Source organism: Pristiophorus japonicus, unplaced genomic scaffold, assembly GCF_044704955.1.
Source record: "Pristiophorus japonicus isolate sPriJap1 unplaced genomic scaffold, sPriJap1.hap1 HAP1_SCAFFOLD_29, whole genome shotgun sequence".
Taxonomy (NCBI): domain Eukaryota; kingdom Metazoa; phylum Chordata; class Chondrichthyes; family Pristiophoridae; genus Pristiophorus; species Pristiophorus japonicus.
In genome coordinates, this window is record NW_027252668.1 from 4151574 (window position 1) to 4222633 (window position 71060).

The window sequence follows — 71060 nt, forward strand, 5'->3', positions numbered from 1 at the left end:
TACCTAGAATTTACAGCGCCGTTACTTCTATACAACAGTCTGTAAAACTCCCCCTGTGACTGCAACACTGACAGACTCGGTTTGGTATGTTTACTGCTATTCTCCCTCTTCCCCCGCCCCCGCAGACCTGTGGATTAATGAACTCTTCCTTTCTGGATTTCAGACTTCGACCAGATGTGCAAGAACATTCGAGGTTCGTGCCAACGTTCTCGTTGTCAGTTGGGGGAGAGCGAAATAAAAGGGCCGTGCAGCAGAGATTACAATTGCTGCAAACCAAGGCAATACAGAATGAATGGACTGCCATCGATCCCCCTGCCGGACCCAACCGAGGTTCCCGATAGAAGCTAACTTTAATTCAGGCCCCATTTGAGGTTCCTGATAGAAGCTAACTTTAATTCAGGCCCCATTTTCCAATAGTCTATCGACTCCGGTTCAGTTCCTATGGACTGGAGGGTAGCTAATGTAACCCCACTTTTTAAAAAAGGAGGGAGAGAGAAAACAGGGAATTATAGACTGGTTAGCCTGACATCGGTAATGGGGAAAATGTTGGAATCAATTATTAAAGATGAATTAACAGCGCATTTGGAAAGCAGTGACAGGATCAGTCCAAGTCAGCATGGATTTATGAAAGGGAAATCATGCTTGACAAATCTTCCAGAATTTTTTGAGGATGTAACTAGTAGAGTGAACAAGGGAGAACCAGTGGATGTGGTGTATTTGGATTTTTAAAAGGCATTTGACAAGGTCCCACACAAGAGATTGGTGTGCAACATTAAAGCACATGGTATTGGGGGTAATGTATTGACATGGATAGAGAACTGGTTGGCAGACAGGAAGCAGAGAATCGGGATAAACGGGTCATTTTCAGAATGGCAGGCAGTGACTAGTGGGGTGCCGCAGGGCTCAGTGCTGGGACCCCAGCTATTTACAATATACATCAATGATTTAGATGAAGGAATTGAGTGTAATATCTCAAAGTTTGCAGATGACACTAAGCTGGGTGACGGTGTGAGCTGTAAGGAGGATGCTCAGAGGCTGCAGAGTGACTTGGACAGGTTAGGTGAGTGCATGGCAGATGCAGTATAATGTGGATAAATGTGAGGTTATCCACTTTGGTGACAAAAACAGGAAGGTAGAATATTATCTGAATGGCGAGAGATTAGGAAAAGGGGAGGTGCAGCAAGACCTGGGTGTCATGGTACATCAGTCATTGAAAGTTGGCATGCAGGTATAGCAGGCGGTGAAGAAGGCAAATGGCATGTTGGCCTTCATAGCTAGGGGATTTGAGTATAGGAGCAGGGATGTCTTACTGCAGTTGTACAGTGCCTTGATGAGGCCTCACCTGGAATATTGTGTTCAGTTTTGGTCTCCTAATCTGAGGAAGGATGTTCTTGCTATTGAGAGAGTGCAGCGAAGGTTCACCAGACTGATTCGCCGGATGGCAAGACTGACATATGATGAGAGACTGGATCGACTGGGCCTGTATTCACTGGAGTTTAGAAGGATGAGAGGCAATGTCATAGAAATATATAAAATTCTGATGGGACTGGATAGGTTTGATGCAGAAAGAATCTTCCCGATGTTGGGAAAGTCCAGAACCAGGGGTTACAGTCTAAGAATAAGGGGTAAGCCATTTAGGACCAAGATGAGGAGAAACTTCGAGCTGTTAACCTGTGGAATGCTCTACTACAGAGAGTTGTTGATGCCAGTTTGTTAGATATATTCAAGAGGGAGTTAGATGTGGCCCTTACGGCTAAAGGGATCAAGGGGTATGGAGAGAAAGCAGGAAAGGGGTACTGAGGTGAATGATCAGCCATGATCTTATTGAATGGTGATGCAGGATCGAAGGGCCAAATGGCCTACTCCTGCACCTATTTTCTATGTTTCTATGAAGTGTAGTCACAGTTGGAATGTAGGAAATATAGAGCAGGAGAGTAGGATTCGACTGGGTGGAACATTAAAGTGTACGGGGAGTGAGGGGGAGAATGGGATTAGACTGGGTGGGATATTAAAAGGCACGGGGAGTGAGGGGGAGAGTGGGATTAGACTGGGTGGGATATTAAAGGGTACGGGGAGTGAGGGGGTGAGTGGGATTAGACTGGGTGGGATATTAAAGGGTACGGGGAGTGAGGGAGAGAGTGGGATTAGACTGGGTGGGATATTAAAGGGTACGGGGTGTGAGGGGGAGAGTGGGATTAGACTGGGTGGGGTATTAAAAGGTATGGGGAGTGAGGGGGAGAGTGGGATTAGACTGGGTGGGATATTAAAGGGTACGGGGAGTGAGGGGGAGAGTGGGATTAGACATGGAGGGATATTAAAAGGCATGGGGAGTGAGGGGGAGAGTGGGATTAGACTGGGTGGGATATTAAAGGGTACGGGGAGTGAGGGGGAGAGTGGGATTAGACTGGGTGGGATATTAAAGGGTACGGGGAGTGAGGGAGAGAGTGGGATTAGACTGGGTGGGATATTGAAGGGTACGGGGAGTGAGGGGGAGAGTGGGATTAGACATGGAGGGATATTAAAGGGTAAAGGAGTGAGGGAGAGAGTGGGATTAGATTGGGTGGGATATTAAAGGGTATGGGGAGTGAGGGGAAGAGTGGGATTGGACTAGGTGGGATATTAAAGGGTACGGGGAGTGAGGGGGAGAGTGGGATTAGACATGGAGGGATATTAAAGGGTAAGGGGAGTGAGGGAGAGAGTGGGATTAGATTGGGTGGGATATTAAAGGGTATGCGGAGTGAAGGGGAGAGTGGGATTAGACTGAGTGGGATATTAAAGGGTACGGGGAGTGAGGGGTACAGTGGGATTAGACTGGGTGGGATATTAAAGGGTATGGGGAGTGAGGGGAGAGTGGGATTAGACTGGGTGGGATATTAAAGGGTACAGGGAGTGACGGGGAGAGTGGGATTAGACTGGGTGGGACATTAAAGTGTACCGGGAGTGAGGGGGAGAATGGGATTAGACTGGGTGGGATATTAAAAGGTATGGGGAGTGAGGGGGAGAGTGGGATTAGACTGGGTGGGATATTAAAGGGTACGGGGAGTGAGGGAGAGAGTGGGATTAGATTGGGTGGGATATTAAAAGGTATGGGGAGTGAGGGGGAGAGTGGGATTAGACTGGGTGGGGTATTAAAAAGTATGGGGAGTGAGGGAGAGAGTGGGATTAGATTGGGTGGGATATTAAAGGGTATGCGGAGTGAAGGAGAGCGTGGGATTAGACTGGGTGGGATATTAAAGGGTATGGGGAGTGAGGGGGAGAGTGGGATTAGACTGGGTGGGATATTAAAGGGTATGGGGTGTGAGTGGGATTAGACTGGGTGGGATATTAAAGGGTACGGGAAGTGAGGGGGAGAGTGGGATTAGACTGGGTGGGATATTAAAGGGTATGGGGAGTGACGGGGAGAGTGGGATTAGACTGGGTGGGATATTAAAGGGTACGGGGAGTGAGGGGGAGAGTGGGATTAGACTGGGTGGTGTAAAGTGTCCGTACTCTGGGTGTTGGATGATGAATGATTGACCTGATTGTATACATGAACATTCTGTGTGCCAGGATCAGACGCTGAGTGCTGGGTTTGTCCACCCAGTGTCTTGCCTCCTGAGTGAACTGCCAATGGTGACTGACCTGACCAGACGATATTTTGCCAGGGCAGGAGCCAGTCCTTGTCTTGGTGAGTATAGATTGCAGCTAACTCTCTGTGTGACTAAACACACAGGCTATCGAGACGGTGAAAACGCTGGCCCTGGTTCTTGTGCTCCTGCTGCTGGCTCAGGACCTGTGGTCCGTGGCCGAGTAAATTCCTTCCAGATCTCGGCCTCCCTTCGGGAGGAGGTTCTGTTCAACCCAAACAATGTTATTGTCTGTCTGGTTGTAAGAGAGGCTGAGGAACTGAATGTAAACCACTTCCACCTTCCAGTCCCCCCGCCCATTGTTTTGTGGGTACCTGAATGGGCCGTGTGCATGCTGGGTGTTACCATCGAATGGCGGACTAATGCGACACAGAAGAAGGCCTCTCGGCCCATCCAGACTGTGCCGGCTCTTTCGAAGAGCAATCCAGTTGGTCCAACTCCTCCCCGCTCTTTCCCCATATCCCTGCAATTGTTTCTCCTTCAAATATTTATCACATTCCCTTTTGAAGGTTACTATTGAATCTGCTTCCACCGCCCTTTCAGGCCGTGCCTTCCAGATCCTAACCACTCGCTGCGTAAGAAAGCTTTTGCTCATGTCGCTGCTGGTTCTTTGGCCAATCGCCTTCAATCTGAGTCCTCTGGTTATCAACCCTTTAGCCACTGGAAACAGTTTCTCCTTATTTACTCGATCAAAACCCTTCTACCACATCTTCCCTTAACCTTCTCTGCTCTAAGGAGAACAATCCCAGCTTCTCCCATCTCTGCACGGAACTGAAGTCCCCCGTCCCCAGTACCATTCTCATAACTCTTTCCTGCACCCTCTCCAAGGCCTTCACATCCTTTCTAAAGTGTGGTGCCCAGAATTGGACACAATACTCCAGTTGGGGCCGCACCAGAGTTTTACACGGGTTCATCATAACTCCCTTGCTTTTGTACTCGATACATCTATTTTTTAAGATCCGGGGCTGTGGGTAGGGGGCGGGGCTGATTGAAGGGGCGGGGCTGATTGAAGGGGCGGGGCTGAGTGTGGAGGTAGAGCTGATTGAAGGGGGTGGGGCTGAGTGTAGGGGCCGAGGCTGATTGAAGGAGTGTGTCATGTATCCTACACGGCTACTGTTGGTACTATCTCAAGGTGTGACACCAGAGGGCACAGCAGTGGGAGACACGTAGGTTACCTGTACAGGTGTGCCTGGCCTAGTATAAAAGGCAGGCCACCAGGTGTGACCCTCACTCTGGAGTTAACTAATAAAGGACTAAGGTCACTACAGTTCAAGTACAACATGCTGCCTCGTGGAGTCATTGTTCGAGCATCTAAGGACAGAACAACTGGCGACGAGATTACGAACTTTCACGCGGAAATGGCTACCCTTGGTACGTTGCAGCAGTTCACCGATGGTGATGATTGAGACGCCTTTGTGGAGAGGCTCGAACATTTCTTCACAGCAAATGACCTGGCAGGAGACAACCTGGCCGCACTGGCTGATAAGCGCCGCGCTATCCTGCTAACCAGTTGTGGGCCCAACGTCTATGGCCTCGTCAGGGATTTGCTGGCACCAGCGAGGACAATGAACAAGTCGTACAAGGAGCTCATAACCCTGATCCAGGAGCAACTCAAGCCCAAGGAGAGCATCCTCACAGCCAGACACCAGTTCTCTACCCACCGACGGCCCGAAGACCAGGAAGTCACGAAGTACGCCGCGGATCTCAGGACGCTGGCGGCACTGTGCGAGTTTGGCAGCCATCTCAACGAAGTGCTGTGGGACATTTTTGTCATTGGAATTGGCCATGAGGGCCTTCTTCACAAGTCGGCGGATACCACAGTCACACTGCAGAAGGCCATCTCTGTGAGCCAGTCATTCATGACCTCGACCTGCGGATCTAGGCAGGTGTCTCACCCTCAGGACTCAAACCTGGCAGGTGCTGTGCACAGAGTGGCACCATTCAGGAGCTGGACTGTAGAGCATGAATCCTCTCAGGGAAGAGAGAACAGGCCCCCAATCCCTTAACTCAGAGTCCGCCCAGGGGGGCTAATCGAGTAGCACCATGCTGACGTTGCAGATGGAAGCACAGGGCTCACCAGTGCCGTTTTAAGGACTATGTTTGCAAAAGCTGCAGCACAAAGGGCCACCTCCAGCGAATGTGTAAGAGAAATAGGACTCATTGTGTTGATGAGGAGTCCACAGATGGCCATGAATCCAGCGTGGATTATGAATTGTTAGACAGAGAGGCAGCCCAGTCCCACGGGAAGGTACACAGCATGTTTACCTGCAGCACCGAGTGCTCCCCGCTGAAGATGGAAGTCAAGATAGAGGGAAGTCCAATCTTCATGGAAGTGGACATGGGGGTGAGCCAGTCAGTGATGAATCAAGGAGCCTTTGAGAGGCAATGGGACAATCCGGCTTGACCCCGATTCAGACAAAGCTGCACACCTACACCAATGAAATCATCCCAGTCATTGCTAGTGTGAATGTGAAGGTACTCCATGATGGCACGATGGACAAGTTACCTTGTGGATTGTTGCAGGTGATGGACCAACGCTGCTCGGCAGAAGTTGGATGGAGAAGATCCATTGGAAGTGGGAAAACTTCACACCTCCAGCGATCGAAGCCCTCTGCGCTCAGAGGCAAAGCAAGCCCTCACTTGAAGGTGGACCTGGCACCGGAGAGCAGACCAGCACGGCACCCGAGACACAGGCCGCTCAGCACGACTGTGTGGAGATGATCCAGCTGAGATGACCCAAACGCACCTTCCAGGCTCCAGTGGCAGGACTCCGGAGGGAGACAATCGAATCGAGAAGCGACTTCCTAACTGCGGAAGCAGAACCCGAGGAGAAGAGGATTACCGCAGTTGACATCATGGATGGAAGAAAATATGACGCCCAAACCAGAAGGTGAGGGGCTGAAGACAAAGATGGCCGCGGCCAAACCACAAGGTGCAGCACTGATGGAGCGACAAGTGGCACCAATCGGAGAAGCGGATTGGGGTAAAGCAAGCAAAGCTCTCTTAAAGGAGGCCTGCAACCCACTACAATTAAAGGGACAGTTCCACACATCTAAGCAATGTAACAGTAATTGTAAGTTAGAGACTAAAGGTGTAACGGTTCATGTAAAGTGTGTAACTGACCAGGTAAAATGTGTAACCGATAATCGGAATTGTATACATGCAACCATCAAGGAAAAGTTACGGTATTATGTACAATGTGTGATTGATGATTTGAACTGTGTATATATAACCAGCGAGGAAAAGTCGCGCGATTCTGATCGGACCCCTAGACTATTCATCATAAGTAAGGAAAAGCTGTGCGATGCAGGATTCCCACTGCAGGCAGCCAATGCAGCGGGCAGACACCATCAGGTGCACAAAGGTCCAACGAGCTACCCAATGCTATAGCCTGCATCCTGGGGACCAGAATCATGCACCATGAAGTATGGCCACAAGCAGCCAACACACATGAGCTGCGAAGCAAGTGACCTCAGCAGGGCAATGGCAACGGTAGTGATACCATGCCCTGGGTCGGCTCCACTTCTCAGGCAACCAATGGCACCAATTGCCACGAGCCTAAAGGAGCAGACTGCACCAAGGCCATACCCCTAGATGTAGGGTCACCTGCTACTGTTCCCTCAGAGGAAACAAGCACCAGCCAGGATTACGAACCAAGCGACGCTCAGGCCAGCGAGTCAGCAGTTCCCTGTGCATTGCTAGACGACAGCTCCTCAGGGAGCAGCTGGGACCTAGGGCATAAGGAAAGGACGGGGGTTGGTCACAGATATCTATGAACCTGCCTGACACTAGGGGCCATGAGAGCAGGCTAAGCGAGCCAACCGGGTTCCCACTGCCAGCAGCGGGACTGAGCCACCACCAGACAGCAGGGACACCACCCAGCAGCTTCGGAACTAGCTTGTCCTCACGCACTGGTCACTGCATCGATAAGGCATCTAACGCACTTGTCGCACAATGGAACTACACAAAAGAAAGTGCAAAACCCACTTACCTCAACTTGAATGTACATGAATGTCAGGAGCCCCCACCACACCAATGTGGGAGGGGGTGAATGGAGTGGTCAGGAACATACACACACAAGCAGCAACCACCAGCACGCTACTGCACCAACTACCCACCCAAGGTTGAGCTGACCCGCCAGAGGTCAACCAGACAAAACCCACATAGAGCTAAGCCCAAAGCACAGTCAATGCAGAGGAGATTTGCACTGAAGGTTCAGGGGGGAGTGATGTCATGTATCATACACGGCTACTGTTGGTACTATCTCAAGGTGTGCCACCAGAGGGCACAGCAGTGGGAAACTCGTAGGTTACCTGTACAGGTGTGCCTGGCCTAGTATAAAAGGCAGGCCACCAGATGTGATCCTCACTCTGGAGTTAACTAATAAAGGACTAAGGTCACTACAGTTCAAGTACAACACACTGCCTCGTGGAATCATTGTTCGAGCATCAAAGGACACAACAAAGTGGGTCTGATTGAAGGGGGCGGGGCTGAGTGTGGAGGTGGGGCTGTGTAGGGGCGGGGCTGAGTGTGGAGGCGGGGCTGTGTAGGGGCGGGTCTGAGTAGGGGCGGGTCTGAGTGTGGAGGTGGGGCTGTGTAGGGGCGGAGCTGAGTGTAGTGGGCGGGTCTGAGTGTGGAAGCGGGGCTGTGTGTGGAGGTGGGTCTGTGTAAGGGCGGAGCTGAGTGTAGTGGGCTGCTGGATGTGGAGGCAGGGTTGAGTTTATGGACGGGGCTGAGTGTGGAGGCAGGGCTGAGTGTAGGAGCGGGGCTGGTGTGGAGGCGAGGCTGAATTTAGGGATGGGGGTGAGTGTGGAGGCAGGGATGTGTAGGGACAGGGCTGTGTAGGGGTGGGGCAGAGTTTAGGGACAGGGCTGTGTAGGGGCGGAACTGTGTGGAGGCGGGGCTGAGTTTAGGGACAGGGCTGAGTTTGAAGGCAGGGCTGTGTAGGGGCGGGGCTGAGTGTAGTGGGCTGCTGGATGTGGAGGCAGGGTTGAGTTTATGGACGGGGCTCAGTGTGGGACAGGGCTGAGTTTGAAGGCAGGGTTGAGTTTATGGGCGGGGCTGAGTGTGGGACAGGGCTGAGTTTGAAGGCAGGGCTGTGTAGCGACGGGGCTGAGTGTACGGGTGGGCTCTTATTCCAGCCCCTTTCTCAATGCGACATCAAGCACGTTCAGACCAGCTCCTCTCATTTCCCCCTCACCGTGATCCCCACATCTTCTCCCAGGGTCAATCCCCCACACACCACTCCCCACGTCCCGCCCTCCCCATGGAACACCCCACCCCAGGACACCCGCACACAGACAGAGAATCATAATATCATAGAAATTTACAGCACGGAAGGAGGCCGTTCAGCCCATCGTGTTCGTGCCGGCTGACAAAGAGCTATTCAGCCTAATCCCACTTTCCAGCTCTTGTCCGTAGCCTGTAGGTTACGGCACTTCAAGTGGACATCCAAGTACTTTATATGTGGTGAGGGTTTCTGCAGTGAGTTCCAGACCCTCACCACCTTCTGGGTGAGGAGATTTGCCCTCACATCCCCTCCAAACCTTCAACGAGTACTTTATATCTATGTCCCCTGGTTATTGACCCCTCTGCTAAGGGAAATAGGTCTTTCCTATCCACTCTATCTCGGCCCCTCATAATTTTATACACCTCAATAAGTTCTCTCCTCAGCTTCCTCTGTTCCAAGGAAAACAAACCCAGCCTATCCAATCTTTTCTCGTAATTAAAATTCTCTAGTCCAGGCAACATTATTGTAAAACTTCTCTGTACCCTCTCTAGTGCAATCACATATTTCCTGTAATAAGGTGACCAGAACTGCACGCAGTACTCTCGCTGCCAGAGAGGATTGGAAAATGCTGGTCAAAGAATGTGCATTCCCTTGTCTTCTTAGCCCTCTCCCTCTGGTGTCCCCCCCCAAGGATCTATCCTCGGCCCCCTCCTCCTATTTCTCACCGACATGCTGCCCCTTGGCGACATCATCCGACAACACCGCCATTGCCCAATTGACTCTTGACATTGGGTTTCAGACGCTGACACGGCACAGTGCGAGAAAGCTTTGGTGGGATGTGTCGCTTGTCCCGAAGATGTATCGTGCTGTGACGTCTGTGGTATGGATGACTTTGTCGACAAAGGTCTCTGTGACGTGGGCTCCGCCTGTTGCCTCCCGAAATGGCCGTAGATCCCTGGACTGAGCTCTGGCCCAAGCTCTTCAAGGCCCCGCGGAAAGAAGCCTTCATCCGTGAAGAGAAGGTTCAATGGCGGGTGGCGGGACAGGGTGGGCATATCCCGCTGAGATTCTATCGCCGATGTTTGAATAATGGGCCGATCTCCGAAATAAAACTCATTGCATTTGTTCCCTTGTTTCTCTGTCTGTATGTGTGGAGTGTCTCGGGATGGGGTTTTCCTTGGCGGGAGGAGGGGGACGTGGGGAGTTGTGTGTGTGGCGGGATTGACCCTCACAAAGAAAGACAAAAAAAGACTTGGATTTATACAGGGCCATTCACGACCAGCGGACGTCTCAAAGCGTTTTACAACAAATGAAATACCTTCGAAGGGTAGTCACTGTGGGATACACGGCAGCCAATTTGCGCACAGCAAGCTCCCACAAACAGCGATCTGATAATGACCAGCTCATCTGTTTTTTTGTTATGTTGATTGAGGGATAAATATTGGCCACTGGAGGTAACTCCCCTGCTCTTCTTCGAAATAGTGCCATGGGATCTTTTATGTCCACCTTAGAGCGTGAACAGGGCCTCAGTTAAAGGTCTCATTCGAAAGACAGCACCTCCGACAGTGCAGCACTCCCTCAGTACTGCCCCTCTGATGTGCAGCACTCCCTCAGTACTACCCCTCCGACAGTGCAGCACTCCCTCAGTATTGCCCCTCCAACAGTGTGGCGCTCCCTCAGCACTGCCCCTCCAACAGTGCAGCACTCCCTCAGTACTGTCCTTCCGATAGTGCAACGCTCCCTCATACCGCCCCTCCGACGGTGCGGCATTCCCTCAGTACTGCCCTTCTGACAATGTAGCGTTCCCTCAGTACTGCCCCTCCGACAGTGTGGCGCTCCCTCGGTACTGCCCCTCCAACAGTGCAGTTCTCTCTCAGTACTACCCCTCCAACAGTGCAGCACTCCTTCAGTATTGCCCCTCCAACAGTGTGGCACTCCCTCAGTATTGCCCCTCCAGGAGTGCAGCACTCCCTCAGCACTGTACCTCCCACAGTGCAGCACTCCCTCAGCACTGCCCCTCCGACAGTGCAGCTCGGTCACGTGATATGCTCCTCCTGTACCATGTGGGAACTCGGGGACAACACCAGTGTCCCTGATGACTACATGTGCGGGAAGTGTATCCACCTCCGGCTCCTGACGGTCCGCGTTGCGGAGTTGGAGCTGAGGGTGGATTCACTCTGGAGCATCCACGATGCTGAGAATGACGTGAGTAGCACGTGGAGCGAGTTGGTCTTACCACAGGAGAAGGGTCCACAGCCAGCGAGGGAATGGAAGACCAGCAGGAAGAGTAGTGCAAGGAAGGTATTGCAGGGGTCCCCTGTGGTCATCCCACTGCAAAACAGATACACTGCTTTGAGTACTGTTGAGGGGGATGACTCATCAGGAGAGGGCAGCAGCAGCCAAGTTCATGGCACCGTGGGTGGCTCTGTTGCACAGGAGGGCAGGAAAAAGAGTGGGGGAGCGATAGTGATAGGGGATTCAATTGTAAGGGGAATAGATAGGCGTTTCTGCGGCCGCAACCGAGACTCCAGGATGGTATGTTGCCTCCCTGGTGCAAGGGTCAAGGATGTCTCGGAGCGGGTGCAGGACATTCTAAAAAGGGAGGGAGAACAGCCAGTTGTCGTGGTGCACGTTGGTACCAACGACATAGGTAAAAAAAGGGATGAGGTTTACGAAATGAATTTAAGGAGCTAGGAGCTAAATTAAAAAGTAGAACCTCAAAAGTAGTAATCTCGGGATTGCTACCAGTGCCACGTGCTAGTCAGAGTAGGAATCGCAGGATAGCTCAGATGAATACGTGGCTTGAGCAATGGTGCAGCAGGGAGGGATTCAAATTGCTGGGGCATTGGAACCGATTCTGGGGGAGGTGGGACCAGTACAATCCGGACGGTCTGCACCTGGGCAGAATCGGAACCAATGTCCTCGGGGGGGTGTTTGCTAGTGCTGTTGGGGAGAAGTTAAACTAATATGGCAGGGGGATGGGAACCAATGCAGGGAGATAGAGGGAAACAAAAAGGAGGCAAAAGCAAAAGACAGAAAGGAGATGAGGAAAAGTGGAGGGCAGAGAAACCCAAGGCAAAGAACAAAAAGGGCCACTGTACAGCAAAATTCTAAAAGGACAGAGGGTGTTAAAAAAACAAGCCTAAAGGCTTTGTGTCTTAATGCAAGGAGTATCCGCAATAAGGTGGATGAATTAACTGTGCAAATAGATGTTAACAAATATGATGTGATTGGGATTACGGAGACGTGGCTCCAGGATGATCAGGGCTGGGAACTCAACATCCAGGGTATTCAACATTCAGGAAGGATAGAATAAAAGGAAAAGGAGGTGGGGTAGCATTGCTGGTTAAGGAGGAGATTAAGGCAATAGTTAGGAAGGACATTAGCTTGGATGATGTGGAATCTATATGGGTAGAGCTACAGAACACCAAAGGGCAAAAAACGTTAGTGGGAGTTGTGTACAGACCTCCAAACAGTAGTAGTGATGTTGGGGAGGGCATCAAACAGGAAATTAGGGGTGCATGCAATAAAGGTGCAGCAGTTATAATGGGTGACTTTAATATGCACATAGATTGGGCTAACCAAACTGGAAGCAATACGGTGGAGGAGGATTTCCTGGAGTGCATAAGGGATGGTTTTTTAGACCAATATGTCGAGGAACCAACTAGGGGGGAGGCCATCTTAGACTGGGTGTTATGTAATGAGAGAGGATTAATTAGCAATCTCGTTGTGCGAGGCCCCTTGGGGAAGAGTGACCATAATATGGTGTAATTCTGCATTAGGATGGAGAATGAAACAGTTAATTCAGAGACCATGGTCCAGAACTGAAAGATGGCTAACTTTGAAGGTATGAGGCGTGAATTGGCTGGGATGGATTGGCGAATGATACTTAAGGGGTTGACTGTGGATGGGCAATGGCAGACATTTAGAGACCACATGGATGAACTACAACAATTGTACATTCCTGTCTGGCATAAAAATAAAAAAGGGAAGGTGGCTCAACCGTGGCTATCAAGGGAAATCAGGGATAGTATTAAAGGCAAGGAAGTGGCATACAAATTGGCCAGAAATAGCAGCGAACCTGGGGACTGGGAGAAATTTAGAACTCAGCAGAGGAGGACAAAGGGTTTGATTCGGGCAGGGAAAATGGAGTATGAGAAGAAGCTTGCAGGGAACATTAAGACGGATTGCAAAACTTTCTATAGATATGTAAAGAGAAAAAGGTTAATAAAGACAAACGTAGGTCCCCTGCAGTCAGAATCAGGGGAAGTCATAACGGGGAACAAAGAAATGGTGGACCAATTGAACAAGTACTTTGGTTCGGTATTCACGAAGGAGGACACAAACAACCTTCCGGTTATAAAAGGGGTCGGGGGGTCTAGTAAGGAGGAGGAACTGAGGGAAATCCTTATTAGCCGGGAAATTGTGTTGGGGAAATTGATGGGATTGAAGGCCGATAAATCCCCAGGGCCTGATGGACTGCATCCCAGAGTATTTAAGGAGGTGGCCTTGGAAATAGTGGATGCATTGACAGTCATTTTCCAACATTCCATTGACTCTGGATCAGTTCCTATAGAGTGGAGGGTAGCCAATGTAACCCCACTTTTTAAAAAAGGAGGGAGAGAAAACAGGGAATTATAGACCGGTCAGCCTGACATCGGTAGTGGGTAAAATGATGGAATCAATTATTAAGGATGTCATAGCAGTACATTTGGAAAGAGGTGACATGATAGGTCCAAGTCAGCATGGATTTGTGAAAGGGAAATCATGCTTGACAAATCTTCTGGAATTTTTTGAGGATGTTTCCAGTAGAGTGGACAAGGGAGAACCAGTTGATGTGGTATATTTGGACTTTCAGAAGGCGTTCGACAAGGTCCCACACAAGAGATTGATGTGCAAAGTTAGAGCACATGGGATTGGGGGTAGTGTGCTGACATGGATTGAGAACTGGTTGTCAGACAGGAAGCAAAGAGTAGGAGTAAATGGGTACTTTTCAGAATGGCAGGCAGTGACTAGTGGGGTACCGCAAGGTTCTGTGCTGGGGCCCCAGCTGTTTACACTGTACATTAATGATTTAGATGAGGGGATTAAATGTAGTATCTCCAAATTTGCGGATGACACTAAGTTGGGTGGCAGTGTGAGCTGCGAGGAGGATGCTGTGAGGCTGCAGAGCGACTTGGATAGGTTAGGTGAGTGGGCAAATGCGTGGCAGATGAAGTATAATGTGGATAAATGTGAGGTTATCCACTTTGGTGGTAAAAACAGAGAGACAGACTATTATCTGAATGGTGACAGATTAGGAAAAGGGGAGGTGCAAAGAGACCTGGGTGTCGTGGTACATCAGTCATTGAAGGTTGGCATGCAGGTGCAGCAGGCGGTTAAGAAAGCAAATGGCATGTTGGCCTTCATAGCGAGGGGATTTGAGTACAGGGGCAGGGAGGTGTTGCTACAGTTGTACAGGGCCTTGGTGAGGCCACACCTGGAGTATTGTGTACAGTTTTGGTCTCCTAACCTGAGGAAGGACATTCTTGCTATTGAGGGAGTGCAGCGAAGGTTCAGCAGACTGATTCACGGGATGGCGGGACTGACCTATCAAGAAAGACTGGATCAACTGGGCTTGTATTCACTGGAGTTCAGAAGAATGAGAGGGGACCTCATAGAAACATTTAAAATTCTGATGGGTTTAGACAGGTTAGATGCAGGAAGAATGTTCCCAATGTTGGGGAAGTCCAGAACCAGAGGTCACAGTCTAAGGATAAGGGGTAAGCCATTTAGGACCGAGATGCGGAGGAACTTCTTCACCCAGAGAGTGGTGAACCTGTGGAATTCTCTACCACAGAAAGTTGTTGAGGCCAATTCACTAAATATATTCAAAAAGGAGTTAGATGAGGTCCTTACTACTAGGGGGATCAAGGGGTATGGCGAGAAAGCAGGAATGGGGTACTGAAGTTGAATGTTCAGCCATGAACTCATTGAATGGCGGTGCAGGCTAGAAGGGCCGAATGGCCTACTCCTGCACCTATTTTCTATGTTTCTATGTACTGCCCCTCCGACAGTGCTGCGCTCCCTCAGTACTGCGTCTCCGACAGTGCGTCACTCCCTCAGTACTGCCCCTCTGACAGTGCAGCACTCCCTCAGTACAGCCCCTCAGACAATACAGCATTCCCTCAGTACTGCCCCTCCAACAGTGCAGCCCTCCCTCAGTACTGCCCCGCCGACAGTGCAGCACTCTCTCAGTACTGGCCCACAGTGCAGCGTTCCCTCAGTACTTCCCCTCCGACAGTGCGGTGCTCCCTCGGTACTGCCCCTCCAACAGTGCAGCACTCACTCAGTACTGTCCCTCCGGTAATGCAGCGTTCCCTCAGTACTGCTCCTCCAAAAGTGCAGCACTCCCTCAGTACTGGCCATCCGACAATGTGGCGCTCCCTCAGTACTGCCCCTCCGACAGTGCGCCGCTCCCTCAGTATTGTCCCTCCGACAGTGCAGCGCTCCCTCAGTACTGCCCCTCCGACAGTGCGGTGCTCCCTCAGTACTGCCCCTCCAACAGTGCAGCACTCACTCAGTCCTGTCCCTCCGGTAATGCAGCGTTCCCTTAGTACTGCTCCTCCGACAGTGCAGCCCTCCCTCAGTACTGCCCCTCCGACAGTGCAGTGTTCCCTCAGTACTGCCCCTCCGACAGTGCGCCGCTCCCTCAGTATTGTCCCTCCGACAGTGCGGCGCTCCCTCAGTACTGCCCCTCCAACAGTGCGGTGCTCCCTCTGTACTTCTCCTCCAACAGTGCGGTGCTCCCCCAGCACTGCTCCTCCGACAGTGCGGCACTCCCCCAACACTGCAGTGGGAGTGTCAGCCGAGGTTTCTTTGTGCTCAAGTCCCTGGAGTGGGACTTGAACCCACAACTTTCTGACTCAGGGCAAGAGTGCTGCCCACTGAGCCACAGCTGACAGTATGGGGATCAAGGGGAGGAGGGAAATGGGAAGAGCAGATCGCTCGGGGAAATGTCTGAATGTGTGTCTGATGGCGCATTCAGATAGGGGCTGGAATAATAGGCTGGTGTTACTTGACCAGCCATGATGTTACTGAATGGACGAGCAGGCTCGAGAGGCCGAGTGACCCAGTTCGACAACCAGCTCCTCCCACTCTCTCGTCATACTCTTTAATATCCCACACAGTCTAATCTCACAGACACACATATATCACAGACATATATCACTCATACAGGCAGAGACATCCCCCAAACACATACACAGCCCATACACAGACATATATCACACACACAGGTAGAGACATCCCCCAAACACACACACACAGCCTGTTGTGCATCTGTAAAGCATGCACTCGCATGTTCTGCCACCAGGGAGCGTATCCCCTGAAGTACCAAGGGATCCCAGCATCACTTGGGAGCACTGTATATAAGCTGGCCCCGAAGGCCTGTTACTCACTCTGGAGTGTCTTATTAAAGACTAAGGTCACTGTTACTTTAACCTCCCTGTGTGCAGTCTCATCTGTGTTGGGAACACAACAACTGGCGACGAGTATACGAATCCAACGCAAAGATGCAGCAAACAGTGGGCATCCTGGAGAAGTTCTCGGAGGGTGAGGACTGGGAAGCCTATGTCGAACGGCTACACCAGTACTTTGTAGCCAACGAGCTGGACGGAGAAGGAAGCGCTGCAAAAAGGAGAGCGGTCCTCCTCACGGTGTGCGGAGCACCGACCTGCAGCCTCATGAAGAATCTTGTGGCTCCGGTGAAACCCACAGATAAGTCATATGTGTGCACTGGTTCGGGAGCATCTTAACCCGAGGGAGAGCATGCTGATGGCGAGGTATCGGTTCTACACGTGCCAGCGATCTGAAGGTCAGGAAGTGGCGAGCTACGTCGCCGAGCTAAGACGACTTGCAGTACAATGTGCGTTTGATAGCTAGAGCAAATAATCAGAGACTTTTTTTGTACTGGGCATTGGCCACGAGACCATCCTACGAAAACTTTTGACTGTAGAGACACCGACCCTCAGTAAGGCCATTGCGATAGCACAGTCGTTTATGTCCACCAGTGATAACACCAAACAAGTGCTAGCAATGTTCATAAATTAACTGGAACTGTGTTTGCAAGCAGAAATGTACAGGGCAGAAACCATGAGTCTGCAGCTGCCAGCAGGCCTCAGGTGACCCAGATGACTCAGAGTCCGCAACAAAGGATGAATGCAAGGCAAGTCACACCTTGTTGGCGTTGTGGAGGCTTCCACTCAGCCTATTCATGCCGCTTCAAAGGGTATGTTTGCAAGAGCTGTGGAACAATGGGGCACCTCTAACGAGCTTGCAGACGAGCTGCAAGCTCTGCAAAACCTGCTAACCACCACGTGGCAGAGGAAGATCAGTCCATGGTGGCTCAAAGCAATTTCGAGCCTCAGAGAGGGGAGGCAGATGCTGAAGTACACGGGGTGCACACATTTTCGATGAAATTTCCACCTATAATGCTAAACGTAAAATTGAATGGCTTACCCGTACCCATAGAACTGGACACTGGCGCTAGCCAATCCATCATGAGTAAAAAGATGTTTGAGAGATGGTGGTGCAACAAGGCACTCAGACCAGCCCTGAGCCCCATCCACACAAAACTGAGAACGTACACCAAAGAGTTTATCAATGTCCTGGGCAGCGCCATGGTCAAGGTTGCCTACGAGGGCATGATGCATGAACTGCCACTCTGGATTGTCCTGGGCGATGGCCCCACACTGCTTGGAAGGAGCTGGCTGGGCAAAATCCGCTGGAACTGGGATGACATCCGAGCGCTATCACATGTCGATGAGGCCTCATGTACCCAGGTTCTGAACAAATTTCCTTCCCTTTTTGAGGCAAGCATTGGAAACTTTTCCGGGGTGAAGGTGCAGATCCACTTGGTCCCAGAGGCATGACCAATTCACCATAAGGCGCGAGCTGGACAGGCTGCAACGCAAGGGCATCATCTCCCCAGTGAAATTCAGCGAATGGGTCACCCAATTGTTCCAGTACTCAAAAGTGATGGCACGGTCAGGATTTGCGGCGATTATAAAGTAACTACTAATTGTTTCTCGCTACAGGACCAATACCCGCTACCTAAGGTGGACGACCGATTTGCGACACTAGCAGGAGGCAAGACGTTCACCAAGCTCGACCTGACTTCGGCCTGCATGACGCAGGAGCTGGAGGAGTCTTCGAAGGGCCTCACCTGCATCAACACGCACAAGGGACTGTTCATCTACAACAGATGCCCGTTTGGAATTTGGTCGGCTGCAGCGGTCGAAATGTGCCTTCATGGCAAAGGAAGTGCAGTTTTTGGGGGAGAAAAATCGCGGCGGACGGCATTCGGCCCACAGAGGCCAAGACAGAGGCCATCAGGAACGTGCCCAGGCCACAGAATGTCACAGAGTTGCGGTCATTCCTGGGACTGCTCAATTATTTTGATAACTTTCTACCGGGGTTAAGCACCCTCTTAGAGCCCCTACATGTGTTATTGCGTAAAGGTGAGAACTGGGTATGGGGAAAAAAATGAGTAATTGCTTTTGAGAAAGCCAGAAACATTTTATGCTCCATAAACAAGCTGCTTGTATTGTATAACCCGTGTAAAAGACTTGTGCTAGCATGTAATGCATCATCGTACGGAGTCGGGTGTGTATTACAACAAGCTAACGTTGACGGGAAGTTGCAAACTGTCGCCTATGCTTCCAGGAGCTTGTCTAAGGCTGAGAGGGCCTACAGCATGATTGAGAAAGAGGCATTAGCGTGTGTGTTCGGGGTAAAGAAAATGCATCAGTACCTGTTTGGCCTCAAATTTGAGCTGGAAATCGATCAGAAGCCCCTCATATCCCTGTTTGCTGAAAACAAGGGGATAAATACCAATGCCTCAGCCCGCATACAAAGGTGGGCACTCGCGCTATCAGCGTATAACTATACCATCCACCACAGGCCAGGCACCGAGAACTGTGCGGATGCTCTCAGTCGGCTACCATTGCCCACCACGGGGGTGGAAATGGCGCAGCTGTAAACTTGTTGATGGTGGCGCAGCCTGCAGACTTGTTGATGGTCATGGAAGTGTTTGAAAATGATAAATCACCTGTCACGGCCCGCCAGATTAGGACTTGGACCAGCCAAGATCCTCTGCTGTCCCTAGTAAAAAACTGTGTACTGCATGGGAGCTGGGCCAGCATCCCCATTGAAATGCAAGAGCTAATCAAGCCATTCCAATGGCGAAAGGATGAGCTGTCCATTCAGGCAGACTGCCTGTTGTGGGGTAACCGCGTAGTGCTACCCAAAAAGGGCAGGGAGATGTTCATCTCGGATCTCCACAGCACACACCCGGGGATAGTAATGATGAAAGCGATAGCCAGATCCCACGTGTGATGGCCTGGTATCGACTCTGACTTAGAGTCCTGTGTACGGCAATGCAACGTATGTGCTCAGCTGAGCAATGCGCCCAGAAGGCACCACTAAATTTGTGGTCCTGGCCCTCCAGACCATGGTCGAGGATCCATATCAACTATGAGGGCCCGTTTCTCGGTAAAATGTTCCTTGTGGTGGTGGATGCTTTTTCAAAATGGATTGAATGTGAAATAATGTCGGGAAGCACCGCCACCATTGAAAGCCTGAGGACCATGTCTGCCACCCACGGCCTGCCTGACATACTGGTCAGTGACAACGAGCCATGTTTCACCAGTGCCGAATTTAAAGAATTCATGACCCGCAATGGGATCAAACATGTCACCTCGGCCCCGTTTAAACCAGACTCCAATGGGCAGGCAGAGCGGGCAGTACAAACAATCAAACAGAGCCTTAAACAAGTCACAGAAGGCTCACTCCAAACCCGCTTGTCCTGAGTACTGCTCAGCTACCGCACGAGACCCCACTCACTCACAGGGGTGCCCCCGGCTGAGCTATTCATGAAAAGGACACTTAAAACCAGACTCTCGCTGGTTCACCCCAACCTGCATGATCAACTGGAGAGCAGGCGGCAGCAACAAAATGTAAACGATGGTCGCGCCACTGTGTCACAGGAAATTGATCTGAATGACCCTGTGTATGTGCTAAACTATGGACATGGTCCCAAGAGGATCGTGGGCACGGTGATAGCTAAAGAAGGAAATAGGGTGTTTGTAGTCAAACTAGACAATGGACAAATTTGCAGAAAGTACCTGGACCAAACGAGGTTGCGGTTCACAGACTGCCTTGAACAACCCACAGCAGACACCACCTTTTTAGAGCCAACAACACACACCCAACACGACACCACGCCGGACCAGGAAATCGAACCCATCATGCCCAACAGCCCAGGCTCACCTAGCAGCCCTGCCGGGCCAACAACACGCCAGCCCAGCGAGGGCACAGCCAACACACCAGAACAGACATTTGTACTAAGGCGGTCCACCAAGGAAAGAAAGGCTCCCGACCGACTCACCTTGTAAAGAGTTTTCACTTTGACTGTCGCGGTGGAGTGAAGTTGTGTATCTGTAAAGCATGCACTCCCATATTCCGCCACCAGGGAGCTCATCCCCTGAAGTCCCAAGGGATCCAAGCATCCCTTGGGGGCACTGTATATAAGCCGGCCCCTAAGGCCTGTTCCTCACTCTGGAGTGTCTTATTAAAGACTGAGGTCACTGTTACTTTAACCTCCCTGTGTGCAATCTCATCTGTGTTAGGAACACAATACTGTCCATCATCGAATGGGTCCTGAGCAGTGATTTACAGAGGATGGAAGCCTACTTGATGGCGACTCTGGCCAAACCCGCAAAAGGCAGCCACCTCGACATTACCAATCTTTGAAAGTCTCCTATTGCGGCGCAGAGGTAAACCATGCCAAAAAAATCCCTCCTATTTAGGAGTCACACTTGATCACACTCTATCATATATACAACATCTCCAGAACCTTTGGAAGAAACTAAAGAGTAAGGTCAACTTGATCCAGAAACTCGCCGGATCCACATGAGGAGCAGATGCTCAAACCCTCCGTATGTCAGCACCTCTACACCAGCAAAGACATGTCGATCCAGACCGACTTGAACAACCTACCACCAGCCTGTCTCACATCTAGAGGCCATTTTGGATCATCACTAAAGCCCTTCAGTGATCTCCCCACAGCCTTGCTGACTGATGGTGAAATGCCTCGAAGAACTAGACATACGGAATGGATTCCTTATAGAACACCCCAGAGTACAACCTGAAGGATCAAACCGTCCTCGCAAACATTGGGCAACCATCAACCGCCTCAGAACTGGTCATCGTAGATGCTGCCACCTTCTCCATAGGTGGAAGAGTAAAGCATCCCCATCATATGACTGTGGAGCTCCTAATCAGATCCTGGAGCAAATCATTGAGCACTGCCCTCAGGGGAAATTTGCAGGAAACCTACAAGATATCCATGCTGTTACATCGGAAGCTTTGGCCTGGGTAACCAACTTGGATATTGACGTTTGATTTGCTTTGCTGCTACCATACGAAAAAAGACTGGACGCATAACTAACAGAAAGGAAGATGGCTGTGGTTATTGGAGGTCAATCATCTCAGCCCCAGGACATCGCTGCAAGAGTTCCTCAGGGCAGTGTCCTAGGCCCAACACTCTTCAGCTGCTTCATCAATGACTTTCCCTCCATCATAAGGTCAGAAGTGGGGATGTTCACTGATGATTGCACAGAGTTCAGTTCCATTCGCAACTCCTCAGATAATGGAGCAGTCCATGCCCGCATGCAGCTACACCTGGCCGACATTCAGGCTTGGACTGATAAGTGGCAAGTAATTTTCACGCAAAACATGTATCAGGCAATGACTACCTCCAACAAGCGACAGTCTACCGGCCCTTGAAAGTCAACTTCATTAACGGCTCAAAATCCCCCACCATCAATATCCTGGGGGTCACCATTGACCAGAAACTTAACTTGAGCAGCCACGTAAATACTGTGGCAACAAGAGCGGGTCAGAGGCTGGGTATTCTGCGGTGAGTGTCTCACTCCTGACTCTCCAAAGCCTTTCACCATCTACAAGGCACATGTCAGGAGTGTGATGGAATACTCTCCAATTGACTGGATGAGCGCAGCTCCAACAACACTCGGGAAGCTCGACTCCATCCAGGACAAAGCAGCCCGCTTGATTCACACACCATCCACCACCTTAAAACATCAACTCGCTCCACCACCGGCACAACTTGGCTGCAGGTAACATCTACAAGATGCACTGCAGCAACTCGCCAAGGCTTCTTCGCCAGCACCTCCCAAACCCGCGACTTCTACCACCGAGAAGGACAAGGACAACAGGTGCATGGGAACACCACCATCTCCACGTTCCACCTCCGAGTCACACAACATCCTGATTTGGAAATATATCGGTCGCTGGGACAAAATCCTGGAACTCCCTCCCTCACAGCACTGTGAGAGCACCTTCACCACACGGACTGCAGCGGTTCAAGAAGGTGGCTCACTTTCACCTTGTCAGGGGCGGTCAGGGATGGGCAATAAATGCTGGCCTGGAGAGCGCCACCCACATCTGGAGAATGAATAAAGAAAGGAATCAAATTAATCAGAATTCACCAAATTAAAGTGACAACTCAGCACTTTCTGGGGAAGTGATTGGCCCAGGCACATTGGTACCGAATAGTATTTAGAAAGGCCCGGATAAAGGGGCCGGGAGAGCACAGATACAGAGACACAAATATAGACACACGTGTACACACAGACACACATGTATAACAGACATATATCACACACACAGGTAGAGACATCCCCCAAACACACACACAGCCCGTACACAGACATATATCACACACACAGGTAAACGCACCAACCGCCATCCTGTGGGCTCGGGCCCTCCCCGCCCCTGGTGCCGGGTTACATGACGTCACACAGACTAGTTGCCAGGTTACCGATGTCACACAGCTGGCGTTGCTGGGTTACGGACGTCACTGGCGGTCAGACCGGTAAAGTGCGGCGCGGATTCAAATCAGGACTACAAAATCTTCGCCAGGGCGATGTCTGCTCGCCTTGGCGCCGTGCTGGACCACATGATCCACCCCGACCAGTCCGACACGATCCCGGGCCGGACAATCCACAATCCACGATAACATCCATCTGGTCTGGGACCTCACACATTATTCCCAGGAGGCTGGTCTGTCGGTCGCCTTCCTATCCCTCGACCAAGAGAAGGCGTTCGACAGGGTGGATCACGACTATCTGCTCGGAACTCTGCGCGCTTTCGGGTTCGGGACGCATTTCGTCGCCCGGATCCGACTTTTGTACGCCGCCGCGGAGTGTCTGATTAAGGTTAACGGGTCCTTGACGGCGCCCCTTCGCTTTAGGAGAGGGGTGCGCCAGGGATGCCCCAATACCGGCCAGTTATACGCCGTTTGCGTGGAGCCTTTCCTGCGCCTCTTGCGGACGAGGTTGACGGGACTGGCTCTGCAAGGGCCGGGCGTGGAGGTCGTCCTCTCGGCTTACGCCGATGACGTGCTCCTCGCGGTAGAGGATCCCGCTGACCTGCGGAGGATGCGTGAGTGCCAGGAGATTTACTCGGCCGCGTCCTCCGCCAGGATCAACTGGGAGAAATGTTCCGGACTCCTGGTGGGTCAGTGGCGGGTGGACTCCCTGCCGGAGCTCAGGCCTTTTGCCTGGAGCATGACCCATCTCCTCTATCTGGGAGTCTACCTTAGCCCCGACGAGGGAGCCTGGCCGGCGAACTGGCAGGAGCTGGAGGCCAAGGTCGCCGCTCGCCTAGGGCGCTGGACAGGACTGCTCTGAGTGCTGTCCTACAGGGGTCGAGCGCTAGTCATAAACCAGCTGGTGGCCGCAATGCTGTGGTACCGGCTGGTCACTTTGACCCCTCCCCCTGCGTTTGTCGCCAAGATACAGAAGAAGCTGGTGGACTTCTTCTGGAACAACAGGAAGCACTGGGTCTCTGCTGCGGTCTTGAGTCTCCCGCTTGAGGAGGGCGGTCAGTCGTTGGTGTGCGTCAGCGCCCAGCTCGCGACTTTCCATCTTCAGACCCTGCAGAGATACCTTTACGTCGAGCCCCCTCCTAGGTGATGTGCTCTGGCGAGGTATTTCTTCCGCCAGCAGCGCGACCTCAACTATGACACGCAGCTCCTGTTTGTGAACTTGGGGGGTGTCAAGACCGCCCTCCGGGAGCTGCCTGTCTTTTACAGGGATCTCATCAGGGTCTGGAACAAAGTCTCCACCAAGCGCAACTCTCTGCCGGCTGGAGTGGCGGCTGTCCTGCAGGAGCCGCTGCTCGGGAATCCGTACCTCCACGACCGAGGTTTTATATGGCGGTCGGAAGAGAGGGCTGTGGCTGGTGAGGTGACCAGGGTCAGGGACCTGCTCGATGGCGGAGGAGCGGGCTGGACGGCGCCAGACACGCTGGCGCGGCGCCTAAATTCTGCCAACGTCCGCCACGCGGCCGATGCCATCGAGTCGCTAAAAACAGCTCTGGGCCCTGGCTCCGTTAGGTGCATCGAGGAGGCTCAAGCACGTGGGGAGATCCCGTCCGAACTGACCCCCGTCCGGACGGAATTCCTCATCGGCGCCAAACCCCGGAACCTCCCTCGGGGGCCGGCGCCTCACAACTTGAGCCGCCTCGGGGAAATCCCCTCCGTGCCTTTCAGTTCCGCGCGGAGGGGTTTCCTGTACGGGCTGCTCCTGCACACTCTCAACTTTGCCATCCTCGCCGGCCGTCCGGACACGCCATGGCGTACCATCTTGCCGTCCGGAGGCGGGGGTCCCCGATGGAGGGCACTCTATGCAGGGGTCCTCCCACTATTCATCGGGGACTTGGCCTGGAGGGTGGTGCACGGAGCAGTGCCGTGCAACAAATTTTTAAGCCGGTTCACGGACTCCCAGGCCGCCTGCAATTTCTGCGGTCTGGAGGAGTCCGTGTTCCATGTTTTTATTGAGTGCACGAGGTTGCAGCCCCTGTTTTATTATTTGAAGGGGCTGCTCCTGAAATTCTGGCTGCACTTCAGTCCCACTCTCCTGATCTTTGGGCACCCTGTGCGGAGGGGAGCGGGTAGGTCCGAAGGCCTCCTCGTAGGACTGCTCCTGGGCACGGCCAAGGGTGCCATCAGCCGGTCCAGGCAGCGGGCGGTCGAGGGGGTCGTTCAACCTGACTGCCTGCCTCTCTTCCGCTCTTACATCCGGTCCAGGGTGTCCTTGGAGATGGAGCACGCGGTGTCCACCGGTACGCTCGCGGCCTTCCGCGAGAGTTGGGCACCGGAGGGACTGGAGTGCATCATCACGCCCGGCAACCAAATTTTAATTTGATTTTACGTTTTAAAGTTTAACTTGTTTTAAATGCCGGTGCTTTTAGTGTCCCCTTCCTTTTTATAGGGGGCACTGGAAAATTGTGATTTTAGTGCCCAAAAAAAAAAGAAAAACTCAAAAAAAAAAAGGAAAAAAAGGGCCTTGTAAATGTCTGGTGTGTCACCCAGGTCGGGTGGCACGATTTAACGTTTTATGTTTTTGCAGGTAGACTCTAAAAGAGTTTCAAATCAGGAGCCACGTGACTGGGAGCGGCCCAGCCTCCGACTGTGGGAGTAGGCGGGGCGCTTGTCGAGCTGTGCCGGGCCGCGATTGGTGCGGTAAGCCGTCAATCAGCTGCTTGCACGCAATAGCAGCGACGGATCACGTTTGACACCCGAAGCGCGCTCTGCGCATGTCCCGGATGTTGACGGTTGGTGAAGGAAAAATCAAAATGGCGGAAAGTGAGCGGAGGGAGCGCAGCCGGAGGCTGAGGGTGAGTGTCCCGGGGGGAGAGGGAGCCGGGGGCTGAGGGTGAGTGTCCCGGGGGGGAGAGGGAGCCGGGGGCTGAGGGTGTGTTTCCCGGGGGGAGAGGGAGCCGGGGGCTGAGGGTGAGTGTCCCGGGGGGAGAGGGAGCCGGGGGCTGAGAGTGAGTGTCCCGGGGGGAGAGGGAGCCGGGAGCTGAGGGTGAGTGTCCCGGGGGGAGGGGCTGAGGGCGTGTCCTGGGATGGGGTGCGGGGGGTGAAGAGGGAGCCGACACTTGCTCTAGTGCTAGAGACTGGTGGGTACAGAATATAACCAACACTCACATACCAATTACTGACAGTTACAGCTTTAATCCACACTCACAAACCAGATACTGACAGGTACATATTGAGCACCACACTCAAATATCAGAAACTGAGAGATGCAGAATAAAACCCACACTCGCGTACCGGGAAATTACAGGTACAGATTAAACACACACTCACATATCAAACTGGAAGGTGCTGATTAATCCCACACTGACATATCAGAAACTGACAGGTACAGAATAAAATACACACTCACATACCAGTAACTGACAGGTACACATCATACCCATACTCACGTACCAGAAACTGACAGGTACAGTTTTAACCCTGACTCATCTGCTAGAAACTGACAGGTCTTGAGTCTCAAGAGAAGTAGCGGCAGGTATTGTGGATACATTGGCTGTTACTTACCAAAATTCCTTGGATTCTGGCAAGGTCCCAGCAGATTGGAAAACTGCAACTGTAATGCCCCTATTTTAAAAAGAGGAAGCAGACAAAAAGCAGGAAGCTCTAGAACAGTTAGTCCAATATAACGAACAGGGTGGTAAAGTGTATGGGGCAGTGATTTATAGCTTTGCAGGAACAAGAAAGGAAAGAATGTTCCACAGAATCTAGAATCGTCTGTTGTGTATTTCTGTTCTGTACTTGCAGTAATGATTTTTGTAAACACCTTTTCCAGGGTATCAAAAGGGGAGGATTTGCAAATGGGAAACTCAAACTAAACATCATGTCAAGATCGGACGGAATCACTCGATTTCTCAGATCCTGAATTTCATCGGCCTTTGAATGTGGAAGGAGAAAAGTTTGTCTGTTCTGTCTGTGGGAACAGATTTCAAACATCGGTGTGACTGGGGAAGCACTGAGACACACACACACCCGAGTGAGAGTGTTCCAGTGCACTGACTGTGGAAAGAGCTTTAACCAGTTACACAGACTGACAAAACATCGCAGCATTGACAGCGGGGAGAAACCGTACACGTGTTCTGTGTGTGGACAAGGCTTCAACTGATCGTCCAACCTGGAGAGACACAAGGACACCCGCACCATGGAGAAACCGTGGGAATGTGGAGACTGGGAAGGGATTCAATTATCCGTGTCAGCTGGAAGTACATCAGCACAGTCACATTGGGGAAAGACCGTTCACTTGCTCTGAATGTGGGAAGGGATTCACTCAGTCATCCCGCCTTCTAACTCACCAGCGAGTTCACACTGGGGAGAGGCCATTCACCTGCTCAGAGTGTGGGAAGGGATTCACTCAGTCATGCCACCTGCTGTTACACCAGCGAGTTCACACTGGGGAGAGGCCGTTCACCTGCTCCGAGTGTGGGAAAGGATTCACTCTATCGTCCCGCCTTCTAACTCACCAGCGAGTGCACACTGGGGAGAGACCGTTCACCTGCTCCGAGTGTGGGAAGGGATTCACTCGGTCATCCCACCTGCTGAGACACCAGCGAGTTCACACTGGGGAGAGGCCGTTCACTTGCACTGTGTGTGGGAAGGGATTCACTCAGTCATCCGACCTCACTGGACACCGGCGAGTTCACACTGGGGAAAGACCATTCACCTGCTCAGTGTGTGGGAAGGGATTCACTCGATCATCCAGGCTGCTGATACACCAGCGACTTCACAAGTGACTGCAGGGTTTGGATTCTGCTGTTGTCCAGACTGAATCATGTCCATTCCTACAGTTGGGCTTTCTTTCTGCTGATATTAATTACCCCTATAACTGGGCTGGAGTTTAATATTAGGGATATTTGACCAATTAATCAACGGGAAAAGGGTGAGATAAAAAATAATGCTGACTGTGTCTGCATCCATACCTCACTCTTTAAAAAACATAAGAAATAGGAGCAGGAGTAGGCCATTGGTCCTACATTGGTCCGCCATTTAATAAGATCATGGCTGATCTGATCTTGGGCACAGCTCCACTTGCCTGCCTGCTCCCCATAACCCTTCACTCTCTTATTGCTCAAAAATCTGGCTGTCTCCATCTTAAATATATTCGATGACCCAGCCTTCGCAGCTCTCTGGGGTAGAGAAAGATTCACGACCCTCAGAGAAGAAATGTCCCCTCATCTCAGTTCTAAACCTTATTCTTATTGGGCAGGAACGGAACCAATGTCCTAGGGGGAGTGTTTGCTAGTGCTGTTGGTGAGGAGTTAAACTAATATGGCAGGGGGATGGGAACCAATACAGGGAGACAGAGGGAAACAAAAAGGAGACAAAAACAAAAGACAGAAAAGAGATGAGTAGAAGTGGAGGGCAGAGAAACCAAAGGCAAGAAACAAAAAGGGCCACTGAATATAAAAGGGCTGCAGGAGGGGTAAAAACTAAAAATCATGGTTTAAAAACTAGGATGAAAACACTACCTAAATGCACGCAGCATTAGAAATAAAGTAAATGAGTTGACGGCACAAATCATTACAAATGGGTATGATTTGGTGGCCATTACAGAGACATGGTTGCAAGGTGGCCAGGACTGGGAATTAAACGTACAGGGGTATCTGACGATTCGGAAAGATAGGCAGGAAGGGAAAGGAGGTGGGGTAGCTCTGTTAATAAGGGATGATATCAGGGCAGTTGTGAGGAATGATATTGGCTCCAATGAACAAAATGTTGAATCATTGTGGGTGGAGATTAGAGATAGTAAGGGGAAAAAGTCACTGGTCGGCGTAGTTTATAGGCCCCCAAATAATAATTTAATGGTGGGGCGGGCAATAATCAAGGGAATAATGGAGGCATGTGAAAAAGGAATGGCAATAGTTATGGGGGATTTTAACCTACATATCGATTGGTCAAATCAAATCGCAGTGGGTAGCCTAGAGGAGGAATTCATAGAATGCATACGGGATTGTTTCTTAGAACAGTATGTAACAGAGCCTACAAGGGAGCAAGCTATTTTGGATCTGGTCCTGTGTAACGAGACAGGAAAAATAAATGATCTCCTCGTAAAAGATCCTCTCGGAATGAGTGATCAAAATATGGTTGAATTTGTAATACAGATTGAGGATGAGGAAGTTGTGTCAGAAACGAGCATACTATGCTTAAACAAAGGGGACTACAGTGGGATGAGGGCAGAGTTGGCTAAAGTAGACTGGAAACAAGGACTAAACGGTGGCACAATTGAGGAACAGTGGAGGACTTTTAAGGAGCTCTTTCATAATGCGCAACAAAAATATATTCCAGTGAAAAAGAAGGGCGGCAAGAGAAGAGATAACCAGCCGTGGATAACCAAGGAAATAAAGGAAAGTATCAAATCAAAGACCAAATCGTATAAGGTGGCCAAGGTTAGTGGGAAACTAGAGGATTGGGAAGATTTTAAGCAACAGCAAAGAATGACTAAAAAAGCAATAAAGAAAGGGAAGATAGATTACGAAGGTAAACTTGCGCAAAACATAAAAACAGATAGTGAAAGCTTTTACAGATATATAAAACGGAAAAGAGTGACTAAAGTAAATGTTGGTCCTTTAGAAGATGAAAAGGGGGATTTAATAATGGGAAATATGGAAATGGCTGAGGCCTTAAACAATTATTTTGCTTCCGTCTTCACAGTGGAAGACACAAAAACCATGCCAAAAATTGCTGGTCATAGGAATGTAGGAAGGGAGGACCTTGAGATAATCACTATCACTAGGGGGGTAGTGCTGGACAGACTAATGGGACTCAAGGTAGACAAGTCCCCTGGTCCTGATGAAATGCATCCCAGGGTATTAAAAGAGATGGCGGAAGTTATAGCAGATGCATTTGTTATAATCTACCAAAATTCTCTGGACTCTGGGGAGGTACCAGCGGATTGGAGAGCAGCTAATGTAACGCCTCTGTTTAAAAAAGGGGGCAAGCAAAAGGCAGGTAACTATAGGCCGGTTAGTTTAACATCTGTAGTGGGGAAAATGCTTGAAACTATCAATAAGGAAAAAATAGCGGGACATCTGGATAGGAATAGTGCAATCAAGCAGACGCAGCATGGATTCATGAAGGGGAAATCATGTTTAACTAACTTACTGGAATTCTTTGAGGATATAACGAGCATGGTGGATAGCGGTGTACCGATGGATGTGGTGTATTTAGATTTCCAAAAGGCATTCGATAAGGTGCCACACAAAAGATTACTGCAGAAGATAAAGGTACGTGGAGTCAGAGGAAATGTATTAGCATGGATAGAGAATTGGCTGGCGAACAGAAAGCAGAGAGTCGGGATAAATGGGTCCTTTTCCGGTTGGAAATCAGTGGTTAGTGGTGTGCCACAGGGATCAGTGCTGGGACCACAACTGTTTACAATATACATAGATGACCTAGAGGAGGGGACAGAGTGTAGTGCAACAAAATTTGCAGATGACACTAAGATTAGTGGGAAAGCGGGTTGTGTAGAGGACTCAGAGAGGCTGCAAGGAGATTTGGATAGGTTAAGCGAATGGGCTAAGGTTTGGCAGATGGAATACAATGTCGGAAAGTGTGAGGTCATCCACCTTGGGGGGGGGGGGGGGGAAAAAAACAGTAAAAGGGAATATTATTTGAATGGGGAGAAATTACAACATGCTGTGGTGCAGAGAGACCTGGGGGTCCTTGTGTATGAAACTCTTTGAGTCTACCTGTAAAACATAAAACATTAAACCGTGCCACCCGACCTGGATGACACACCAGACATTTACACGGCCCTTTTTTTTTCTTTTTTTTGTGTTTTTCTTTGGGTTTTTTTTTGGGCACTAAAATCACATTTTTTCCCCAGTGCCCCCTATAAAAGGGAAGGGGGACACTAAAAGCACCGGCAACTAAAACAAATTAAACTTTAAAACGTAAAATCAAATTAAAATTTGGTTGCTGGGCGTGATGATGCACTCCAGTCCCTCCGGTGCCCACCTCTTGCGGAAGGCCGCGAGCGTACCGGTGGACACCGCGTGCTCCATCTCCAAGGATACCCTGGACCGTCCTTGTGCATGAATCCCAAAAGGTTAGTTTGCAGATGCAGCAGGTAATCAGGAAGGCAAATGGAATGTTGGCCTTCATTGCGATATGGATGGAGTACAAAAGCAGGGAGGTGTTGCTGCAACTGTATAAGGTATTGGTAAGGCCGCACCTGGAGTACTGCGTGCAGTTTTGGTCACCTTACTTAAGGAAGGATATACTAGCTTTGGAAGGGGTACAGAGACGATTCACTAGGCTGATTCGAGAAATGAGGGGGTTACCTTATGATGATAGATTGAGTAGACTGGGTCTTTACTCCTTGGAGTTCAGAAGGATGAGGGGTGATCTTATAGAAACATTTAAAATCATGAAAGGGATAGACAAGATAGAGGCAGAGAGGTTGTTTCCATTGGTGGGGGAGACTAGAACTAGGGGGCACAGCCTCAAAATACGGAGGAGCCAATTTAAAGCCGAGTTGAGAAAGAATTTCTTCTCCCAGAGGGTTGTGAATCTGTGGAATTGTCTGCCCAAGGAAGCAGTTGAGGCTAGCTCATTGAATGTATTCAAATCACAGATAGATAGATTTTTAAGCAATAAGGGAATTAAGGGTTACGGGAGCGGGCGGGTAAGTGGAGCTGAGTCCACGACCAGATCAGCCATGATCTTATTGAATGGCGGAGCTGGCTCGAGGGGCTAGATGGCCTACTCCTGTTCCTAATTCTTATGTTCTAAACTGTGCCCCTAAGTCTAGATTCCCTCCGTATCATATTTTAATAAGATCACCTGATTCTTCTGAACTCCAATGTGTGTAGGCCCAACCTGCTCAACCTATCCCCATAAGTCAACCCCTTCATCTCAGGAATCAAACTAGTGAAGCTTCTCCAATGCAAGTATATCCCTCCTTAAATAAGGAGATCAAAACTGTACGCAGTACTCTAGGTGTGGCCTCACCAATACCCTGTACAGTTATAGCAGTACTTCCCTGCTTTTATACTCCATCCCCCTTGCAATAAAGGCCAACATTTCTATTGGCTTCATAATTACTTGCTGAACCTGCAGACTAACTTTTTGTGTTTCACACACAAGGACACCGAGGTCCCTCTGTACTGCAGCATTTTGTAATATCTCTATTATTTAAATAATAAATTGTATTTTTATTTTTCCTGCCAAAGTGGATAACCTTGCACTTTCCCACATTATATTCAATCTGCCAAATATTAGACTACTCACTGAGCCTGTCTACATCCATTTGCAGATTCTTTGTGTCCTCCTTCAATTTGCTTTCTCATCCATCTTTGTATCATCAGCAAACTTGGCCACATTACACTCTGTCCCTTCATCCAAGTCATGATTATAGATTGGAAATAATTGAGGACCCAGCACCGATCCCTGTGGCACCCCACTAGTCACCGTTTGTCAACCGGAAAATTATCTATTTATTCCGACTCTGTCTCTGTTAGTTAGCCAATCATCTATCCATGCTAATATATTACTTCCAAACCCGTGAACTTTTATCGTGCAGTCACCTGTTATATGGTACCTTATCGAAAGCCTCTTGGAAATCCAAATACCCCACATCCATTGGTTCCCCCTTATCCACCCTGCTCATTACATCCTCCAAGAACTCCAGCAAATTTGTCAAACATGATTTCCCTTTCATTAAAATCATGCTGACTCTGCTTGTCTGTATTATGCTTTTCTAAATGTCCCACTACTGTTTCCTTAACAATGGACTCCAGCTTTTTCCCAGCAACAGATGTTAGGGTACCTAGTCTATAGTTTCCTGTTTTCTATCTCCCTTTTTAAATAGGAATGTTACATTTGTGGTTTTCCAAACCGCTGGGACCTCTCCACAATCCAGGGAGTTTTGGCAGATTTCATCCAATGCATCCACTATCTCTGCAGCCACTTCTTTTAAGACCCTAGAATGCAGGCCACCAGTTCCAGGGAATTTGTCCACCTTTAGACCCATTATTTTACCGAGTACTACTTCTTTAGTGATAGTTAATGTTTTAAGTTCCTCCCTCCCTATATCCCCTTGATTATCTATTATTGGGATGTATTTAGTATCTTCTACCATGAAGACCAATACAAAATATCAAAAGGGTTTTACTCAAATACTGAAAGCTGCAACAAATGGAGCTAAAGTTTGTTAAACAATTGATAATAAAATGAATTGAATCTGCAGATTGGTTTTGGATTTCTCTGGGATGGAGCCGGACATGAAGTGCCTTGAAATACCGCCGGTGTCCAGTAGATGACGCTGTCCCTCCAATTAATTCAGCCTGATTGGAGCGTGACTGCCCCCTAGAGCAGGAGGAATGAGGGCAGATCCAGGTTAGACACTGAACATACTGCACCCCACAGGGTCATCATACACTGCCCCTCCCTGGGGCAGCTCAGGGTCAGACACTGAACATACTGCACACTATAGGTGATGCACGAACTGCCCTGTCTCTGGGGGAGTCACTGCTGGAGGGTCCCCAGACAGAAGTGGAACTTCTCCAAAACTTCTGGTCATGAATCCTGAGTCAGATTGATGCCGAGTCCCCACATTCTGCGCTGCAGCCTGAGAAGCCACAGAGACCATGTGGGACGTCACAGACCCTGGAGAAGCCCCCAGAGCCTTGGTCCACAGACCTGGGACATTGGGTCTCCACACAGGGGGGAGCGATCCCTCAGCCCATCCCCCAGATACCTGGTCCACAGACCTGGGACACTGGGTCTCCACACTGGGAGCGATCCCACTGCCAATTCAGACACCACCCCCCCCCTCCCCCCACCCCTGCCCCCATGTTAGCTGCACTGTCGCTGTGAGCTGCGGGGAGTTACATTTATCCACAGCAGCTCTCCTCTCCTGAAGATGCTGACTCTGGCTGGGTGCAGAAATACACTGCAATCCTCTTTCCTTCCCACAATATACTCAGGAAATGTGCCCCATTTACCAGGCACTGGACAGGACTGGAGCAGTCAGTGCCTCCCCCAGACTGACCCAGAGCCAGCCCCCCCCATCCCCCTCTCACCCTTCCCTGTCCCAGACTGACCCAGACACCGCCCTCGCCCTCCCGGTCCCAGACTGAACCGCCCCTGCAGCCTCTCTTTGTCTCCCTCCTCCGAAAAGGAGGGACATATAAAAATATCAGAAATAGAAGCAGGAGTCGGCCATTCGGCCCCTCGAGCCTGCTCCGCCATTTAATACGATCATGGCTGATCTGATCATGGACTCGGCTCCACTTCCCTGCCCGCTCCCCATAACCCTTCACTCCCTTATCGCTCAAAAATCTGTCTATCTCCGCCTTAAATATATTCAATGACCCAGCCTCCACAGCTCTCTGGGGCAGAGAATTCCACAGATTCACGACCCTCAGAGAAGAAATTTCTTCTCATCTCAGTTTTAAATGGGCGGCCCCTTATTCTGAGACTATGTCCCCTAGCCTTAGTTTCCCTCATCAGTGGAAATATCCTCTCTGCATCCACCTTGTCGAGCCCCCTCATTATCTTATTTGTTTCAATAAGATCACCTCTCATTCTTCTGAACTCCAATGTGCATAGAATGTGTATAGGTCCAATCTACTCAACCTATCCTCATAAGTCAACCACCTCACCTCCGGAATCAACCTCGTGAACCTTCTCTGAACAGCCTCCAATGCAAGTATATCCTTCCTTTAAATACGGAGACCAAAACTGCACGCAGTACTCCAGGTGGGGCCTTACCAATACCTTGTAGAGTTGCAGCAGGACTTCTCTGCTTTTAGACTCTATCCCCCTTGCAATAAAGGCCAACATTCCATTGGCCTTCCTGATTACTTGCTGTACCTGCATACTAACTTTTTGTGTTTCATGTCCAAGGACCCCCAGGTCCCTCTGTACTGCAGCAATTTGCAATTTTTCTCCATTTAAATTATAATTTGCTTTTCTATTATTTCTGCCAAAGTGGATAAACTCACATTTTCCCACATTATACTCTATCTGCCAAATTTTTGCCCACTCACTTAGCCTGTCTATATCCCTTTACAGATTATTTGTGTCCTCACAATTTGCTTTCCCACCCATCTTTGTTTCATCAGCAAACTTGGCTACATTACACTCGGTCCCTTCATCCAAGTCATTAATATAGATTGTAAATAGTTGAGGACCCAGCACTGATCCCTGTGGCACCCCACTAGTCACTGTTTGCCAACCGGAAAATGACTAATTTATCCTGACTCTCTGTTTTCTGTTAGTTAGCCAATCCTCTATACATGCTAATATATTACCCCCAACCCCTTGAGCTTTTATCTTCTGCAGTAACCTCTTGTGTGGCACCGTATCGAATACCTTCTGGAAATCCAAATACATCACATCCACACTTTATTAGGGATGCTCTGAGGGTGTCCTTGTTTTGTTTTCACTGCCCACCTTTGGCTCGTTTGCTGTGAAGGAGTTCCGAGTAGAGCACTTGCTTTGGGAGTCTCGTGTGTGGCATGCGAATTATGTGGCCTGCCCAGCGGAGCTAATCGAGTGTGGTCAGTGCTTCAATACTGGGATGTTAGTCTGGACGAGACGCTGATTTTGGTGCGTCTGTTCTCCCAGGGGATTTGTAGGATCTTGCGGAGACATCGTTGGTGATATTTATTATCCCTTCATTATTTTAGAAACCTCAATCATATCCCCAAGTCTATGCTGCTCTAAGGTAAAGAGTCCCAACTCTTTTAACCTATTTTGATAACTAAGATGCTTTAGACTTGGAATTAGTTTAGTGGCCCTCTTCTGCACCTTTTCCAGAGCCTTAATATCACTCGCCATGTGAGGAGACCAAAACTGGACACAGTATTCCAAGTGCGGCCTGACTAAGGCATTGTATCAGGACAAAACAGTACGTCTCATCTTATACTCCATTGTCCTATGGATACACCCAACACCCTATTTGCTCTAGCTATCGCTGCACAGCATTGCTCATGTACCTTTAAGGATGTATGCACTAGAATGCCCAAATCTCTTTCTATCTCCACCATCTTTAATGCCTTTCCCGAGAGGGTTTACGAATGTTGAGCATTTGCCCTGCCCACATGCATACCACTGAACTTATCTAAGTTATACATCATTTTCCAGTCATGAGACCAGACTCCCAACACTTTAAGATCTGCCTGAATCAGACGAGCCTCTTCCACAGTTCTAGCACTTGCACAGATCTTGGTATCATTTCCAAATTTGCAAACTGTGCCCCCAACCCCAAAATCCAGATCCTTAATATAATCAGTGAAAAGCAACGGTCCCAGCACTGATCCCTGCGGGACATCACTGGTGACTGTCTCCAAACAGATCCAAATCCATCTATAACTGCTCTTTACCGGCATCCTGCCAGCCAGATCTGTATCCAGCTCAATATATTTCCACGAATATCAGAGGCTCACATCTCACAGAGAAGCTTCTTGTGTGGTATCCTCTCAAAAGCTTTTTGAAAATCTAAGTAGACAATGTCTACTGGGCTTCCCTCATCCACCAACTTTGTAACTTTTTCAAAAAATACAATTAAAATTGTGAGATATGAACTCTTTTTTTATGAAGCCATGTTGGATTTCCCCAATATGTCCCTCCCTATCCAAGTATTCATATCTTGCATCCCTTAATGATTCTTTCAAGCATCTTGCCTATTACTGATATTAAACTGTTGGGCCTATAGTTACCTGGGTCTGCCTTGTCACATTTCTTTTTAAATGGGGACTACCTTAGCCTCCTTCCTATCTGTAGGAACCATTCCAGATTGCGGTGAGCTATTTAAAATACAGACCAGGGGCTCGCACAGCACATGTCCCATCTCCCGGAGGACCCTCGGGTGGGTATTATCCGGCCCTGCTGCTCAATCTATTTTCAAGTTCTTAATTTTTTCTAAAACAATCTGGTTATATAAGTTAATGTTACTGATAAAACTAGTATTAAATTCCAATATTTGAGCATGATCTTCAAGGGTGAAGACTGATGCAAAGTACTCATTTAATATTTCCGCCATACTCAGTGAGTCCTTTGTAACCTGTCCTTGAACACCCTTCAGTGGCCCAAAACAGTCTTTGATAGTTCTCTGACTCTTCACATAACTCAAAAAGCTCTTCCCATGACTGCCACAGTTGTCCACAATCCTTTTTTCCATTAGCCTTTTTGCTGATCGAATAGCAGCCTTCGTTTTCTTTAGTTGTTCCTTGTATTCACCCTATTTATTTGAGTGTTAAATGATTTAATTTATAGAGACATTTCTGTTTATATCTGATTTGTCTTTGTACAGAGCCAGTCGGCCACCTTGGCTTTTTCTTACCATATTCCCTTCTTTTGATTTTGTCTACATGTTGGTTTTCCACATTTTTAATCTTATTCTTAAAAACTTTCCATTTATATTCAACATCGGTCGCATCAGCACCGAGGGGGTTGGCCAATTTACCTGTTGCAAGTCCTCTGCCATTTTGGAGAAGTTTGCCCTTCTGAAATGTGGTGCGAGTCGCAGGTTCTCAGTCCCTTTAGTTCTACTAATCAATTGGGACCCTATAATGTTGTGTTCACTGTTGCTCAGATGTTCCCCCACGTGGAGGCCTGATACATGGTCAGGCTCACTACTAAACACCAGATCCAATATATGATTATCCCAAGTTACTTCATTAACATGTTGAGTCAGGAAACCGTCTTGTATATTTTCCCCCCACCCTGCGGTCATCCCCCTGCAAAACAGATACACCGCTTTGGGTACTGTTGGGGGGAATGACTCATCGGGGGAATGACTCATCAGGGAAAGGCAGCAGCAGCCAAGTTCATGGCACCGTGGGTGGCTCTGCTGCACAGGAGGGCAGGAAAAAAAGTGGAAGAGCTTTCGTGGTGGGGGATTCTATTGTAAGGGGTATAGACAGACGTTTCTGCGGCCGCAACCGAGACTCCAGGATGGTATGTTGCCTCCCTGGTGCAAGGGTCAAGGATGTCTCGGAGTGGGTGCAGGACATTCTGAAGAGGGAGGGTGAACAACCAGTTATTGTGGTGCATATAGGTACCAACGATATAGGTAAAAAATGGGATGAGATCTTACAAGACGAATTTAGGGAGCGAGGAGCTAAATTAAAAAGTAGGACCTCAAAAGTATTAATCTCAGGATTGCTATCAGTGCCACGTGCTAGTCAGAGTAGGAATCGCAGGATAGCTCAGATGAATACGTGGCTTGAGCAGTGGTGCAGAAGGGAGGGATTCAAATTCCTGGGGCATTGGAACCGGTTCTGGGGGAGGTGGGACCAGTACAAACTGGACAATCTGCACCCGGGCAGGACTGGAACCAATGTCCTCGGGGGAGTGTTTGCTAGTGCTGTTGGGGAGGAGTTAAACTAATATGGCAGGGGGATGGGAACCAATGCAGGGAGACAGAGGGAAGTAGAATGGGGGCAGAAGCAAAAGATAGAAAGGAGAATAGTAAAAGTGGAGGGCAGAGAAACCCAAGCAAAAAGCAAAAAGGGCCACATTACAGCAAAATTCTAAAGGAGCAAAGTGTGTTAAAAAGACAAGCCTGAAGGCTCTGTGCCTCAATGCGAGGAGTATTTGGAATAAGGTAGACGAATTAACTGCGCAGATAGCAATTAACGGGTAGATGTAATTGGCATTACGGAGACATAGCTCTAGGGTGACCAAGGCTGGGAACTCAACATTCAGGGGTATTCAACATTTAGGAAGGACAGACAGAAAAGAAAAGGAGGAATTGTGGCGTTGCTGGTTAAAGAGGAAATTAATGCAATAATAAGGAAGGACATTAGCCTGGATGATGTGGAATCGGTATGGGTGGAGCCACGGAATACCAAAGGGCAGAAAATGCTAGTGGGAGTTGTGTACAGACCACCAAACAGTAGTAGTGAGGTTGGGGACAGCATCAAACAAGAAATAAGGGATGTGTGCAATAAAGGTACAGCAGTTATCATGGGTGACTTTAATCTACATATTGATTGGGCTAACCTAACTACAATGCAGTGGAGGAGGATTTCCTGGAGTGTTTTAGGGATGATTTTGTAGACCAATATGTCGAGGAACCAAGTAGAGGGCTGGCCATCCTAGACTGGGTGATGTGTAATGAGAAAGGACTAATCAGCAATCTTGTTGTGCGAGGCCCCTTGAGGAAGAGTGACCATAATATGGTAGAATTCTTTATTAAGATGGAGAGTGACACAGTTAATTCAGAGACTAGGGTCCTGAACTTAAGGAAAGTTAACTTTGAGGGTATTAAACGTGAATTGGCTAGAATAGACTGGCGAGTGATACTTAAAGGGTTGACGGTGGATAGGCAATGGCAAACATTTAAAGATCAAATGGATGAACTTCAACAATTGTACATCCCTGTCTGGAGTAAAGACAAAATGGGCAAGGTGGCTCAACCATGGCTAACAAGGGAAATTAAGAATAGTGTTAAATCCAAGGAAGAGGCATATAAATTGGCCAGAAATAGAAGCAAACCTGTGGACTGGGGGAATTTTGTAATACAGCAGAGGACAAAGGGTTTAAGGAGGGGAAAATAGAGTATGAGAGGAAGCTCGCTGGGAACATAAAAACTGACTGCAAAAGCTTCTGCAGATATGTGAAGAGAAAAAGATTAGTGAAAACAAACGTAGGTCCCTTGCAGTCAGATTCATGTGAATTTATAATGGAGAACAAAGAAATGGCGGACCAATTAAACAAATACTTTGGTTCTGTCTTCACGAAGGAAGACACAAATAACCTTCTCCCGGATAAACTAGGGGACCGAGGGTCTAGTGAGAAGGAGGAACTGAAGGAAATCCTTATTAGGCAGGAAATTGTGTTAGGGAAATTGATAGGATTGAAGGCCGATAAATCCCCAGGGCCTGATCGTCTGCATCCCAGAGTACTTCAGGAAGTAGCCCTAGAAATAGTGGATGCATTGGTGATCATTTTCCAACAGTCTATCGACTCTGGATCGGTTCCTATGGACTGGAGGATAGCTAATATAACACCACTTTTTAAGAAAGGAGGGAGAGAGAAAACGGGTAATTATAGACCGGTTAGCCTGACATCAGTAGTGGGGAAAATGTTGGAATCAATTATCAAAGACGAAATAGCAGCACATTTGGAAAGCAGTGACAGGATCAGTCCAAGTCAGCATGGATTTATGAAGGGGAAATCATGCTTGACAAATCTTCTAGAATTTTTTGAGATGTAACTGGTAGAGTGGACAAAGGAGAACCAGTGGATGTGGTGCATTTGGACTTTCAAAAGGCTTTTGACAAGGTCCCACACAAGAGATTGGTGGGCAAAATTAAAGCACATGGTATTGGAGGTAATGTACTGACGTGGATAGAGAACTGGTTGGCAGACAGGAAGCAGAGTCGGGATAAACGGGTCCTTTTCAGAATGGCAGGCAGTGACTAATGGGGTGCCGCAGGGCTCAGTGCTGGGACCCCAGCTATTTACAATATACATTAATGATTTGGATGAGGGAATTAAGTGTAATATCTCCAAGTTTGCAGATGACACTAAGCAGGGTGGCGGTGTGAGCTGTGAGGAGGACGCTAAAAGGCTGCAGGGTGACTTGGACAGGTTAGGTGAGTGGGCAAACGTGTGGCAGATGAAGTATAATGTGGATAAATGTGAGGTTATCCATTTTGGGCGTGAAAACATAAAGGCAGAATATTATCTGAATGGCAGCAGATTAGGAAAAGGGGAGGTGCAGCGAGACCTGGGTGTCATGGTACATCAGTCATTGAAAGTTGGCATGCAAGTTCAGCAGGCGATGAAGGCGGCAAATAGTATGTTGGCCTTCATAGCTAGGGGATTTGAGTATAGGAGCAGTGAGGTCTTGCTGCAGTTGTACAGGGCCTTAGTGAGTCCTCACCTGGAATATTGTGTTCAGTTTTGGTCCCTTAATCTGAGGAAGGACGTTCTTGCTATTGAGGGAGTGCAGCAAAGTTTCACCAGACTGATTCCCGGGATGGCTGGACTGACACACAAGGAGAGACTGGATCGACTGGGCCTGTATTCACTGGAGTTTAGAAGGATGAGAGGGGATCTCATAGAAACATATAAAATTCTGATGGGACTGCACAGGTTAGATGCAGGAAGAATGTTCCCGATGTTGGGGAAGTCCAGAACCAGGGGACATAGTCTAAGGATAAGGGTAAGCCATTTAGGACTGAGATAAGGAGAAACTTCTTCACTCAGAGAGTTGTTAACCTGTGGAATTCCCTACCGCGGAGAGTTGTTGATGCCAGTTCATTGGATATATTCAAGAGGGAGTTAGATATGGCCCTTACGGCTAAGGGGATCAAGGGGTACAGAGAGAAAGCAGGAAAGGGGTACTGAGGGAATGATCAGCCATGTTATTGAATGGTGGTGCAGGCCCGAAGGGCCGAATGGCCTACTCCTGCATCTATTTTCTATGTTTCTATGTGCAATAAGGCTAACTTTGAACTTATCGACACTATCCCCGAGCTGAGTTAGTTTAAATGCTTTCTCAAAGCATGCTCAACAGCCTCTGCCAGCCTTTTGGCTCCCAAGAAGTTAAGATGGAGACTGTCCCTCTGAAACAACTTACCTTGTCTAGCGAACACCTCCCAATTATCGATGAAGTGAAGCTTCTTTTTGCAGAGGTCCCGGAGCCAGATGTTGAACCCTATGATTCGGCTATTCCTCTCCATCGATCTGGACATGACTGGGAATAGCTACTACCCTTGCACCCCTTTGCTGAAGGACATCTATGAGGCTTTTGTCGGAATCCTGCAAAACAAATGGACTTCTATCCATGATATCATTAGTTCCAATATGTAAACCTATTACAGTATCTTTTCACTCACCTTTCATTAGTTCTTCCACACAATCCTGGAGATCAGCTACCTTGGTCCCTGGAAAACAGAAGATTGCTCTTGACAGAGCCTTACCTCTACATAGGGTGCTCTATGTGTGCCTGATGATAGAGTCCCCAATGAGGATTGCCCCTTGCCTCTTGCTATTTGTTGGCTGTTCAAATGATGTCCTCCTGGACGCTGCAGCCTTCCTCTTATCTTTTCCAAGATGCTGATGTGAGCATTGAGGTTCGGTGTCACTGGTGCTGACCTCACTGTCTGTTGTGTTCTCCAAATCACAAAGCGGGACATACCTGTTTGAAGTAATAAGAGAATCTAAAGAAATTCTCCCTTTAAATGGGCATAGAGACTCTCTCCCTTTAAACAGCAACAGAGATTATGTGAAACTAAGAAAGAAGCATTATTGTCCGATTAAAAGTAAATAGCCGACATCCGACTGACCCTCGACTGCTGAAGCTGTCGTTGTCAGAACCAGGGGGCGAGGACAATGTTTGAGCCGGGGTGCTATGCATGGCGATGACATCAGCATCACGAAGCGCAGCAAAGCGGGGCGCACTGTGTTACCGCCGCCGCAAAACTCCCAAATTTAGCGGGAGGCACTGTTCTCACTGCGTCCAGTCACAAACTCATTTACATCCCGTTATCGCCAAATTTCACCCCCTCTCCCTTTAAACACGGACAGAGATGCTTCAAATTTAAACAGGCACAGAGACACCTCAAATCGCTGGAGAAATACCACCAACGATGTCTCCGCAAGATCCTGGGAGGACAGACGCACCAACATCAGTGTTCTTGATCAGGCCAACATCCCCAGCATTGAAGCACTGACCGCACTCGACCAGCTCCGCTGGGCAGGCCACATCGTCCGCATGCCCGACACAACACTCCCAAAGCAAGCGCTCTACTCGGAGCTCCTTCACGGCAAGCGAGCCCCAGGTGGGCAGAGGAAACGTTACATGGACACCCTCAAAGCCTCCCTGATAAAATGCAACGTCCCCACTGACACCTGGGAGTCCGTGGCCAAAGACCGCCCTAAGTGGAGGAAGTGCATCTGGGAGGGCGCTGAGCACCTTGAGTCTTGTCACCGAGAGCGTGCAGAAATCGAGTGCAGGCAGCGGAAGGAGCGTGCGGCAAACCTGTCCCACCCTCCCCTCCCCTCAACCTCTGTCTGTCCCACCTGTGACAGGGACTGTAGTTCTCGTATTGGACTGTTCAGTCACCTGAGAACTCATTTTCAGAGTGGAAGCAAGTCTTCCTCGATTCCAAGGGATTGCCTAGGATGATGCTGATGAAACAGGCACAGTGACACTGCCCCTTTAAACAGACACAGAGCCTTAAACTTTGAAGAGAGCCTGCCCCTTTAAGGAGCGCGCCCTTTATTTTTCACATTGATTGATTGGAGCCAAGCCCCGCCCCCCGCCGCTGATTGGCGCGGAGCAGCGCGCGCTGGGTGGGCGGATGGCCCGCGCGGCCTCGCCATTGGCTGCGGGCTGAGTGGCGGCGCGCGGGCGGGTTGGCGGTTGGTGGCGGGCTCCGCTCGCGGACCGGGATGTTCGGAGAGCCGCAGCGGGTGAGGCGGGGACTTGTGCGCAGGCGCGGGGCCAGCCCATTGTGGAGCTTGTCCGCGGGCGGGCGGCTGGACGTTTCGCAGCCGCAGCGGAGGAGGGAGGAGCGGCCCGGGGCGCGCCCAGGCTCCCTGCGGACTCACACACTCACTGACACCGCGGGCGGCGGCTGCAGGGGAGCTTCGGGCGGGGCCGGGCCTCGGTTACTGGCGGTGGGAGAGAGATGGCGGTTGCTGGGGAGTTCTGCCGCCATCTTTGTGCTGCACGGGGCCTCCTGCTCGTTGCAGGGAGTGAGAGGGGTGGGGCTTGTTGTGACGTCGTATTGCGGCCCATGGTCCGGCTGCAGGGCAGAGAGCATGCGCGGCGGCCATCTTGGTGCAGGGAGGCCATCAGGTACAGGATGGTGACCAGTGACATGAATCAAGCTGGTACACCTTGGAGCAGTAACGGTGCAGGGCAGTTTTACAGAGGTGGTTACAATCAGGAAGGCTTTCGATTGTGTCAGGGAACAGAGTGGTTCTGCTCACAGAATCAGAGAATGGTTACAGCACGGAAGCCCATTCGGCCCATCGAGCCCATGCCAGCTCCCAGCGAGTCCCCTTTCCCCCTCGCCAATCGCCTTAAATCTGTGGTTTCTGGACCCTTCCGCCAATGGGAACAGTTTCTCTCTGTCCAGACCCCTCATGATGATGAACACCTCTATCAAATCTCCTCTCAACCATCTCTGCTCCAAGGAGAACAGCTCCAGTTTCTCCAGTCTATCCACGTAACTGAAGTCCCTCATCTCGTGAATCATTCTTGTAAATCTTTACTGCACCCTCTTGAGGGCCTTCACATCCTAAAGTGCGGTGCCCAGAATTGGACACAGTATTCCAGTTGAGGCTGAACCAGTGTTTTATAAAGGTTCATTATAGAAACATAGAAAATAGGTGCAGGAACAGGCCATTCGGCCCTTCGAGCCTGCACCGCCATTCAATAAGATCATGGCTGATCATTCCCTCAGTACCCCTTTCCTGCTTGATCTCCATACCCATTGATATCTTTAGCTGTAAGGGCCATATCTAACTCCCTCTTGAATACATCCAATGAACTGGCATCAAAAACTCTCTGAGTGAAGAAGTTTCTCCTCATCTCAGGTCCTAAATGACCTACCCCTTATCCTAAGACTATGTCCCCTGGTTCTGGACTTCCCCAACGTCGGGAACATTCTTCCTGCATTTAACCTGTCCAGTCCCGTCAGAATATTATACGTTTCTTTGAGATCCCTCTCATCCTTCTAAACTCCAGTTAATAAAGGCCCAGTTGATCCAGTCTCTCCTCATATAACATTCTTTGCTTTTGTACTCAGCGCATCTGTGATGCCCAGGATTCTGTAAGCTTTTATAACTGCTTTCTCAACCTGTCCTGCCATCTTCAGCGATTTATGCACATATACCCACAGGTCTCACTGTTCATGCATCCCCTTTAGGATTGTACCCTTTAGTTTATATGGCCTCTCCTCATTTAATCATGCTTCTGTAATTTTATTTCTTAACTCAGGTTCACGGCATCATTTTATTTCTTCCTCTGTGCCCCTCAGCTTAATCTGGCAGCGTAATGTTGGCCAGTGGTGACTGATTGCACTGGGAACCAACAGGAAGAGAGCTCAGAGGCTGGTGAGCTCAGGGATCAGCAAGTTCTGAAACCAATCGTGGTGCTTGAAGGTTGGATCCTGGGTCGGCCTCTCAGGTGAGTCAGTGTGAGCCCCTGTAAAACAATTTATCTTTTAAAAGTTAAATCCAGATTTCTTTTGTCAACAAAACAGTTTAACATTTGTCAGTATTTTGTTTCCCTGGTGTTCCTATTCTGAGTTTCAGATACTTTAGTGTCAAGTGGACTAGGTGTTTAAAGATCATTCAATTCTCTCTTTCCATGTTGTTAGTTAAAGGTACAGAGATTGATTTCCGCTCATTAGCATTTGTTGTAGTTAAAGTAACATCCTTCCTGTTGGTAGTGAGTCACATTCTGAGCTGGGTGAGATGGCAGATGCCATCAGCCTTTAAAATACTTATCGTCTTGTTCAAATTTCTCCAGGGCCTCAGCCTTCCCTATCTCTGTAACCTCCTCCAGCCCACCAACTCTCTTAATAGGCTGGGCTTGTTTTCTTTGGAACAGAGGAGGCTGAGTGGAGTGCTTAATAAGGTATATAAAATTATGAGCGGTCTAGATAGAGTGGATAGGAAGGACCGATTTCCCTTTGCAGAGGGGTCAACAACCAGGGGGCATAGACTGGTAGCAGGTTTAGAGGTAATTTGAGGGGACATTTCTTCACCCAATGGATAGTAGAGATCTGGAACTCACTGTCTGAAAGTGTGGTAGAGCAGAAACCCTCACCACCTTTAAAAGGTACTTGGATGTGCACTTGAAGCGCTACGGACCAAGAGCTGGAAAGTGGGATTAGGCTGGATGAAGCTTGGGCAGGTGGAAAGGGTATCAATAGAAGAACATTTTTGTGCTGGTGATCATAAGAAATAGGAGCAGGAGTAGGACATTTGACCCCTTGAGCCTGCTGCTGCATTCAATCAGATCATGGCTGATCTTATCCCACCCACTCTCATAACCCTTGACTCCCTTATCATTCACAAATCTGTCTATCTCCACCTTAAATATATTCAATGATCAAGCCGCTACAGCTCCTTGGAGTAGAGAATTCCGAAGATTCATGATCTTCTGAGAAGAAATTCCTTCTCATTTCTGTCTTAAATGGGCGACCCCTTATTCTACAATGATGCCCCCAGCTCTAGATTCCCCCATGAGGAGAAACATCCTCTCTGCATCTACCCTGTCCAGCCCCCTCAGAATCGTATGTTTCAATAAGATCACCTCTCATTCTTCTCAACTCCAATGAGCGTAGGCACAACCTGCTCAACCTCTCTTCATGCAACAACCCCTTCATTTCAGGAATCAACCTCGTGAACCTTCTCTGAACTGTCTCCAATGCAAGTATACCCTTTCTTAAATAAGGAGACCAAAACTGTACGCAGTACTCCAGGTGTGGTCTTGTCAACGCCCTACACAGTTGGAGCAGGACTTCCCTACGTTTATACTCTATATCCCCCTTGCAATAAAGGCCAACATTCCATTTGCCTTCCTGGTTACTTGCTGTACCTGCATGCTAACCTTTTGTGTTTCATGTACAAGGACCCCCAGATCCCTCTTCAGTCTCCCAGATCGCAATTCAGTTAGATTTAGGGTAGTTATGGAAAAGGACAAAGATAGACCTCGAATAAAAAGTTCTCAACTGGGGGAAAAGCTAATTTTACAATGCTGAGATGTGATTTAGCCAAAGTGGACTGGAAACAGCTACTGGAAGATACATCAGTGTCAGAGCAGTGGCAGGCATTCAAGGAGGAGATTGAGGGTTCAGAGCAAGTATGTTCCCTTAAAGAAATGTGCACCTAATAAATCTAGAGCCCCCTGGATGTCAACATAAGAAATAGGAGCATCGACCTCAACTCCATTTTCCCGTCTGATCTCCATATCCCTTGTTTCTCCTAGAGTCCAAACATCCATCTATCTCAGCCTTGAATATATTCAGAGACTCAGCATCCACAGCCCTCAGGGACAGAGAAGTTCAAAGATTCACACACCTCTGAGTGAAGAAATTCCTCCTCATCTCAGTCTTAAATGGCCTACCCCTTATCCTGAAACTTGTTCCCCCTGATCTTAGACACTCCAGCCAGGGGAATCAACCTCTCAGCATCTGCCCTGTCAATCCCCTTCAGAATCTGAAATGTTTCAATGAGATCACTTCTCATTCTTCTAAACTCGAGTGTATAGGGCCATTCTGCACAATCTCTCATCATAAGACAGCCCTCTCATCCCAGGAATCAAACGAGTGAACCTTTGTTGCACCGTCTCCAAGGCAAGTATATCCTTCCTTCGATAAAACTGTGCTCAGTACTCCAAGTGTAGTCTCACTTGAGGCCTTGTAAATTGTAGCAAGACATCCTTACTCTTGTACTCCAACCCCCTTGCAATAAAGGACAACATAGAAACATAGAAAATAGGTGCAGGAGTAGGCCATTCGGCCCTTCGAACCTGCACCACCATTCAATATGATCATGGCTGATCATGCAACTTCAGTACCCCATTCCTGCTTTCTCTCCATACCCCTTGATCCCTTTAGCCGTAAGGCCCACATCTAACTCCCTTTTGAATATATCTAACGAACTGGCCTCAACAACTTTCTGTGGTAGAGAATTCCACAGGTTCACAATTCTCTGAGTGAAGAAGTTTCTCCTCATCTCGGTCCTAAATGGTTTACCCCTTATCCTTAGACTGTGACCCCTGGTTCTGGACTTCCCCAACATCGGGAACATTCTTCCTGCATCTAACCTGTCCAATCCCATCAGAATTTTATATGTTTCAATGAGATCCCCTCTCATTCTTCTAAATTCCAGTGAATATAAGCCTAGTCTTACATAAGAATTAGGAACAGGAGTAGGCCATCTAGCCCCTCGAGCCTGCTCTGCCATTCAACAAGATCATGGCTGATCTGGCCGTGGACTCAGCTCCACTTACCTGCCCGCTCCCCGTAACCCTTAATTTCCTTATCGGTTAAAAATCTATCTATATGTGACTTGAATACATTCAATGAGCTAGCCTCAACTGCTTCCTTGGGCAGAGAATTCCACAGATTCACAACCCTCTGGGAGAAGAAATTCCTTCTCAACTCGGTTTTAAATTGGATCCCCCGTATTTTGAGGCTGTGCCCCCTAGTTCTAGTCTCCCTGACCAGTGGAAACAACCTCTCTGCCTCTATCTTGTTTATCCCTTTCATTATTTTAAATGTTTCTATAAGATCACCCCTCATCCTTCTGAACTCCAATGAGTAAAGATCCAGTCTACTCAATCTACTATCATAAGGTAACCCCCTCATCTCCGGAATCAGCCCAGTGAATCGTCTCTCTACCCCTTCCAAAGCTAGTATATCCTTCCTTAAGTAAGATGACCAAAACTGCACGCAGTACTCCAGGTGCGGCCTCACCAATACCCTATACAGTTGCAGAAGGACCTCCCTGCTTTTGTACTCCATTCCTCTCGCAATGAAGGCCAACATTCCATTCGCCTTCCTGATTACCTGCTGCACCTACAAACTAACCTTTTGGGATTCATACACAAGGACTCCCAGGTCCCTCTGCACCGCAGCATGTTGTAATTTCTCCCCATTCAAATAATATTCCCTTTTCCTGTTTTTTTTCCCAAGCTGAATGACCTCACACTTTCTGACATTGCGTTCCATCTGCCAAACCTTAGCCCGTTCGCTTAACCTATCTAAATCTCTTTGCAGCCTCTCTGTGTCCTCTACACAACCTGCTTTCCCACTAATCTTTGTGTCATCTGCAAATTTTGTTACACTACACTCTGTCCCCTCTTCCAGGTCATCTATGTATATTGTAAACAGTTGTGGTCCCAGCACCGATCCCTGTGGCACACCACTAACCACCGATTTCCAACCCTAAAAGGACCCATTTATCCCGACTCTCTGCTTTCTGTTAGCCAGCCAATTCTCTATCCATGCTAATACATTTCCTCTGACTCCGTGTACCTTTATCTTCTGCAGTAACTTTTTGTGTTGCACCTTATCGAATGCCTTTTGAAAATCCAAATACACCACATCCATCGGGACACCTCTATCCACCATGCTCGTTATATCCTCAAAGAATTACAGTAAATTAGTTAAACATGATTTCCCCTTCATGAATCCATGCTGCGTCTGCTTGATTGCACTATTCCTATCTAGATGTTCCGTTATTTCTTCCTTAATAATAGTTTCAAGCATTTTCCCCACTACAGATGTTAAACTAACCGGCCTATAGTTACCTGTCTTTTGTCTGCCCCCTTTTTAAACAGAGGCGTTACATTAGCTGCTTTCCAATCCGCTGGTACCCCCCCAGAGTCCAGAGAATTTTGGTAGATTATAACAAATGCATCTGCTATAACTTCCGCCATCTCTTTTAATACCCTGGGATGCATTTCATCAGGACCAGGGGATTTGTCTACCTTGAGTCCCATTAGCCTGTCCAGTACTACCCTCCTAGTGATAGAGATTGTCTCAAGGTCCTCCCTTCCCACATTCCTGTGACCAGCAATTTTTGGCATGGTTTTTGTGTCTTCCACTGTGAAGACCGAAGCAAAATAATTGTTTAAGGTCTCAGCCATTTCCACATTTCCCATTATTAAATCCCCCTTCTCATCTTCTAAGGGACCAACATTTACTTTAGTCACTCTTTTCCGTTTTATATATCTGTAAAAGCTTTTACTATCCGTTTTTATGTTTTGCGCAAGTTTACCTTCGTAATCTATCTTTCCTTTCTTTATTGCTTTCTTAGTCATTCTTTGCTGTTGTTTAAAATTTTCCCAATCTTCTATTTTCCCACTAACCTTAGCCACCTTATACGCATTGGTTTTTAATTTGATACTCCCCTTTATTTCCTTGGTTATCCACGGCTGGTTATCCCTTCTTTTTCACTGGAATATATTTTTGTTGAGCACTATGAAAGAGCTCCTTAAAAGTCCTCCACTGTTCCTCAATTGTGCCACTGTTTAGTCCTTGTTTCCAGTCTACTTTAGCCAACTCTGCCCTCATCCCACTGTAGTCCCCTTTGTTTAAGCATAGTACACTCGTTTGAGACACTACTTCCTCACCCTCAATCTGTATTACAAATTCAACCATACTGTGATCACTTATTCCGAGAAGATCTTTTACTAGGAGATCGTTTATTATTCCTGTCTCATTACACAGGACCAGATCTAAGATAGCTTGCTCCCTTGTAGGTTCTGTAACATACTGTTCGAAGAAACAATCCCGTATGCATTCTATGAATTCCTCCCCCAGGCTACCCCTTCATATGTCAGTCCTGCCATCCCGGGAATCAGTCTGGTGAACCTTTGCTGCACTCCCTCAATAGCAAAAATGCCCTTCCTCAGATTAGGAGACCAAGACTGTACACAATATTCAAGGTAAGGCCTCACCAAGGCCCTGTACAACTGCAGTAAGACCTCCCTGCTCCTATATTTAAATCCTCTCGCTATGAAGGCCAACATGCCATTTGCCGCCTTCACCACCTGCCAACTTTCAATGACTGATGTACCATGACACCCAGGTCTCATTACACCTCCCCTTTTCCTAATCTGTCACCATTCAGATATTAGTCTGCCTTCCTGTTTTTGCCACCAAGGTGAATAACCTCACATTTATCTACATTATACTTCATCTGCCATGCATTTACCCACTCACCTAACCTGTCCATGTCACCCTGAAGCCTCTTAGCATCCTCCTCACAGCTCACACTGCCACCCAGCTTAGTGTCAGTTGCAAACTTGGAGATATATTCAATTCCTTTGTCTAAATCATTAAATATATTGTAAAGAGCTGGGGTCCCAGCACTGAACCTTGCGGTACCCCACTAGTCACTGCTTTCCATTCTGAAAAGGACCCGTTTGTTCCTACTCTTTGTTTCCTGTCTGCCAACCAGTTCTCTATCCACCTTACCCCCAATATTATATGCTTTAATTTCACACACTAATCTCTTGTGTGAGACCTTGTCAAAAGCCTTTTGAAAGTCCAAATACACCACATCCACTGGTTCTCCCTTGTCCACTCCACTGGTTACATCCTGAAAAAATTCTAGAAGATTTGTCAAGCATGATTTCCCTTTCATAAATCCATGCTGACTTGGACCGATCCTGTCACTGCTTTCCAAATGCGCTGCTATTACATCATTAATAATTGATTCCAACATTTTCCCCATGACCGATGTCAGACTAACCGGTCTATAATTCCCTGTTTTCTCTCTCCCTCCTTTTTTTAAAAAGTGGAGTTACATTAGCTACCCTCCAATCCATAGGAACTGATCCAGAGTCTATAGAATGTTGGAAAATGACCACCAATGCATCCACTATTTCTTGGGCCACTTCCTTAAGTACTCTGGGATGCAGACTATCAGGCCTTGGGGATTTATCGGCCTTCAATCCCATCAATTTTCCTAACATGCCATTTGCCTTCCTTTTTGCTTGCTGTTTCTGCTTTCTGTGTTTCTTGTAAAAGGACACCCAAATCTCTCTGAACACCAACATTTAAAAGTTTCTCACCATTTAAAAGATATTCTGTTCTTCTATTCTTCCTACCACACATTTCCCAACATAATACTCCATCTGCCACCTTCCTGCCCACTCACATAGTCTATCTATATCTCTTTGCAGACTCTTGTGTTCTCCTCACAGCTTATTGTCCCACTGAATTTTGTATCATCAGCAAACTTAGATACATTACACTCGGTCTCTTCATCTAGATCATTAATGTAGATTTGTTCGAAGATGAGGCCCCAGCACTGATCCTTGTGGCACCCCACTAGTTACAGCCTGCCGACCTGCAAAGGACCCGTTTATCCCTACTCTTTGCTTTCTGTCCGTTAACCAATCCTCCAATCCCATGAGCCCTCATCTTGTGCAATAATCTTTTATGTGGCACCTTATCGAATGCCTTTTGGAAATCCAAATATCCTACACCCACTGGTTCCCCTTTATCTGTCCTGCTAGTTACATCCTCAAAAAAACTCTAATAAATTTGTCAAACATGATTTCCCTTTCATGAAAACCATGTTGCCTCTGCCTAATCATGTTATGATTTTCTAAGTGCCCTGATACCACTTCCTTAACAATGGCTTCCAGTAATTTCCAGATGACTGCTTTCAGGCTAACTGGCCTGCAGTTCCCTGTTTTCTCTTTCATTCCTTTCTTGAATAGTGGTGTTATATTTGCTACCTTCCAATTCGCTGGGACTGTTCTCGAATCGAGGGAATTTTGGAAGATCAAAACTAATGCATCCACTATCTCTGCAGCTATCCCTTTTAGAACCCTAGGATGTAGGCCGTCAGGTCCAGGGGACTTGTCGGCTTTTAGTCGCATTAGTTTCTCAAGTACTTTTTCTCTACTTATATTAATTAAATTAAGTTCCTCACCTTCATTCTAGTGAGGAGGAAAGAGCATAAGAGCAAAGGTAGCCATCCGTGGCTAACTAAAGAAATAAAGAACTGTATCCAATTTAAAAACAAGGGCGTACAATGTGGCCAAAACTAATGGGAGGACAGAAGATTGGGAAGTGTTTAAAAGCCAACAAAGAATGACTAAAAAAATGATTAAGAAAGGGAAGATAGACTATGAAAGTAAACTAGAACGAAATATAAAAACAGATAGCAAGAGTTTCTGTAGGTATATAAAAAGGAAAAGAGTGGCTAGAGTAAATATTGGTCCATTAGAGGACGAGACCGGGGAATTAGTAATGGGGAAAATGGAGATGGCAGAAACTCTGAACAAATATTTTGTATCAGTCTTTATGGTAGAGGACATTAATAATATTCCAACAGTGGATAGTGAAGGGGCTATAGTGGGGGAGGAACTTAACACAATCACAATCACTAAGGAGGTGGTATGCAGTAAGATAATGGGATTAAAGCAGATAAATCCCCTGGACCTGGTGGCTTGCATCCTAGGGTCTTAAGAGAAGTATCAGCAGGGATTGTGGATGCATTGGTTGTAATTTTCCAAAATTCCCTAGATTCTGGGGAGGTCCCAACAGATTGGAAAACTGTAATGCCCCTATTTAAAAAAAGGAGGCAGACAAAAAGCAGGAAACTATAGACCAGTTAGCCTAACATATGTGGTTGGGATGATGTTGGAGTCCATTATTCAAGAAGCAGTAGCAGGACATTTGGAAAAGCAAAATTCGGTCAGGCAGAGTCAGCATGGATTTATGAAGGGGAAGTCATGTTTGACAAATTTGCTGGAATTCTTTGAGGATGTAACGAACAGGGTGGATAAAGGGAGTGGATGTGGTGTATTTGGACTTCCAGAAGGCATTTGACAAGGTGCCACATAAAAGGTTACTACACAAGATAAAAGTTCACGGGGTTGGTGGTAATTATTAGCATGGATAGAGGATTGGCTAACTAACAGAAAACAGAGAGTCGGGATAAATGGTTCATTCTCGGATTGGCAATCAGTAACCAGTGGGATGCCACAGGGATCAGTGCTGGGACCCCAACTATTTACAATCTATATTAACGACTTGGATGAAGGGATCGAGTGGAACATAGTCAAGTTTTCTGACAAGACAAAGATGGGAGGAAAAGCAATGTGTGAGAAGGACACAAAAAATCTATGAAAAGAAATAGGCTAAGTGAGTGGGCAAAATTTGGCAGACGTAGTATAATGTTGGAAAGTGTGAGGTCATGAACTTTAGCAGGAAAAATCAAAGAGCAAGTTATTATTTAAATGCAGAAAGATTGCAAAGTGCTGCAGTACAGCGGGATCTAGGGGTACTTGTGCATGAAAGTTTGCAAAGTGCTGCAGGTATAGTAAGTGATCAGGAAGACCAATGGAATCTTGGCCTTTATTGCAAAGGGGATGGCGTATAAAAGCAGGGAAGTCTTGCTTCAGTTGTACAGGGTATCGGTGAGGCCGCACCTGGAATATTGCGTGCAGTTTTGGTTTCCATATTTACGAAAGGATATATCTGCTTTGGAGACAGTTCAGAGAAGGTTCACAAGGTTGATTCCAGAGATGAGGGGGTTGACTTCTGAGGAAAGGTTGAGTAGCTGGGCCTCTACTCATTGGAGTTCAGAAGAATGAGAGGTGATCTTATCAAAACGTATAAGATTATGAGAGGGCTTGACAAGATGGATGCAGAAAGGATATTTCCACTGATAGGGGAGACTAGAACTAGGGGGCATAATCTAAGAATAAGGGGCCGCCCATTTAAAACTGAGATGAGGAGAAATTTCTTCTCTGAGGGTTGTGGATCTGTTCGCTGCCTCAGAGAGCAGCGGAAGCTGGGACATTGAATAAATTTAACTCAAAAATAGACAGTTTCTTAATGAGGGAGAACGGGTAGGGAAGTGGACCTGAGCCACGATCATATTAAATGGCGGAGCAGGCTCGAAGGGCCGTATGGCCAATCCTCCTTTTTATTATGTTCTTATATTCATTTGACCCGAGGTTCCCCACCATTTTAGGTATGTTTTGTACGTCTTCTACTGTGAAGATAGATACAAAATATTTCTCCTGTCTCAGCCTCTAACGGACCAATGTTTACTTTTTCTACTCTCTTCCTCTTTATATACTAATAGAAGCTCTTGCAATCTGTTTTTATATTTCTGCCTAGTTTTCTCTCATTCTATTTTTTCCCGTTTTAACAATTTTTTGGTGACCCTTTCCTGTTTCTGAAACTCCCAATCCTCAGGCTTAATACTATTCTTCTTGGAATCCAACTCTATCCTTAACTTCTTTAGTTAGCCACGGATAGATCACTTTTCCTGTGGAGTTTTTGTTTCTATATGGAATGTATTTTTGTTGAGAATTAAGAAATATTTATTTAAATGCTAGCCACTGCTTATCTACTGCCATACCTTTTAATTTATTTTTCCAACTCCCGCTTCATATCTATGTAGTTGGCTTTATTTAAGTTTAAGACTCCAGTTTCAGACTTGGGCAAGTCACTGTCAAACGTAAGGGGCATACAGGATAGGATAAAGCAATCCAGACAACCTTATGACAGATACCGAGCGCTCAACTCTGCAGAACCCCTCGAGGAGTATAAAAAGTACAGGGGTGAAATGAGGAAAGCAAAGAGAGGGCATGAAAAAATATTGGCAAGTAAAATCAAGGCAAACCCAAAGATGTTTTATCAATACATTAAGAGCAAGAGGATAACTAAAGAAAGAGTAGGGCCTATTCGGGACCATAAAGCAAACCTATGTGTGGAGGCGGAAGAAGTGGGTATGGTTTGTAATGAATACTTTGTTTCTGCTTTCACAAAAGAGAGGGACGATGTGAACATTGCAATCAGGGACGATGAGTGAAATATTAGATGAAATAAACATAATGAGAGAGGAAGTATTAAGGGGTTGAGCATCTTTGAAAGTGGATAAATCCCTAGGCCCAGATGAAATGTATCCCAGGCTGTTAAGAGAAGAAAAAGAGCAGAGGCTCTGCCCATCATTTTCCAATCCTCTCTGGCTACAGATGTGGTGCCGGAGGACAGGAGGACTGCTAACAATGTACCATTGTTTAAAAGGGGAGAAAGGGATAGACCGAGTAATTACAGACCAGTCAGCCTAACCTCGGTGGTGGGAAAATTATTGGAAAAAATTCTGACGGACAGGATAAATCTTCACTTAGAAAGTCACAGATTAATCAAGGACAGTCAGCATGGATTTGTTAAGGGAAGGTTGTGTCTGATCAAATTGATTGAATTTTTGAGGAGGTAACAAGGAGGGTTGATATGGTAGTGTGTTTGATGTAGTCCACATGGATTTAAGTCTTTTGATAAGGTCCCACATGGCAGACTGGTCATAAAAGTAAAAGCCCATTGGATCCAAGGCAAAGTGGCAAGTTGGATCCAAAATTGGCTCTGAGGAGGGAAGCAAAGGGTAATGGTTGATGTGTATTTTTGTGACCCCTGTGGGGTTCCGCAGGCCTCAGAACATGGTCCCTTGCGTTTTGTTGTATATAATCAATGATTTGGACTTGAATGTAGGGGGTACAATTAAGAAGTTTACAGATGATATGAAAATTGGCCGTGTGGTTGATAATGAAGAAGAAAGCTGCAGTCTGCAGGAAGATATCAATGTACTGGTCAGGTGGGCAGTGAAGTGGCAATTACATTCAATCCGCATAAATGTTAGCTAATGCATTTAGGAAGGGTTAACAAGGCAAGGGAATACACTATAAATGGTAGGATACTGAGAAGTGTAGAGGAACAAAGGGACCTTGGAGTGCAGGTCCATAGATCCCTGAAGGTAGCAGGCCAGGTAGATAAGGTGGTTAAGAAGGCATATGGGATACTTGTCTTTATTAGTTGAGGCATAGAATATAAGAGCAGGGAGGTTATGCTTCAACTATATAAAACACTAGTTAGGCCACAGCTAGAATACTGCGTGCAGTTCTGGTCACCACATTACAGGAAAGATGTGATTGCACTAAAGAGGGCATAGAGGAGATTTACGAGGATGTTGCTAGGACTGGATAATTTTAGCTATGAGGAAAGATTGGATACGCTGGGGTTGTTTTCTTTTGACCAGAGGAGGCTAAGAGGAGACCTAATTGAGGTGTATAAAATTATGAAGGGCCTAGATAGGGTGGCTAGGAAGAACCTATTTCCCTTAGCAGAGGGGTCAATAACTAGGGGACAAAGATTTAAAGTAATTAGTAGAAGGTTCAGAGGGGATTTGAGGAGTCATATTTTCATGCAGAGGGTGGTGGGTGTCTGGAACTCACTGCCTGAAAGGGTGGTGGAGGCAGAAACCTTCATAGCATTTAAAACGTACTTGGATATGCATTTAAAGTGGCATAACCGACAAGGCTACGAACCAAGAGCTGAAAAGTGGGATTAGGCTGGCACGGACACGATGGGCCGAATGGCCTCCTTCTGTGCTGTAAATGTCTAATATCCTGTACTTGCAGTGATGACCTGTAAATGACGAGGACAGGTTGCACACACTAGGCTTGTATTCCCTTGAATATGGAAGATTAAAGGGTGATCTAATTGAGCTGTTTTAGATGATTTAAAGGAGATGGTAGGGTAGATAGAGAAACTATTTCCTCTGGTGAGGGTGTCTACAACAAGGGGACACAATCTTAAAATTAGAGTTAAACCATTCAGGGTGATGTCAGGAAGCACTTCCTCACACAAATGCTGAGAGGCTGTTTCTCGTGGCTCGAGAGTCTAGAACTAGGGGTCATAGTCTCAGGTCATAGTCTCAGGATAAGGGGTCGGCCATTTCGGACAGAGATAGGGAGAAATTTCTGCACTCAGAAGGTTGTGAATGTTGGGAATTCTCTACCCCAGAGGCCTGTGGATGCTGAGTCGTTGAGTATATTCAGGGCTGAGACACTAAAGGGATCAAGGCATGCGGGAAAAGTGGAGCTGAAGTACAAGATCAGCCTTGATCTTATTGAATGGCGCAGCAGGCTCGAGGGGCCATGTGGCCTACTCCTGCTCCTATTTCTTATGTTCTTGAAGGGTAGTGGAAAGTTGCAACTGTGTCCCATAAAACTGAGGCTGGGGCCAATTGAAAATTCCAACACTGAGATTGATCGATTCGTCTTAGGCAAGGGTATTAAGGTTGATGGAACCGAGGCAGGTAGACGGAGTTAAGCGACTGATCAGCCACGATCTAATTGAATGGCGGAACAGCTAAAGGGGCTGAATGGTGTTTTCCTGTTCCTATGTTCCTACTTACAGTACTGACTTTTGTAAACTCCTTTTACAGGGGATTAGAAGGGGAGGATATGCAGAAGAGATTAAACCTGGGCCACTCCTGTACATCTGCCTCAGTCACACTGGGCGTTGCTTTGACCCTCTGTAGTGGGGTATTTAAAATAAAACTCAACACCAGGTCTGGGTTCGAAGATCCAAGTCGTCTTTATTTTGCACCGGTGGGGAGCCGCCTGCTGGTTGTCTGGAGCCAGGCCTCTCCAATGATACAAAGTTCCAAGCAACCTTTTATTCACTTAATGATGCATGTCAGCCTCGAGCGCGGCCCCCTCCCTCCCCCACATGCCGTTTAATTGGCCCAAAGCCCACGTACACAATTGCTGCTTGACGAATTCCCTTTCGCGTCACACAATCAGTCGCCTATATCTCATACCAGATGGAGTTTTTCCAATTTGTCACTTTTGACTCCTTGCCCTGTGGGCTTCCTGTGGTTCAACATTTTGGCCTCTCGTAATTGTCCTCCGGTTACACAGCTTGTAACAATTAATCATTCTGACATGTTATTTCCCTTTAAACATCTTTGGAAAGTTGACCACTACAAAATCCTATGTCAGCTCGTTTTAGTTCCGAGTTTCATTCTTAATCCTTTAATTATAACAGAGCTCGATAGCCCCACTTCACCCACTGAGCCATTGGGAGGCGGGTCCTGTGACCCTGCTGGAAAATGCACGTGTGAGGCCTCAGATGAGGACAGTGGAATAACCTGTCAAGGTTCACACATGGAGATTGGGCACATGGGTCACATATTGGATAGAAACTGGTGAGTGTAGACCTGAACCCAGCCAGAGTCAGCACCTTTAGGGGAGGAGAGGGAGGGGGAAACCAGTGAGAGTAGAACTGAACCCAGTCAGAATTGTTGGTGACAACTGGAAGTGGGGGAGAAGCAGTCGAGAGATGTGCGATGTGCTTGGATTTCAACACAGGGAGGAGGGACATTTTATGGGACGGGGATTTACAATTTTGGAAGAGGAAAGAATGTTCGATGGAAACTACCTATGCCGATTCTGAATTTCTGTCCTGTACTTAGTGATGAGTTTTGAAAACTCCTTTTACAGGGTATCAGAAGGGGTGATTTGCAGACAGGAAACTCAAACCAAACGTCACGTCAAGATCTGACGGTGTCACTTGATTCATCAAGACCTGAATTTCATTGGCCTTTGAATGTGAAAGGATAATTGTTTGCCTGTTCTGCCTGTGGGAACAGATTTCAAACATCGGTATGACTGGGTAAGCACCGAGACACACACACACCCGAGTGAAAGCGTTCCAGTGCACTGACTGTGGAAAGAGCTTTAACTAGTTACACAGACTGACAAAACATCGCAGCATTCACAACGGGGAGAAACTGTACACGTGTTCTATGTGTGAATGAGGCTTCAACTGATCATCCAACCTGGAGAGACACAGAACACCCGCACCATGGAGAAACCGTGGAAATGTGGGGACTGTGGGAAGGGATTCATTATCCCATTACGGCTGGAAATTCATCGTCGTACTCACACCGGGGAGAGGCCGTTCACCTGCTCCGAGTGTGGGAAGGGATTCACTGGGTCATCCAATCTGCTGAGACACCAGCGAGTTCACACTGGGGAGGGGCTATTCACTTGCTCCGAGTGTGGGAAGGGATTCACTTGTTCATCTCACCTTGTAACACACCAGCGAGTTCACACTGCGGAGTTGCTGTTCACCTGCTCCGAGTGTGGGAAGAGATTCACTCGGCCATCCATCCTGCTGGCACATCAGCGAATTCACACCGGGGAGAGGCCATTTACCTGCTCTGTGTGTGGGAAGGGATTCACTCGGTCATCCACCCTGCTGAGACACCAGCGAGTTCACACTGGGGAGAGGCCGTTCACCTGCTCTGAATGTGGGAAGAGATTCACTTATTCATCCCACCTTGTAACTCACCAGCAAGTTCACACTGGGGAGAGGCCGTTCACCTGCTCTGAGTGCAGGAAGGGATTCACTCTGTCATCCCACCTGCTGAGACACCAGCAAGTTCACAAGTGACTGCAGGGTTTGGATTCTGTTGTTATTGCTACTGTTAATCACATTCCGATTAAATCGTGTTCATTCTGACAGTTGGGGTTTGTTTCTGTTGGTGTTACTAACCCCTGTAACTGGGCTGGAGTTGAATATTCTGGATATATTACTGATTGTGTTCTTGGGGCTGCAGTGTCCCTTTAAGAACTGCTGTCTGTAATCTTTCTCCTTAATTCAGGGATTCTCATCAGAAATTAGTTTGCAATAAAATTATGAACTTTTACTTTAATCCTAAATTGATCTTTGGTACAAAATCTACAATACAGTATCAAAGTTTCCACTGAATAAAATCTCCAATTACAAAGAGCTTGCTGACAATTCTTACTGACTTGTACATTACACATAGTGTCCTCTCCATTATCCACCAGAAAGAAGGGGAATGGGAATTGATGGCGAATCAGTGTCTCCAAATGTTGACCCTCCCATCTGGTACTGCAATCCCCTCATTGAAACAGAAAATAGGAGCAGTAGCAGGCCATTCGGCCCTTCGAGTCTGCACCGCCATTCAATATGATCATGGCTGATCCTCTATCTCAACACCATATTCCCGCTTTTTCCCCATACCCTTTGATGCCCTTTGTTTCTAGAAATCTAGCTATTTCCCTCTTGAATATATTCAGTGACTTGGCCTCCATAGCCTTTTGTGGTAGAGAATTCCACAGGTTCACCACCCTCTGAGTGAAAAAGTTTCTCCTCATCTCGGTCCTAAATTTCCTACCCCGTATCCTGAGACTGTGACTCTTTGTTCTAGATTTCCCAGCCAGGGGAAACATCCTCCCCGCATCCAGTCTATTCAACCCAATCAGAATCTTATACATTTCAGTGAGATCCCCTCTCATGTGAACACAGGTTTAGTCGACCCAATCTCTCCTCATACGACACTCCTGCCATCCCAGGAATCAGTCTGGTGTACCTTCGCTGCACTCCCTCTTTGGCAAATATATCCTTTCTTCGGTAAGGAGACCAAAACTGCACACAATACTCCAGGTGCGTTCTCACCAAGGCCCTGTATCCTTGCTCCTTTATTCAAATCCTCTTGCAATGAAGGCCAACATACCATTTGCCTTCCTAACTGCTTGCTGCACCTGCATGTTTGCTTTCAATGACTGGTGCACAAGGACACCCAGGTCCCTCTACATCGACACTTCCCAAGCCATCGCCATTTAAATAATACTTTGTCTTTATGTTTTTCCTACCAAAGTGGATAACTTCACATTTATCCACATTATACTGCATCTGCCATGTGTTTGCACACTCACTCAATCTATCTAAATCGCCTTGCAGCGTCTTTGCATCCTCCTCACAATTCACAATCCCACCTAGTTTTGTGTCGTCAGCAAACTTGAAAATATTACATTTGGTTCCCTCATCTGAATCATTTTTATATATATATTGTGAATAGCTGGGGCCCAAGCACCGATTCCTGTGGTACCCCACTAGTCACTGCCCGCCACCCCGAAAAAGACTCGTTTATTCCTACTCTCTGTTTCCTGTCAGTTAACCAAATGTTCAATCCATGCCAATGCATTACACCCAATCCTATGTGCTTTAATTTTGCACACTAACCTCTTATGTGGAACTTTATCAAAAGCCTTCTGAAAATCCAAATACACTATATCCACTGGTTCTCCCTTATCTATTCTATCAGTTACATCCTCAAAAAACTCCAGTAGGTTTGTCAAACATGATTTTCCTTTCATAAATCCATGTTGACTTTGTTTAATCTCTTTGATATTATCTAAGTGTGCTGTTATCACATCCTTTATAATAGACTCTAGCATTTTCCTTACTACTGATGTCTGTAGTTCCCTGTTTATTCTCTCCCTTTTTTAAATAGTGGGGTTACATTTGCCACCCTCCAATTTGCAGGAACTATTCCATAATCTATAGAATTTTGGAAGATGACAACCAATGCATCTACTATTTCCATGGCTACCTCTTTTAGTACTCTGGGATGCAGATCATCAGGCCCTGGGGATTTATCTGCTTTCAGTCCCATTAATTTCTCCAGCACTATTTTCTTAATAATAATCATTTCCTTTAATTCCTCTTGCTCACAAACCCTTGGTTACCTAGCATTTCTGGGACGTTATTTGTGTCCTCTTCTGTGAAGACAGAACCGAAGTATATATGTAATTGTTCTGCCATTTCCTTATTCCCCATTACAAATTCTCCCGTTTCTGTCTGTAAAGGACCTACATTTATCTTCACTAATCTTTTTCTTTTTACGTACTTGTAGAAACGTTTGCAGTCGTTTTTTATGTTCCTTGCAAGTTTACTCAGATATTCTATTTTTCCCTTCTTAATCAATCTCTTGGTCCTTTTTTTGCTGAACTCTAAACTGCTCCCAATCCTCAGGCTTGCTACTTTTTCTGGCAACTTTGTATAACTTCTCTTTGGATCTAATATTATCCTTAATTCCTTTTGATAGCCATGGTTGGTCCACTTTTCCTTTTGTGTTTTTACGCCAGAAAGGAATGTATAACTGTTGCAATTCATGCATTCGTTCCTTAAATATTAGCCATTGCCTATCCACTGTCATGCCTTTTAATGAATCCTCCCAATCTACCATAGCCAATTCATTCCTCATACCTTCGTAGTTTTCTTTGTTTAGATTTAGGATCCAAGTTTCGGATTGGACTACTTCACTGTCCATCTTAATAAAGAATTCAATCATGTTATGGTCACTTTTCCCCAAAGGACCCCGCACAACAAGACTGTTAATTAACCCTTCTCATTACACAATACCCAATCTAGGATAGCCTGTTCCCTAGTGGGCGCCTCAACATACTGGTCTAAAAAACCATCGAGTACACAGTCCAGGAATTCATCTGCCACAGTATTAGTACTTATTTGCTTTGGCCAGTCTATATGTAGGTTAAAGTCACCTACGAATACTACAGTACCTTGCTACATGCAGCTCTAATTTCCTGTTTGATGCCATCCCCTACACGACCACTACTGTTTGGAGGCCTATAGACAACTCCCACCAATGTTTTCTGCCCCTTGGTGCTCCTTAGCTCCACCCAGACTGATGCTGCATCTTGATTTTCTGAGCCAATATCCTTTCTCACTATTGCTCTGATTTCATCCTTTACTAACAACACCACACCACCCCCTCTTCCTTTTTGCCTGTCCTTCCGAAATATCGAATATCCTTGGATATTCAGTTCCCAACCCTGGTCACCCTGCAACCATGTCTCCGTAATTGCAACTATATCGTATCCGTTTACATCTATTTGCGCTGTTAATTCGTCTACCTTATTACAGATGCTTCGTGCATTCAGATACAATGCTTTTAAATGTCTTTTTAACATTATTAGACATCTTAACATTTTGTTCTATAGTCCTGTTTGTCATATTGCTATTTTTCCTTACCTGGAACCTATTTGTTAGTGCACTCTTTTTTTTGTATGCTCTGTCCCTTCCTGACATAATCTGGTTATCCTTACCACAATCACTTTCCTGCATTGCTTCCTTTTCTTTTCTTTTTAGCATTCCAGATCGCTCTCCACTGCAACCCTCCCCCCCCGCCCCCTTATTTAGTGTAAAGCCCTGTCTATCACCGTTGGTACAAATCACAGGCTGAGTTTAATCATTCTGGGCTTGAGGGATTGGTTTATATCAGACAGGAGGAGATTGGTGTCAGTGACTGTGGGGTGGGTTTATGTCAGACAGGAGGAAATTGGTGTCAGTGACTGTGGTGTGGGTTTATATCAGACAGGAGGAAATTGATGTCAGTGACTGTGGGGTGGGTTTATATCAGACAGGAGGAGATTGGTGTCAGTGACTGTGGGGTGGGTTTATATCAGACAGGAGGAGATTGGTGTCAGTGACTGTGGGGTGGGTTTATATCATAAAGGAGGAAATTGGTGTCAGTGACTGTGGGGTGGGTTTATATCAGACAGGAGGAGATTGGTGTCAGTGACTGTGGGGTGGGTTTATATCAGACAGGAGGAGATTGGTGTCAGTGACTGGGGTTGGTTTATATCAGAGAGGAGGAGATTGGTATCAGTGACTGGGGTGGGTTTATATCAGACAGGAGGAGATTGGTGTCAGTGACTGGGGTGGGTTTATATCAAACAGGAGGAGATTGGTGTCAGTGACTGGGGTGGGTTTATATCAGACAGGAGGAGATTGGTGTCAGTGACTGGGGTGGGTTTATATCAGACAGGAGGAGATTGGTGTCAGTGACTGGGGTGGGTTTATATCAGACAGGAGGAGATTGGTGTCAGTGACTGTGAGGTGGGTTTATATTAGACAGGAGGAGATTGGTGTCAGTGACTGTGGGGTGGGTTTATATCAGACAGGAGGAGATTGGTGTCAGTGACTGTGAGATTGGTTTATATATCAGACAGGAAGAGATTGGTGTCACTGACTGTGAGATTGGTTTATATATCAGACAGGAGGAGATTGGTGTCACTGACTGTGAGATTGGTTTATATATCAGACAGGAGGAGATGGGTGTCACTGACTGTGGGTGGGTTTATATCAGACAGGAGGAGATTGGTGTCACTGACTGTGGGGTGGGTTTATATTCGATTCAAGATGTCTCCTGGGCTGACTGCTGCTTACTGAGGTGCTCTTCTCATCAACTGTATCCTTGGTCATCCTTTGCCCTTTCTTCCCCCAATCTCCTTCCTCCCATTGCTTGATACCCTGCTCTGATGGTGAAGGTATTTCAGCCCAAACTACAGGTTTAAAGCTGCCCGTGCTGAGTCAGCTACCCACCCCCCGACCCAGCGTGTCTTTATTCTCACTGAGCTCGTTCACCTGCCGGAACTCTGCTGAAACTTGATTCCATCACCTGGATTCCTCGCCAACAGGACTCCGCTGCTCTACTGACCACACTCTGACTCAGCGGCTGTGTCTGTTATTCAGTCACTTCAGTATCTTCAGCTGCCGAATTCATTTCTCAGATCGGTTTCTGATGATCTGGACAACTCTGGACGTCTAGACTATGTTTGTGTTTTGAACTACACTGGATCACACCACTATGTTTCTGCACTGGACTGCAGTAGATTACAGTGTAAGCTTTACCTGCTGTGTCTCTATCTCTGCTGCAAAACAAACATTTGTTTTAATTTAAACTGTGGCCGTGTGTCTGCTGAACTGGTTCCATTGGTTTTTCAGCGATGTTGGCCTACAGCTAACAGCTGCTGCTTCACTTCCTGTCCGATGACTTGTTTTACCGGTTTCCAGCTTTGCTGGTCGCTGGCTTGTAGTTTTACATTTTCTCCGTCGCTTTGATCTACGGTGACCTGCAACTTGCGGCTATTTCGCCATCATCTTTCTGCACCGCCACCGACTCTCATTCCTACGGCAACAACCTCCATCCTCGAACTCTCTGCCCTTCACATAGCTTCTGGACTTCACTTGCCTGCTACACCTGTCTCTGAATATGGACAGCGGTCTGTCGATGCTCTGTGCCAGTCCATTCCTGCTTACACTGGCTTTGTCCCTCCATGGGACCTCTGACTCTGACCCTGCTCTCCCTACTATTGTTTCCAACCTATTCCCTGCTACCAGGAAATATGTATCCCATTAATGATTACATTTAACCAGGCCGATGTAACCTGAGCTTTTCCCCGGTCATTCACGTCTGCACTTCAGCTGCCGCTCCCGACCCGAGCCATTCAATACGTTTCCACTTTCTCTCCCCTTTTCCTTTTCTTTCTATCCCTGCCTGACTGCTCTCTCCTGTGGCCATACCTCCTTCCATCTCTCCTCTCTGATACTCTGCCCTCCCAAATCCCTACCCATCCTTCATTACTTTTCGACCTTCCTATTCTCCTGCCGCTGTCCCAGGATTGACTCCCTCTTAGACAAGCCTACAGCATCCCTCTGTGCCTCTCTTGGCATCCTACGGAGGGCTCATCAAGGCACTCGTCGCTGCCTCTTTACGAGCAGCAACCCCGACTGTCCCATCCTACTCTCTCAACGACCTTCCCGCCCAGCGGGCCCACTGAGGGCTAATCTTGCTAATCTCCTCCCCGTCCAACTCATCTCTTTCCCTCACCTAGCACTGACCCAGTAGATGCTGGCAGTGGGGCAACCATCACCGACCCTCTCCGCATCTCCCTCCAGAATGTCTGTTCACACCATCTCTGACCTCACCGTGGATGCATCGACATGGCCCTGACGGAGACTTGGTTGAAAGGTGATGACACCTTAAATGAAGCCTCCACGCCCGGCTATACCTTCCACCACTTATCTCGCTCAGACCGCTGTGGTGGGGTGTGGCTCCCATCACCAAATCACACCTTGGTCTGTGCCCCTACTTCACCGGCACTTTCTCCTCCTTTGAGCATTTCACCTTATTCCACCCCTCTCAAATCTGATTTAAAATTCTCGTTCTCTTCGCCCACCCAAGTACCGTTAGAAATTTATTACCGAGATATCGTCACTGCTTTCCTCCCTCAACCTCTGCCCGAATGATTTCTCATCCTCGGCGATTTCAACCTCCATCTCAATTAATCATGCTCTCTCTCCTGACTTCACTAGCCTCCTATCCTCCCTTAATCTCTCCCTCCATGTAAACTCCCCAACCCATATTCACGGCCACCCCCTTGACCTTGACATCTCTCGTGGCCTTGCTACTCCCACCGTGTCAGTTGCAGATAAGGCCACCTCTGACCACTTCCTCATTGCTCTCCACCCACATTCCCCTCCCTCCCCCGCAACCCTACTTCCATCTCTGTCTGCCTCTGGAAAAAAACTCTGTCCCAACTTTCTTACAACTGCACTTATGAAGTCCCAACTGTCCAACCTTTGGCCTTCATTCCCCTTGACATTTCTGCAGCCACCGATCTGCTCAACCACACCCTCACCACCACCTTTGATGCCCTAGTCTCTAGTAAAACACTTACTCTCTCTCATATTGACCTTTCCCCTGGTACGGCCCCCATCTTTGCTCCCTCAAGTCCAAGGGACACAGACTTGAACGGATATGGGGCAAATCTGCTTTCGCCATTCACCGCCAGATCTTGCTGGACCACATAAAGCATTATTGGGTCCTGCTCTCCTCTGTCAAAATTGTACACTATACCAGAGTTATTCTGGAATGCAAAGATAAACCCCGACTTCTATTCTCCACTGCTAATAATTTTCTTAAATCCCTCTCCCCTGTCTCCTCCACCCTCGCCTCCGACAACAAATATGAGGAGTTCATGGACTTGTTTGTCTCAAATATTGAGACCATCCATTCAGCCGACTCTGTCTCTTCCCTTCCTTCCCCTAGCCCACTGGGCCAAACTTCCTCTGAGGCTCCCTAGTCCTGAACTCGCATCTTTCTCCAGTTTCTCTCCGCTCTCCCCTCATGACCTCTCCGTGCTCACCTTGTCCATGAGACCCACTTCCTTCTCCCTTGGCCCTATTCCCACTAAACTGCTGACCACCCAACTTCCTTTTCTGGCTCCCCTGTTAGCTGACCTCTCCTCGGGTACTGTCCCTCTCTCCCTCAAATCTGCCGTCATCACCCCATCCTCAAAAATACAACTCGACCCCACTGTGCTTGCAAACTGCCGCCACATCTCCAACCTCCCTTTCCTCTCAAGTCCTTGAACGTATTGTCTCCTCCCAAATCTGTACCCATCTTTCCGGTAACTCCTTGTTTGAATCCCTCCGATCAGGTTTCTGCCCTTGCCATAATACCGAAACGGTTCTCATCAAAGTCACAAATGACATCCTTTGTGACTGTGACAAAGGCAAACTATTCCTCCTCGTCCTTCTTGACTTGTCTGCAGCCTTTGACACAGATGGCCACTGAATCCTACACCAACGCCTCTCCACCATTGTCCAGCTGGGTGGGACTGTAATCGCCTGGTTCCATTCTTATCCATCTAATCGTAGCCAGCAAATCTCCTGCAATGGCTTCTCTTCCCACTCCCGCATCATTACGTCTGGTGTCCCCAAGAATCTATCCTTGGCCCCCTCCTATTTCTCATCTACATGTTGCCTCTTGGCGACATCATCCGAAAACACGGAGTCAATTTCCACATGTTCGCCGCTGACATCCAGCTCTACCTCAGCACCACTTCTCTCGACCCCTCCACGGTCTCTAATTTGTCAGACTGCTTGTCCGACATCCAGTTCCGGATGAGCAGAAATTTTCTCCAATTAACTATTGGGAGGACCAAAGCCATTGTTTCCAGTCCCTGCCACAAAGTCCGTTCCGTAGCCACTGACTTCATCTCAATTCATTGGCTGGCCGTGCCTTCTGTTGTCTAGGCCCTATGCTCTGGAATTGCCTCCCTAAACCTCTCTGCCTCGCTACCTCTTTTTCCTGATATAAGACGCTCCTTAAAACCTACCTCTTTGACCAAGCTTTTGGGCACCTGCTCTAATTTTTCCTTATGTGACGGTGTCAATTTTTTTCTCATAACACTCCTGTGAAACGCCTTGGGAACTTTTACCAAGTTAAAGGTGCTATATACGTACAAGTTGTTGTATCTGACCCGTGCTGTACCTACCCTGGAAGTGTTTGATGGGACAATGTAGAGGGAGCTTTACTCTGCATCTAACCCCGTACTGTACCTGCCCTGGGAGTGTTTGATGGGACCGTGTAGAGGGAGCTTTACTCTGTATCTAACCCGTGCTGTACCTGCCCTGGGAGTGTTTGATGGGACAGTGTAGAGGGAGCTTTACTCTGTATCTAACCCATGCTGTACCTGACTGGAGAGTGCTTCAGTCAGGCACTAGGTGCTCAGAATTACCCATTCCCCTGCACTGACATCCATCACCTCGATGAGAACATTGAACCCCAAGTTACGAGAAATGCATCAGTTCTCCCTGGATACAGATCCAGAAGGACAGTGAGCAACCTGAACATTTTTATAGTGTGCTCCTTATTTCATCCCTTGGTCTGAGTCTTTTGGTGAAGATATGAATGTGATACCTTTCCTTTCCAAAGTCCTTGATCGTGTTGTGGCCTCCCAAATCCGTGCTCATGTTTGACTCCCTCTATCAGCTTTCCACCCCTGCCACAGTACCGAAACATCCCTCCTTTTCCTTCTTGACCTGTCTGCAGCCTTTGACACGGTTGATCAAACCATCTTCCTCCAACACCTCTCCCCTGTCGTCCAGCTGGGTGGGACTGCACTCGCCTAGTTCCATTCTTATCTAATTGTTGCCAGAGAATTTCCTGCAATGGCTTCTATTCCCTCTCCTGCATTGTTAGCTCTGGTGTTCCCCAAGGATCTATCCATTTCTCATCTATATGCTGCCCCTCGGCGATATCTGAAAACACAGCATCAGTTTCCACATGTACGCTCACAACACTCAGCTCTGCCTCACCACCAACTCTCTCCACCCGTCCACAGTCTCTAAATTGTCAGAATCTTTATCTGACTTCCAGTACTGGTTGAGCAGACATTTCCTCCAACTAAATATTGGGAAGACCAAAGCCATTGTCTTTGGTCCCCGCCACAAATTCTGTTCCTAGCCACCAAATCCATCCGTCTCCCTGGAAACTACCTGAGGCTGAACCAGACTGATTGCAACCAAGGCATGATATGTGATTCCACGTTGAGCTTCTGACCATATACAAGAACCATCATTAAAACCACCTACTTCCACCTCAGTAAAATCGCCCACTCCTCCCCCGCCTCAGCTCATTTGCTGCTGAAGCCCTCATCCATGTCTTTGTTGCTTCGAGACTTGTCTATTCCAATGCATTCCTGGCCAGCCTCCCATCTTCCACTTGCCATAAACTTAAGCTCATTCAAATGGCTGTATCCTAACTCGCACCAAGTCCCGCCCACCCATCACCCCTGTGCTCACTGACCAACATTGGCTCCCGGTTAAGCAATGTCTCAATTTTAAAATTCTCATCCTGGTTTTCAAATCCCTCCTTGGCCTTGCCCCTCTCTGGCCTCTTAAGTATCACTGATTTTAATCCTTCATCATTAGCGGCTGTGTCTTCAGCTGCCGAGACCCTAAGCTCTGGAATTCCCTCCCAAAATCGCCCTCCCTCGTTGGTAAACCTTTTCGTCATTCGCCCAAATATCAGATTTTGTGTGATAACGCTCCTGTGACATTTTACTATCTTAAAGACACGATATTATTATAAGTTGTTTTGCAATCTAATCTGTGCCCAGATGGCTCTGGAGAGGGAGCATTAACATTTGCTATAAGCTGTGTGGTCATGTGACTGCGCAGCGCCCTGCTGGTCATGTGACTGCGCAGCGCTCTGCCGGCCATGTGACTGCACAGCGCTCTGCCGGTCATGTGACTGCGCAGCGCTCTGCCGGCCATGTGACTGCACAGCGCTCTGCCGGTCATGTGACTGCGCAGTGCTCTGCCGGTCATGTGACTGCGCAGCGCTCTGCCGGCTATGTGACTAAGCAGCGCTCTGCCGGTCATGTGACTGCACAGCGCTCTGCCGGTCATGTGACTGTGCAGCTCTCTAGCCGGTCTTGCGTAGATCGGGACCAGCTTCTTTAACGGAAGCTATTGCGTCTGCGTGGAACGGAATGGGCCGCACAGCCTCCGAAAGGTACCTCGCACCAAAAACAAAAGAGGGAAGATTGGAGAGCATGCGGTATCCACCAGGACACTAGATACCTTCTGTGATCGTTGGCACCTCAGGCTGCAGAATGGACACTGGGAACAACTTTCTGGTTTAGTTGGGAAGGTTCTCTTTGCATTTGTTGGGAAGTTGTTGCTTATTTTGGCTTCTTTTAGTTTGATTGGACCACATGTTTGGGACAACAAGAGAAGAAAGAATGTTCCATAGAAACTAGAATTGTCTGTTCTCAATTCCTATCCTGTACCTCGTGATAAGTTTTCCAAACTCCTTTTACAGGGTATTAGAAGGTGAGGATTTGCAGATGGGAAACTCAAACCAAACATCACGTCAAGATCTGACAGAATCACTTGATTCATCAGGACCTGAATATCTTAAGTCTTCCAAAGAAATGTTTGTCTGTTTTGTCTGTGAGAAAAGATTCCAATCATCAGTGTGACTGGAAAAGCATGTGAAAGTGTTCCAGTACACTGCCTGTGGAAAGCGCTTTAATCAGTTACACAGCCTGACACAACATCGCAGCATTCACAGCGGGGAGAAACCGCACACGTGTTCTGTGTGTGGACGAGGCTTCAACTGATCATCCAACCTGGAGAGACACAAGGACACCCACACCATGGAGAAACCGTGGGAATGTGGAGACTGTGGGAAGGGATTCTATTACCCGTCTGAGCTGGAAATTCATCCATGCAGTCACACCGAGGAGAGGCCGTTCACCTTTTCCGAGTGCAGTTCGAGAGGGAAATCCAGGTAATACTATTACTGCACTTAATCGTCAAATAACTATTTATTTCAAAATAAATGTGATTTGAAATGGAAAGAATTGCGTTTTTTATCGCTGCTTCTGTGGCTTAAGGAAATCCCAAAACGTTTTACAGCCACTGAATACTTGTGTTGTGTTACAGGGGGTCCGGGGAATTTTATAACATGGGAGGGGGGCGATAGTGGAGGGAGTGGATGTTTAAGGTGGTGGATGGGGGACCAATCAAGCGAGCTGCTT

The 71060-nt window shown here is 47.8% G+C and overlaps 1 protein-coding gene and 1 long non-coding RNA gene across 3 annotated transcripts; one reads left to right on the top strand and one right to left on the bottom strand.

Annotated features, from left to right (window-relative positions):
- Nucleotides 1-32697: 32697 nt before the first annotated feature.
- On the bottom strand, nucleotides 32698-43357 carry LOC139248338 (uncharacterized). The gene is made up of 3 exons (XR_011591056.1): nucleotides 43316-43357; nucleotides 41340-41900; nucleotides 32698-33106 (listed from the first exon to the last, which is right to left on the bottom strand). It is a non-coding gene; the product is annotated as an uncharacterized lncRNA (long non-coding RNA).
- LOC139248337 (zinc finger protein 3-like) lies at nucleotides 43124-59764 on the top strand. 2 transcript variants are annotated; one of them, XM_070872131.1, is made up of 3 exons: nucleotides 43124-43177; nucleotides 44752-44900; nucleotides 58548-59764. In XM_070872131.1, exon 3 carries the CDS (start codon nucleotides 58861-58863, stop codon nucleotides 59500-59502), a length of 642 nt encoding a protein of 213 aa, XP_070728232.1. In that variant the 5' UTR covers nucleotides 43124-43177; nucleotides 44752-44900; nucleotides 58548-58860; the 3' UTR covers nucleotides 59503-59764. The 2 variants fall into 2 exon arrangements, with proteins under 2 accessions (XP_070728232.1, XP_070728231.1); XM_070872130.1 differs by lacking the exon at nucleotides 43124-43177 and adding an exon at nucleotides 43212-43565.
- Nucleotides 59765-71060: the final 11296 nt, after the last annotated feature.

Excerpts from the sequence above, each read along its gene's own strand:
- LOC139248337 (XM_070872131.1), top strand. The coding sequence starts at position 58,861 with ATGAGGCTTCAACTGATCATCCAACCTGGAGAGACACAGAACACCCGC.